The following is a 72,089-nucleotide window of genomic DNA, read 5'->3' on the forward strand; positions in this document are numbered from 1 at the left end:
TGGAGCAGGGCGATATCCGCAAGTAACACATGCTGATTCTCACCAAAACAGAAGCGGAACTATAGTGCAAAGTGTGAACGTGCCCTAAAGTGTCTCCTGCCATTAATCTTTGTGGCATGTCAAATGGGGGCCTCTCACTGATCCCCAGACTAGAGGGGTCTGGCCTGACGCAGAACTGGTGGTATATATATATATAGTATATATATGCCATATAACATGACGTCACCACTGGTGGGTCCTGGTGATGAGCAGACCCCCATCTGCTATGCCAGAAGAGTTGCTGATGGAAAGCCCCTTTAAGTCGGTGGCAGCTGTCAGCAGCCTGCCCTGCACACGGGTCCTCCCGCTGTCACTGCTCCCCCACCTCTCCTCTCCTCCTGACGTCTCCTCCCTTGTCCTCTCCCTCCTCCTCCTTCCCGGCCTCTCCCGGTCCCCTCCTCCCGCCTGTCTCCGGGCAGGACACGGAAGATGGCGGCGGATGATCGGTCCCGATCGGACTCAGCTAAAGGGAAGCGGCGGGAGCAGCTGAGCCGGTGGCTGGGCTCAGAGACAGAGCGATGTCTGCCGCACGCCAACCTCCGCCGCCCGCCCCGGGTGCGTTTCGCGCAAGGAGCCGTGTTTATGGCCGCTTGTTCCGCTGGAGACCGGGAGGAGGTTCGGCAACTGCTGGCGGCCGGAGCCCCGATCAATGGCACCAACGTGGACGGACTGACGGCTCTGCACCAGGTATCATTGTAGGAGCTGTCAGTGCATGCTGGGAGTTGTAGTCTAACCACAGCTGGAGAGCCCGATCATACTGAGTGCTGGAGTGCTGGGATCCTGCGTGCACGTTACTACACCCAGAGATGCACCAAATTCTATTATGTTTTGTTGTCACTTTTTCTGACCTGTCAGTAGATAAAATAAGCCTGGAATGAAGGTCAGTAAATGATCAGACCCCCCCCCCCTCCAATAAGTGATCAGACCCCCCCCCCTCCAATAAGTGATCAGACCCCCCCCCTCCAATAAGTGATCAGACCCCCCCCCTCCAATAAGTGATCAGACCCCCCCCCTCCAATAAGTGATCAGACCCCCCCCCTCCAATAAGTGATCAGACCCCCCCCTCCAATAAGTGATCAGACCCCCCCCTCCAATAAGTGATCAGACCCCCCCTCCAATAAGTGATCAGACCCCCCCTCCTCCAATAAGTGATCAGACCCCCCCTCCTCCAATAAGTGATCAGACCCCCCCTCCAATAAGTGATCAGACCCCCCCCTCCAATAAGTGATCAGACCCCCCCTCCAATAAGTGATCAGACCCCCCCTCCTCCAATAAGTGATCAGACCCCCCCTCCTCCAATAAGTGATCAGACCCCCCCTCCTCCAATAAGTGATCAGACCCCCCCCTCCAATAAGTGATCAGACCCCCCCCTCCAATAAGTGATCAGACCCCCCCTCCAATAAGTGATCAGACCCCCCCTCCAATAAGTGATCAGACCCCCCCTCCAATAAGTGATCAGACCCCCCCTCCAATAAGTGATCAGACCCCCCTTCCTCCTCCTCCAATAAGTGATCAGACCCCCCTCCTCCAATAAGTGATCAGACCCCCCCCTCCAATAAGTGATCAGACCCCCCCTCCAATAAGTGATCAGACCCCCCTTCCTCCTCCTCCAATAAGTGATCAGACCCCCCCCTCCTCCTCCTCCAATAAGTGATCAGACCCCCCCTCCTCCTCCTCCTCCAATAAGTGATCAGACCCCCCCTCCTCCAATAAGTGATCAGACCCCCCCTCCTCCTCCTCCAATAAGTGATCAGACCCTCCCCCTTCTAATAAGTGATCAGACCCCCCTCCTCCTCCTCCAATAAGTGATCAGACCCCTCCTCCTCCAATAAGTGATCACACCTCCCCCTCCTCCAATAAGTGATCAGACCCTCCCCCCTTCCAAAAAGTGATCAGACCCTCCCCCCTTCCAATAAGTGATCAGACCCTCCCCCCTTCCAATAAGTGATCAGACCCTCCCCCCTTCCAATAAGTGATCAGTCTCTTTCCCCCTTCCAATAAGTGATCAGACCTCCCCCTCCTGCAATAAGTGATCAGCCTCTTTCCCCCTTCCAGTAAGTGATCAGACGCCCCCCCTTCCTCCAGTAAGTGATCAGACGCCCCCCATTCCTCCAGTAAGTGATCAGACGCCCCTCCTTCCCCCAGTAAGTGATCAGACCCCCCGTTCCTTCAGTAAGACCCCTGCGGAACTTTTTTTTAGAAGTTTTGTGAAACTTCATAACTCAAGACCTAATGAGAAAATCAATAACAGTTTCTGGGGTATTAAAACCTCTAATGGATGATGACAGGTGTCAGTGACGTAAATCAGGGCTCTGACCTCAGCATTGCCGGAGGTGGGGGTAAGGGGCTTTATAGGATTATTGGGCATAATTTTACTCTGCCAAAGTTCGAAAAGTGAAAACCCCTTTTAAGAAGATGAGAATTACCCACAATGTGTCATGTGGATATTTACTGAGAACTAGATCAGAACTATAACATTCTTAGAATTAGTGCCACATAGTATTATTGTGGGGGGGGACTTGTCTGTGGAGAAGATTTTCTGGTGACATATTGACCGCGCGGTTTTATACGGTGCTGTCTATTCATCCCGTAGCAGTTTCCCAGGCCCCCAGACGTCCGAGCATATATCCATATTGAGTAGTGTTCAGTGCATGTTGCCATCCGCATCACAGCCCACACCCCAATCTGAATTCCTCCTTTAATTATTGCTCTTGTAATGGGGTTGTCACCATTTAGTAGTAAAGTGTGAAGAGCAGACCACACACAGGATATCTGCACACTGTGGCCCTCCAGATTGGCATGCTGGGAGTTGTAGTCTCACAAGCCCTGAATAGTAGCAGCTTGCAGACCCCGGCACTGAGCCTTTTTCCTGTTTGCATTCCTCATATGGCTGACATTTTCTTATATTTGCCTCGAGTCTCTTTCTTGTCCATCTCTTCCTGGGAATAAGAGTCCGCTAGTCGCCCCCTCTAGTAACTATATCTGCTCCTAGAAAAGCTGGGTGACAACCACTGTAGACGCCATTATTTCTCCAGGAGGAGTTGTAGCCCATTTTTTCACATTCCTATAGTTACAGGAGCATACGTTACTGTGTTCCGGAAAATCTGTCACTTAGGGAACATTGGATGATAACCGGTCTGTGATTATGAATGTCCGCCATATTGGTTGTCACCCAACTTTCCCATAAAGTGGTGAACAAGGAAAGGACTTATAGTTACTTCATTTTGTTTCTTTACATTTTGCTAATTATTTTTAATTAATTCTGTATCTTAAACACACATCCCCTAATATACTGCATTGGTTATGCTATTGTTTTCTGTTATCAGCCACATCAGTCAGCACATCCATAGCTGTCCCTGCCCCCTCCATGATTATTTTGCCTCCAGTTCACGTGTAGTGCTCCTGTAATTTGGTCCTAGCATTTATCATAATCTCCCCGTCAAGTTCTCCTCTTTGACCTTCTTCTCCCCCCTCAGGCCTGTATTGATGAAAATATAGAAATGGTTCAGTTTCTGGTGGAGAATGGAGCTTCTGTGAACCAGCAGGACAACGAGGGTTGGACCCCGCTCCATGCAGCAGCGTCCTGTGGATTTGTGAGCATAGCACAGTAAGTCGGGGGGATACTACACCCCATTTAGCTTGTTACAAGTCATTGCCTTTTGTCCTGTCCCGAAAGGATTACAGATCATTTCTCCAAAAATAAAAAAAGTGCATAAAAGTCCTCGATTCATCCTTAAAGGGAATGTCTGGGATTTAATAAATAAATAATGGGGTAAGCAGTTAAACCATTACTCACCTGTTCAATGCACTTTTGCTCTGCTGGTCCTGCCAGTGGTAACATCATGTCCATCATTCACATGACTGCTGCAGCCAATCACTGGCATTGCATTTACAACACATAAGCACTGAGGCCAGTGACTGGCTGCAGCGGTCATGTGAATGATGGATGTGATGTCATTGATGCAGCATTAGTGGGGATCACCAGAGAGGCAGTGGAAGTGCAATGCTATTTTTTGCAGCCAAAGATCGCTCCGTACTTCTGCTACATTGCAGGTGATTGGGGTGGCATTGCGATCTGCAGGGTACCACCACAAGCAAGAGACAAAAACAATACCTTGGATTATTTGCAATTCCCTTTTTGCATTGGTAGTACTTCGTGGGTTGCAATGCACCCGCAGTCACCTTCATTGCTCTGCGGTGGCATAGAGCGATCTGTGTCGCTGCCCACACTTCCGTCTAACCCCAGCCAGATGGTTGCTGTACATTTAGCTATTTCTTGGTTGTCATCCAGTTTCCCAGGAACAGGTATAACTACCATATCTGCCATACAAGTTTGGATAATTTGGTCACGCAGCTTTGCCAGACCCCTGAATGGCAAAATCTTGGTTTTTAAGCGTTCAGCATTTATTTCTGCATTATTAGGCCATATTTTTGTTCATGATGCTGGGAAAGTTGGGTGTCGCTTCCTATGGAAGGTCTCATATTGTCTATTTCATGGACGCTGTTTTTTCATGTATTAGTACAGATCAGAATGTCAGTAATGACGTCACTGTTTTTTTAAGTGATTACAGGTATGTGGTTGGAACAGGTTATACCAGGGGTGCATCGCTAACACCTCTGTGGGCCTGTCCCACTCTGGTATTGTGAGCTACACCTAAAAACCTGCCAGCTGATAATTAGAGGAATACTTAACCTCCTAGTCACAGGGATTAGATGGGGTCACCATCACTGGGGTCCAAACATGGACCATCTATTTGCAGTAGCACATTTCCTTTACATTCATAGTTTGATTTCTTTTAACAGCTTCTTTGCAAAAGCAACTTATCAATACCCATTTTGCTGTCAGTATCTTCATATCTTTTCCTTGCTCTGAAGTCTTGTTCACACAACCGTATTTTCGGTCCAAGTGATTTCTACGAAAAACCGGACTGTACTCCGGACTGAAAAACTTTGCAGCGTGCACAAAGATTAAACTCGCCCATTCAAGTCTATAGGTGTGCAAAAAGAATCAGACGTCCTACGAGCCACAGTATAGCATCCGATTTGTATGGATACATTGCAATTCTTCAAAATAGGAAACTGTAATTATTAATAGTGGAGACTGTAGAAAAAAATATAAAAAAACGGATTGCACACGGATGACAAGTGAGAAAAGAATCATCCAAGTTTTCTGGGTGAAATGCTGACGATTTTTTATACAGTCGTGTGATCTCAGTGATGACAAATATCCAGAGAATAAAACCGATCCCGCCTGACACAGGAGTGTGACTCGTTACTATGTATCAGCATTTTCTCACTTTGAGAGCTGGGCATCTGTGCCGGCACAATGACTCTGATTCAGAATTTTGCCTTTTTAAGTCTTATTTTTTCATGTCTTTCTTTTCGCGCCAAATCAATCAAAATGAGCGAGCAATGTTTGAGGTCAAAAATATTTTTTTTTCTTTTTCTTTTTTAGAGTAAAAAATGTACATAATTTTTTAAAACTATGGCCAGTAGCCTTCACCTGCGCAGAAAAAAAAAGCCAGATTTTGTACTGTACTAGGATACTGGAGTACGATCGCACAAAAATGTTGTGACATGTTCAGAAGTCAGAAATTACAAATGATGAATTCGTCTTAAACATCTTGATAACAAAAACCATGCAAGCAATGCTGAATCCACCCCCCTCCCCCAAAAAAAGTAAAATTAAAAGGAGCAAATTACATAATGTCACTATTAGGCCTCATTCAGACATCTGTTTTTCATGTATGCATTCTATCCATGTATTGCACTGATAGAACACATACCCATTGTAGTCTATGGAGCTGTTCACATTTCTGTGTTTTTTGTGGATTATGTCTCCTAAAAAAATTTAAAAAATCACAATGAAATGCCTGTTTTATTGCACCTAGTCATGGATCTATATTCCCCATACAAGTCTATGGGTCCATGAAAATCCTAGACAATCCTATATTCTGTCCGTTCTTAACACTGTAATGGATAGGAGAAGCTTTTTCAAATTTTTTTTTGTTGTACGAGAAAATTGCTAATGGTAAAAACTGACCAAAGATTGTCCCAAAATCTGAACAGTGGTACGTGTTTTTGCTTAGGAGAAAAATCGTCTAAATGAGGCCTTAGAACCAATGCTACCTTACAAAAAAGACGCAAAAGCAAAAATAAATGGAACGTTTCTATTCACTGCCTGTAAGCAGGGATCTTGTGAATTGTGAAGAATTGAATGCAGGTGTAGAGCTTTTTCCTATACAGTAGTCACACCACAAAACCCCATTAACACATTGATTTATATTTTCGGCAGGTACTTGATCTCTAAAGGTGGGAATGTAGCAATTGTAAATAGTGAAGGGGAACTTCCACTGGACGTGTCTCATGAGAGCGCCATGGAGAAACTTCTGAAGAGCGAGGTCAAGAAGCTGGGTAAGTGCACTTGAAAAGAAAAGACATGGGGCCTAGTTCATCAAAACTGTCTAAGAGAAAAATAGGCTTTGTTGCCCATAGCAACCAATCACTGCACTGCTTTCTTTTGTTAAACAGCTCTGGAAAAATGAAAGCTTCACTGTGATTGGTTAGCCAGTCCCATGGCTGGTCAGAGGTCAATTCACATATATGTGTATATATAATATATTGCACAATGAACGGCTGCCATCCTAACTGGGGTTTACACACTAGTACACAAAAGATCACAATTTCGACCACTGAATGACTTCTGTTCATCTTCGGTTATTAACGATCTGATTTGTGAATCAAAGTTGCTTATTCATTGACATGTTGCTAATTTCTCGTGAAATCCGCAACATGTCAATTTCTCTTGTGGGTTCACTGAGTTTTATGTGCAGATTTTACCCATAGAATTTCATTAGGTGCAAAAAAATCCGCTGAAAAAAAACACATATGGGTTTTTAGTGTAATTCCGTTGCAGAAATGCACTAAAAACACATGTAATCCGCACATGACTGTATGAATAATGTCAAAGCCAAATACCAGGAAGTATCAAAAACCAAAGCAGCTTTATTTATAACATGACAGAACAAAAGGACACAAAAACCACAATAAAAACGCAATGAAAAAAATCCTAGTAACCTAATTTACCTAATAGGTGCAGAAATGTACAGAAAATCTGCAACATCAAAAACTCACCAAATGCTCATTGTGGGGACGTAGTCTTAAAGGGGTATTTCTATCTCCAAGATCCTATTTCAATATGTAGTAGGTGTAATAATATTAATAATATTAGAAATGTAGTATAGTTCTTCTGATTCGCTATGTCTCTCATTTCATGTGCAGGCATTGCAGGACCTTAGGTATCCATGGTTACGACCACTGATATAGTGATAGTTAGATAGTTGATAGGGGTCATAACCATGGATACCTGACCACTATCTACTATGTAACTGTCACTATATCAGTGGTCGTAACCATGGATACCTTAGGTCCTGCAATGCCTGTACATGAGGTGAGAGATATAGCGAATCAGAAGAACTATGCTACATTTCTAATATTATTATTTATTATTAATATTATTATTACTACTACACCTACTACATATTGGGATAAGATTGTGGAGATGGGAATACCCCTTTAATGTTAGTGGGTCTGGGAATAATACAAGCGGCACATGGGTGTATTCCAAGTGCTATCAATTTTTTATAGGCTAATAGGTAGGAGAAGCTTGGAAAATGTATATTTTTTTTTGTTTGGAAATGAGAAAAACAGACATTAAACTTAAAATGTAAACAGACCAAAGAATGTGAAGCCTGAGAAACCTCCCTCAATTGTTTTTTTGGATATGTAAGAAACTGATGATAGAAACGGATATACGGAACAAACACTGATGAATCTCAATTTTTCTCCCAATGATAATAGATGTGATTTGTGGCTTGTCTTGCAGGTGTTGATTTAGATGCAGCAAAAAAAGAGGAGGAAGAGCTCATGTTAAGAGATGCCCGCCGCTGGTTGAACAATGGGAAATATGACGACCTCAGGCATCCTACCACCGGGGCGACTCCTTTACATGTAGCGGCTGCCAAGGGCTATACTGAAGTTATAAGGTGAGCTGTCAGTCACCGACAATGAAACGAAAGGGCAAGAAGGCTTGTGTGTATGAGTTCGTAAGACGGAGAGCAGATATTTTGGTTCTCCTATTATATCAGTAGCGAAACAAGAAATAATCAGCTCTATAGGGGTTGGCCGCTGTTTCTTTTATTGGGTAAAAAATATCAACTGTGTTATAATCTTAGATTTTCAGATGAGGGATCCAACAAAAACTAATCCCATGACATTGACTTGATTACTGGGAGTCCAAGCATTCAGCGAAAACTGGTATCAGTAAGCTTCCAACCCTTATAAAGGAGGGTTCTGGGGAGAGGCTCACCCTATTACAAACCACAATGGGGCATATAGATATTATTTGTCTGGCATGAAGGGATAGAGAAACCAAAACATCTATATTCATATATTTTATGTAATCGTCTGATATTTTCCACTCTCTCTTCTGTCTTGTTTCTCTCCATCTTTCATACCTTCATTATTTGGTATATATCCCTCTTCCTTTCTCATTTTTCATATCTGTCTCAGGCTGCTCCTACAATTGGGGTGTGATGTGGATTCCCGTGACTCAGATGGTTGGACTCCTCTGCACGCGGCCGCTCACTGGGGCCAACCGGATTCATGCCGTCTCCTGTGTGAGGCTCTCTGTGACATGGAGGCTGTCAACAAAGTGGTGAGGGGGTCAGCGGTCTCCTCACACTATTCACAGACTGCTTACGCCCCCTGGCTGCGCCGTGGCTGGTTCTGTACACCTATGCCGTGTATCCCATGTGCGTCTGGTGTCCTGGCTGCTTATACTATGTATCCCTTGAGCAATTCTATTTGCATTGTCTTGTTTGTTACCTCCCATTCTATTTTCTAACGCCTCTCTGCTCTTAATTTCAGCAACCTGTTTCTTGGTGCTAACAGCATTTGTCTTGCAGGGTGTCCTTTCTGTCTTATGTGCAATTTGCAAGCGCACCTCTCAATGTGGTTTCCACTTATTTAGGGCCAGACGCCCTTTGATGTTGCAGACGACAGTTTGGAGTCTGTCCTGGAAGAGATGAAGAAGAAGCAGAGTGCGGTGAGATCTCATTGAGTCTATAGCTACAAACAAGAAATGATACATGAATTAATTTATATATTTCCTACCTGCAATTATTATTTGACGTAATATCTATCTTAATAACTCTTTTCTCTTCTTTTTTATTTTTTCCTGTTTTCTTTTTTAGTTACGTTTGGAGAAGATGAAGAACGCTCCGCAGATAATGTCGCAGACAAGCCCTCCGAATCAAAATGCCGCTAGCAGAACAAGGAGGTCTGTGAATCGTTGGCTGCGTTTGAGTGAAGCATTGGAGCAAGCGGTGTGGCACCTCAGTTGTGCTGTAGAGTTACACGATTGTGGTGCATTTCCCCCTAAGCTTATACAAAAGATCACCACTAAATATGTCTTTGAGTGGTCCCCTTTTCTAAGTATTAGCTTTTTTTAATTTTTTTCTTATAAGATCTGCTCTACAGACACTGTGTCACAACCTTCAGAGATCTTCACCCAAAGTTTTCTTAGATCTCTGAATGTCAAATCTTCCACTTTATATACTGACACGTCACCTGGCTCCATTGTGGATGAATAACTATTAACATCTAGGAAAACTCATTCACAAGCCACCTGCAAGCTTTAGAGGTAGCCATATTTGCAATAACTGACCTAAGAGTTGAAAAAAGTTCACATTTTTTAAGACTACCAAAGAGCACATCTTAAAGACATATACTTACTGGTGAAGGGGGACTACTGGATTGTTCGCTGTGTCATACACTGGTTAATGTCACAAGGGACAGTATGATGCACAGTGTGGATTGTTCACGGTGTGAGCTTGATATGTTCTCACTGTATGTGTGTGTGACACCTGCTGTGTATTCCCGGGCACTCTGTGCACTGACCCCTTGCACGCTCCCTGCCCCCCGACCCATTTTTCAAATAGGAGTTCTATTTCTCGTCTGAGCAGTCAAGAGAAGGTAGCACTTCGAGTGCAGGACAAAGAGCGCCGGACACAGCCCATCACTTCAACAGTACCCACCAGCCAACCCATTGCTTCTAGTTCTGATGACTCATGTTCTGACGCTGAGTCTGGTGAGCACTTTATATTCCTTTATATATTCATTCTATTCTTCTCTACATTCTAACAAGCCATTAGGGTACGTCTATGTGGGATTGAGACACAGTGGATTTTCCGCTGTGAAAATTAACCTGTGCTGTGGTTTTGTAATTTTTGGATTTCACCCTTTTGATATTCAAAGATGCAGCAAATCCACTGCCTTTCTGCAACAAAATCTGCACAATTTGGCCACAGTGGCTAAATCCCATGTGGACATACACTAAGTAGGTCTCTTTAAAGGGAACCTGTCACTTGATTAATGTTGCTCAAACCATGAGCATCATGAATCAGAGCCTGGCTGCATGATGGCTGCCAGGTATGTTTTTCAGAGAAAATATAGCTTGAAGAGCCTGCCAGGAACTTTAGGGATAGACCTGACTAGTACGCTGCCACCCCCCGGATGGCTTCTCTCTGCACTGCTTCAGGTGATTCAGGTGTCAATCACCTAGAGCAGTGCCAGCAGGGGATGTACATTGACTAGTCTGGTGTTTGCTTATGGTCCCCAACGTGTTTCAGAGAAAAACATACCTGGCTGCAATCGTGCTGTCAGGCTCTGATTCATGCTAAAACCGAAGATAAAAAGAAAATGTGCAAATACCCTGCAGTAAATAAATAGCAATAGTGCATGAACATAACAAAGGGTACTTAATTAACATCATTTTGATAAAAAAAAACTTAAAAGCCATCCCACCACATCAAGGTGACCCTATTCGGGACGGTCCTAACCTTTAGTATTAAAACCTTACCATATGTGAAATGATTTAAATGTGAATAAGGGCCGAGCAGGACCAAGAACCCGAGTAATAGACATCCAGCAATGGGGAGCTATATAAATGTAATGTCCAGCTCAAAGAAAAAGGGAGGCCACATCCTTATTTGCACATAGCGCAAAAACCTTAGGAGATGAACTGGAATATAAGTTGGTATACATGCAGCTTATAGGCACAAGTTCACACTGGCCACTAAACAGACAAAGCCTAAGATAAAAACAAGGTGATCAAATACCCTGCAATAAATAAATAGCAATAATGCATGAAAATAACATATGGTACTTAGTTAATTTTGATCAAAAAATGTAAAAGCCACCCCACCACGTCAAGGTGACCGTCTTCGGGTTTGGGCAGCATGAATGGATTGACAGGTTCTCTTTAACAAGTTACCCAGGTTTTGCTGTGAGATAAAGAATTTTTCTTTTTGCAAAATCTAGTTTGCATTATTGATTAGTGTGTAAAGCCGCTCTGTTAAGAGACATCTGATTTTGGAGTAGTCTTGTCATATTATCAATGTCCCTGGACTGTCAGATTACGTAGATTAATGCTGTTTTTACTCCTCTTTTACTCTATAGAAAAGGTAAAAGCTCAAGAACGAATTAATAATCTGAACAATCAGTTACGTAACCTTTCAACAAGCTCCACAAAGAAGGTGAGAAGGAAGGGTGGGGATGAATCCGTGACCTTCCATTGTTCATATTCATTTCCTAGTCAGTAAACCGAAACACTAAATTAACCGTACACACACTACTGTCCATAGACCTCAGCTGTACCAGAGCAGGAGAAAACTGAGCCTACATGGCGAGCCTCCTTGAGGAAGACTGGTAGTTCTGGCACACTGAGCTCTGGCACCGCCTCGGAAGAAGGCCGGAGGGCAGCACTTCCTAAATCTGCCTCCAGCTCCCAGCTAGCAGACAGAGTGTGTATTGTGACCAATCATCTGTTACTTTGGTTTCATTACTATTTCTTTCTAGCATCTTCATAGCTTCCTATTCCTTCTCGGCGCCCTTTTCTTCAAGTCTCACTTCATTCATTCTTGTCCATCTTTGATGTACAATAAATTCCCTTACCGTGATGATGTTTTTTTTGCTCAGGAGAAGGCAGGATCTGAACTCCGTTTAGCTCGTGTGCCTCCGAGTCAGAAACTGTTAAGTAACCAGGAAAATGTGAGGTTAGTATCTAGGGGTAGATGGAGGATGGTAGGATCTTTAGTTTGGGACACAAGTCAACTGATGATTTTATATTTTTAAAGGGAACCTCAGTTTAGCCGCACGTCATTCACTCGTCAACGTAATGATGGAGATGAAGGAACGATCTCACTCCGTAGACAGAGGGAACCTCTGACATCTAGGACTGAAACCTCCCTATCCAGAAGAGAGGCATTAACAACTAAGCCAGAAACTACATTAACAAGTGGAAACACTTTGTCTTCTAAAGTAGACACCACTGGGTCAACTACAAATTCACGTACAAGGTATGGGTCATGCGGTTCTAAAAACATAGAGAAGTGGCATGGTTAATGTGCACTTCTTTCCTTGAGTAGCAAGTGAGATGTTATTAATGTGAGACCGACTGGTCGTGGGAACAATCTGTCTGACAATGTGCTGTTCAGCCGGGAACCCACAAGAGCCAGACTGTCAGATGTGAGTAGGGTGTTAGGACAGCTGTGGTGCAGTAGGATTGCTTTCTTCAAAATGATAAACTTTATTCCTCCTGGGAGCTGGTGGCTTTCAGTCATGCAGGCGTGGCCGGAGCAACTACAGTCACCGCTCAGAGCACTGAATGGCGTCTGTAAGCACGCCCTGGCAGCACGCTCTGGCACTTTGACAGCCAGGTCTGCATTGATGCACTGCTGAGCGAGCTGTCATTCCTAGTGCTGGGGTGTGCTTGCAGCCATCTCACCGTGTACTGAGCGGTGACTGAAGGCGCACCGGCACGCCTGCTTGACTGAAAGCATCCAGGAGGCATAAAGTTCATTTTCTCCCAGGTGCCACAATTTTAATACAGCAGCCGGGCACCTTCCCAACGTTATTAACCTCTAGATTATCTACAGGTTAATAACGTTATCCGCTCTAACACGTTCTATTTATAGAGTAGCTAAGCTTACAAGTTTATTTCATATTTGATAGGCACTTTAAGACCCCCAAATAGTGTCCAGCTCAGGAGACAGAAGCATACATATTGAATAGAAAGCATGGGCCTATGTAGCCTATGCTTTCAATTGAATCTGTACCCCGCTCTGAGTTGTGCACTATACGGAGGTCTATTGAGTAATCAGTGGGGGTCTTAAGTCCTAAGACCCTCACTGATCTGTAGGCAATTAAAATGCTTACCAAATATGAAAAATAAACTTCCTGAAAGTTTGCTCTTCTTAAAATTAAAACCTCTTCTTACTAAGTTTGGGATTTCCAGGACTTGTCATGAAAAAAATCTTACAATTATTCAGTTTTCTTATTGCGGTTTGTCACAGGTATCCAGGACCTGTAAGGTATAACTTATTGGATATCTTTTCTCTCCCTTTCAGAACTGCTGATACGGCAAACACTACATGTACAAATTCAGAGCAGCCAACAACCAATACAGAGACCAGAGAGCGCCGCAGGTAGGAAGTCATATCTGGAAGAGATCTCTATTCTGTGCACACACCTTTTATACACAGTGTCTCACAGAGTTTATTGTTAGGTCTTACCTGACCCCTGTGAGAGATGAAGAAGCAGAAGCTCAGAGAAAGGCAAGGTCTCGACATGCACGACAGTCTCGCCGATCCACTCAGGTAAGCACTAAACAAACATCTTAATCTTGGCAACCCAGAATCCTGTGTATGTTTTCCAACGTCATTAACCATTGATGTGTATTGATTAACATTAATCTTCTGTAGGGAGTGACTCTTACTGATCTAAAAGAGGCTGAAAAGGTCATCAAAGGTCAACAGGAAAATCAAGAAGTGGTGTCAGAGCCAGTGAAGACCCCAGAAGAGGACAACCAGACAAAACCCAGGAGCAACCGTACCACCAGTGATGATGGGGTGAGCGGTATTGAAGACCTTTGACTATTGCTGAATTCCTCTACTGATCTGTAAGGGGAACATTTCTCCTGATAAATGCATACATGTATTTTATTCTGAATTTGCAGGCTGAGGTCAGCTGGAGATCCCGAATCGCCAGTTTGCAGAAATCCGATCTTTTAGGATTAACCACTCCAGATCCAACTGCAACATCCTCGGGCTCACAGAGACGAGGAGGAGGACAAAGCTTAGAGAGCAAAGGTTAGTTTTTTTTATCAAACAGTCTTGGCATTACAAGTGACTGTGGGACGCCATAACTCGGGGTTAAATGTTGTTATAGAAATGCAGAAGTCCCAAGAGGACGAGAAAGAAAGTGATGAGCGAGGTGGCAGGAACAAGGTAGGGATTCGGGATCGGAGAAGGCCACGAGGGAAAAGGAGATCCACTGGAGTTCAACTGACTGCTAGAGATGTAAGAATCAAGTGATCACAGGCGATCCGAGATATCGCTGAAACCTGTGTATTTATTGACTTATACCCTCAGTATAGAGGCCACTGCCACTTTATGCGTTAAACCAAAGCCCTCCTCATATACATTAGATAGCTGCCGGCCAAATAAACAATAACCAAACCATCTCCATCTCGCCCCTGTGTTCTCTGTAAGAGCCGCTGCCAGTCATCTCTGGAGGTGGCTAATGTCAAGGAGAACAAAGTGATCGACAGCCCAAAATGTGACCTGCCTGATCCTTAACTCCCCCTACAGTCATACACAAGTGTGTATTCCAAACCTTGTTCTACCATGCTGCATGAGCTATGTGTTTCTTCCAGAGCGATGGCGAGGAATCGGAGGAAGAGGACGGAACAGAGGAAAGTCCTCAAGCTCAGGTGCTTGGACCTGCATGCAACCCATTTTCTTTTAATGTCTTGTGAAATGTTGGCAGGGAAAGGAACAGAAAGTGTGTAGTGTGATATCTTGTAACTTGGGTTTTATATCTGTTCTTGCTGCGCGGCTCTGATGATCTTGTAATGGGGTAAGTGAACTGTGTGAGTGCTTCAGTACAATATTACCATGAACATGGGTAATTGGCTTAACCTCTTTATTGCCTTTACATTGTGTAACATAATCCCTTTCTCTTGTTTTCCTCCCAGGTAGATGGACTTAGCTCTCGGTAAGAACTTGATAAGATTTTTTCTTTTTATAGTCGTTCATTTCTAGGCTGACTTAGGGAACACGCAAAAGGTTTTCATATGCACAGAATTATCTTGCTATAGCAAAAACTAGTCCCTAAAGGGAACCGATTGTCTAGGCTCGACCCTTTAGGCTGTGACATCTTGGATGCCACAATAATAATGGTGCTGACTTGTTAGTCCCGGATCAGAATTGTCCTACTTTATCCGTTCTGCACGGATGAGAGAAAGTGCGCGGCACATTTTTTTTGTACCCCTTAGTTTTTGTATAGGAAGTATCCTATGCCTCAGGCTTTATACGAATATCTTTCACGTATCCTGCCCCTCGATTGGCATTTCAGCTGGTTCACTATTTCAGCATTGCTAAAGCGAGGAGGACTTATCCTGGTTAGACGTTCACTTTAAGTATGAATCCGTGTTGAACGGCTGCCATCTCTGTCACTGTTCAAACACTTGCTGTGACTTCACTTAGGAAAGCTAGACGTGTTCCTCGCCCGTGTGACTGAAGGTCAGGACACCATATCTGCAGGATATAAATCCTGGCATGATGCTAATTAATAACACATTGCATTAATTGGTCATTCTCTGTTGGCCTATGGATAAGTCCAGATGCTGTGGAATATTTCCACTGCAAATACATTGCGTTTACACAGCAAAATCTGCACGTGTTACATGCAGTTTATACTGCGGATTTCACCCACTACACACTGAACATCATTGGGGACATAATAGAATTCCTCTCTGGGAAAATCTCTCTTGACTTTGACCTTTTAGGTATCTCTTTTATGGCAGATTTAAAGAGTTAAAGGCGTTGTGCGGTGAAATCAAGTTTTCTCCTGTCCTTAGGATAGGTGATAACTTGTTGATCAGTGGGGGGTATGACTGTTGGGACCCCCACACTGATCATCACGAGGGAGCGACAGTGCCCATGCTCCATTCATTCCATGCGTCTGTCTGTTTCCGGAAGTTACAAAGAGAATGACTGCAACAATGGTTTGGCATCCAACCTGCCACGCCATTTTGTAAAAGGATCCCATCAGTCGAACACCCACCGATCATCAAGTTCTCACCTGTCCTGGGAACTATGCGATAACTTGTTTTTACTGGACAATCCCTTTTTAAAGGAGCACTGAATTCTTACAAGCTAAGCTTAAAAAAAGTGAAGATTATATAACCAAAAAAATAACGATCCTGGGGTAACAAATTCTTTCTCCACTTCCTATCCATCATTGACTTGACCGGCTTCTCCCCTGTCTGAATGACTCAAAAAGCTGACGGCAAAAGTGGATTAAAAAACATTTAGTTTTTCTATGAAAATGTATCTACACACAGGAAATATAACTTGTAATAAGAGCACATAAAGCGGAGAAGCTAAGTGTTGCTTTTGTATGAAGGTCTCTATTGACTCCTACATTATTGCCATGACTGATGATTGCAGCGTGCGCTCTGACATCTGTCTATGATCTACAGAAACCACTTTCTGATTTTTTTTTTTTTTTTAATATTAATTTTTACTTTAATGATTACGACTTCCCATACTGAAATGTTTCAGGGCGGATACAGTTTCCAATGCGCACACTGCAAGCCAGGTAGAAGCGGCCATTGCAGCTGAACACAGGGACACAAAGGATTTCAAAAAAGTAAGTTCTCGGAGGAGGTGGAAAGTAATCCGACGTAAGTCTTGATTTATTAGGAGTTGCCCATAGCAGCTTCCCCCGCTGGATAAGTGATGGCTGGAAATTACTTGCTTGCTAGGGAAATATGATCTAGTTTAAAGGGATTCCTTTACTAATCCTAGTATTTAAAATCCCATTTTTAATCATTTCCCTGGGACATGGCGCATTACTTTGCAATCCAACGGACTACCAGGAGACGCAGGGAGACATATTGGGGACTTCCGATGTTGCATTACAAGCTATTGGGACTCCGAGTAGAGAATGAGAATTAAATGATAGGCTTCAGTTGTCATTTTGTGAATTCTTCTTTATCACATGTCGTCTAATACTACTACTACTAAATGTCTACTACTACTACTATGTCTACTGTCTCCGTCAGTCCCATAGACCCATGGGAATTAAAGCTCCGTATCAGGAAAAATGATCTTTAGAGACCAATATAATAAGCCATTCATTATTACAGAAATTGGGATAAATAATAAAATGGTGTTTGGGGATGGAGAATTCACATCCAAGATTAGATGTATGAGTTTCAATGGGAGCCCATTACTATTAGAAAAGGTTTTTCATGGGCGGGCATTTCCCTGATTACAATTTTTGGGGTCAGGCTAGTCTATAGAGAAGTGATCCAAAGATGTATAAATAGTCAGAATAGGTTAATTAGCCGGTGTGCTTAGATTATCCTTCCGATAGGTCATCAATATAAGATCAGTCCGACACCTACAGCTCCATTTAATCAGCTGATATCAATGTGGGTGTTGAGTGTTGGATCCCACTGAACTTGTATTAATACTCTATACCGTGGAGAGACATCCTAAGGTTAGGTCATATTATGTAAGGTCTATATAACCCCTTTAAGTACCAATAGTACTAATAGCATTGATCTCAGCGAGTATTCATCTGGATACTGTGTTGTTCCAGCTGTATGAAGACTTGATGAGAGATAATGGACGTCTTCGCTCCCAGCTGCTAAACACCCAAAACTTGGTGAATGAGACTAAGGCGGAGTTGGAAAGAGCCAACCAGGTAAGAAGGGCGCCAACATTTTTGCATTACGGCCCGATGTTGAGTATACGAGCTGTGCTTTGACCTAAGTGATTGTACAACTACTAAATAGGACTATGGCCAGTGTGATTCTGCTTATGACCTGGAAAATCCTTCTTCTTTCTTCCATTTGTAACTTATAGTTTATTTAATTTTTTTTTCTGTTTTTTTTTTCAGAGACAGGAAAGAAGTGTTGACAGATCCTTTCTGATTGATACAGAGAAGAAGGTGAGATGTGTGCTCAGACATGATTATAGAGGTCTCCCTGTGATGCTTAAATGGGTAGTCCACTTTAAGGAGGAGCTGTCACCAGGTCAAAAGTGGCCAGTTTTTGTTCTTAGGTTATGTCTACTGCTCTCCTGAGTATGTTGTTTCTTATTTTATTTTTTTCAATCCGCTATATGGTTCCAGAGATGTGGGCTTTTTTTTAGCGACATATATATATATATATATATATATATATATATATATATATATATATATATATATTTTACTGAAGGGGCGTGGCTCACAGGTAACTATGCAGAGCAGCCTACAGACTCGCCTCAGAGGACCCTATGAGCCACACCCCTTTGTAAAGACCATACAAGCTAGCACTAATTAAAAAGGATCATGTCTCCGGAAACATATGGCGGATTTAAAAAAAACAAAAAAAAAATAATAAAATGTAAGACTATATGGACCCTCTTTTCCCAGACCAAACTCTGTAAGGGAACTCAGCAGGAAGTTTTCACTTTCCCTGCAGTGCCACCACAGGTGAAATGAAGTATTACACAGTTCATACTGAAATTGATGGTCTGTCTGTGTGAATGCACTCTGCATACTAGATAGGGATCCTGAAAGCCCTTGACCCCTTTCTATTAGCTTAAAATTGCCTCATAAGCTTTTCTAAGGACAAACCCTTTAATAGTTCGGATTTTCTTATGTCCATAGGAAAAGCTAATCTTGGAGCGTAGAGTATCTGAACTTCAGGACGAGCTGAAGGTAAGCGGATACGTCTGCCGTGTGCAGGGTTAAAACCCAAATCTTTATTTTCAAGTATGTCTTGTGTGTAATAATCGCTCCTGCTGATTCCTTAAAGGTAATTGTGTGGAGTACTGCTACATGTACATATACTTCTGCCTATATGATTGGATGGAAAACCAACAGGTATCTCTACTAAACAACAGTTCTCCGTTGCTTTTCTGGAATGTCTGCATAGACTAGTTAGTTATCCGGGGTTGAAGGCAGGAGCTTAATAGCCCCTTAATGGAGCATTATAAAGGGTAGCAAAAGATCAGAAAGACATGACTGCTTCCTTCCAAACACAGCACCACTCCTGTCCACTGGTTATGTCTATTATTGCAGTTGAACACCATTCATTTCAATAGAGCTAAATTGCAATACAAAATACAACTCATGGACAAGAGTGGCACCAATAAATAAAGTGCACATGATAGAGGAAAGAGAGAAAATATCATTAGCGAATCGATTCATAGGTCCCTGGTTCAGATACCACTTTGGTAGTCTGTGGCCAGCAGAGGAGAGCCCTTTTTGGACAGCCTCTGACGCAGCACCTCTTGTGATTAGTAGACCCGAAGCGATGTTTTGCATGCTTTGCGATGGGTCTAAAAATCAGAAGAGGTTCCGGGGATTCTGACAAGTACGAGGCGGCTCCTAGGGCTCTCATCTGGCTGCCACAGGATACTGATGTGTGCCCTCTGAACCACTCTCTTGCAAACTGATCATCTCTAGTAATGTATGGAAGAATTGATGGTTTGCGCAGACCATGGAAGAATGCATGGTTTGCGCGCACCATAGAGGAATGGATGGTTTGCGCGCACCATAGAGGAATGGATGGTTTGCGCGCACCATAGAGGAATGGATGGTTTGCGCGCACCATAGAGGAATGGATGGTTTGCGCGCACCATAGAGGAATGAATGGTTTGGGAGGAATGGGTGGTTTGGGCCCGTCATGGAGGAATGGGTGGTTTGGGCCCGCCACGGAGGAATAGGTGGTTTGGGCCCACCACGGAGGAATGGGTGGTTTGGGCCCGCCAAGGAGCAATGGATGCTTTGGGCCCGCCATGGCGGAATGGATGCTTTGGGCCCGCCATGGAAGAATGGATGCTTTGGGCCCGCCATGGAGGAATGGATGCTTTATGTGGACCATATATTTATATATTTTAATGATAAATCTACCTTGCTCGCTTCTCACTTTTTTCCTCTTGTTCCCATAGGTTCTTGGGGATCTGAAAGCTGATAACAAACGCTTGAAAGATGAGAATGGAGCCTTAATCCGAGTAATTAGTAAGCTATCCAAATAGCAGAGCTGCCTCAGGACCTGCTCCATGTTACCTGCTCTCCCTCCAGTCACCCCATTGGGACAGACGAGGTGGACATAGTTAGAATATCACAGGGAGCCGGAGATTAACGGATGTTCGATCAGCCTCCCCTACGTACTACCAATTCACTCGTTTTCCACGCAGCCACCCCTGAGACTGTCTGTCTGGGAATTGTCACTTAAGAGGCCACTTCACAATTTGAGAGCAATGCTATGGAAGGTCAAGACCACCTACAAAGTTAGGAGTTGTTGTTTGTGTACCTCCTAAGTTTCCGGTCTTGTTTTGGTTGAGAAACTGATCATCTTCAAGGTGAATTAACGGCTGTATCTTCAGTGCAGCTCGAGTCCTGGCACTTTTCTAGAAGACTTATTTTCTACAGTCTTAGCTGGACACAAGAATCGAACCACATTAACTAAAGCCCATCTCCCAAGATGCTCCTCACTATTTGGCATAACCACCATTCCTTTGGCTGCAGACCCTTAAGTGATGGTATAATAGACAAACAACAACCCCATGGTGTCATCCTTCCAATCCCTCGTCCCCTGACCTCGTGGAGCACGGTGGATTATTAGAGAGGAATACAGGCTCTGGTGTTTGGGGGTGGCTGCTGTACATGTTCTGACCACTGCGTCCTCCTACCCCTTGTGTCCTCCACAAGATAGTCACCGGACGGAGAACAGAGATATGAGCGGGGTGAGCAACACTTGACCATCCAGATCCATCGTTTGGAAAGAGCACAAGTCTATAGGATCATGTTTTGTTTTGGTTTGTTGATCCCTAGTGTTTTTTTTTTCCTCCTCTTTTCTTATGCAACCGATGTCACTTTGTTGAGAGCTGCGGGTTTGGGTAGGTAACACCGTATGTTCTGTTTCATGAGCACATTTTAAACACTAAACTCTGATGCGTTATTTTTCCCCCACTTTTGATAGGTTTTCTTATTGTTTTATAAGGGAGAGAGGATTTTATTTTATTTATTATGATTTATTTTTTTCGTTGTGTGGCAGTGGTCATTTTTCATTCCATTGATGGATATTTCAATATAAATCCCGTCCTACTGGCTGCTATAAGACATTCATGGAGAACTTCAGTCATCACATAATGTTACTGATAACTACCCTATAGGACACCAGTGTTATAAGACTTGAACTTGCAAGTATATAAATGGCACTGTCTAAATCTTTTCCACCCCGGGTAGAGTAGGCCCATTACTCCGTGCCAACGTATAGAAAATTTGCATGGTAAAAAAAAATATATGTCCTGAAGATAACGGCCACTAATGGCTCCAATGTAGAAACTGATGTAACACCAAAGCTCTAGGAGCACCTACAAATCCTATGTAATAGCCAGTTATCCTATCACCTATGACAGCACCTACAACGAGAGAGGGGATCTGCCCTTCCAGGACAGGACACCTACAGAATAAAAGGGCGGCGCCTCTCCACCACCTCAGTTGGTTTCCTGTCCTTGAGGGGGAACCTTGTTAAAATGGCGGCACCTTCTATAGACACTATAGGCTTGATCTGGGATCTTCTGCTGTCGTTTCCTTTAGGAAAACTGTTCTACAGGCTGTGGTCCCACCCTAACTTTAAAGTTTTTTTCTCTGTAAATCTCTCGTTGTAGGTGCTGTCATGGGTGATAGGATAACACTAAATTACTTACCGGTAATGTGTTTTTCCTGAACCCATGACAGCACCCTTATATTCCCTCCCATCACTGGTAGAAGTTGATCACTTCATTTCCTTCATGGTGTTTGATTCACGTGGTGTGTAGAAGGAAAAATCATGGGATATATAACTATTAAGTAGTGTCCTCTCATGCTCTGTAAACAACTGAGGTGGTGGAGAGGCGCCGCCCTTTTATTCTCTAGGTTTCCTGTCCTGGAAGGGCGGATCCCCTCTCTCGTTGTAGGTGCTGTCATGGGTTCAGGAAAAACACATTACCGGTAAGTAATTTAGTGTTTTGCATTTTGACCGGAGTTTTCTCAAAATCCTTTCTTTTCTTAAAGGGGTTTTCTGATTAAATCAAGTTATCACCTATCTACCGGTGATGGATGATGACTTGCTGATTGGTTGGGGTCCTATTGCTGAGCAGATCTGGGAACTTGTATCCCCTTTAGAAGATGGCGCAGAAGGTGAAACGCCCAGCGACCATCCCATTCATTCCCAAAAGGGCTGCTGGAAACAGCTTGGTGCAGCGCCTAGCGGCCTCATAGGGAATGAATGGAGCTCAGATTGCACATGCAAACTTCTGCTAATGGTGGTATAAAAGTGCACTCCTTTGCCAATTGGTGCCGGATCCAGCAGCCAGAACCCCCACAGTCAACCAGGACTGTGGATCGGTAATAACTTGTTTTAACCGGACATCCCCTTTAAGCAAGAAATAAGGCTGAGCTTTTTTCATGTCCGAGACTAAAGTAGACGAGAATGTTTGAGCCTGGCCTATCTAATCTGATAATGGGGTCCGAACTTAGCAGAAGGAAGTTTTCAGAAAATAGTAAAGTATTTGTGTCATTGTTTTTACCAAATTGCACAATTGTAAACTAATATTAATGGTAGTGCCAATACATGAGGATAAAATGTTAGTGCCATCCATTCCCACTCGGGGGACATTGAGCTGACGTAATATGGGGTTAACCATAGCAAGTAATTATTCCACTGTCCAGAAAAGGCAAATTAACATCTGGATGCCATAACATTTTTTTATCTTGTCATTTTTAACCTCTGATCTTCCCGTACTCTCTGTACCAAACAACAAGTATTACTGGGTTTTTTTCTGGGGTTGTTCAGTTTCTGAGCCTGGGTTCCTATCTTGAATTCCACTATTAACTAAACCAGAGATCAGAGAGACCCCCTTTATAATGTGCCCCCCCTGGGCGATCAGTCCATCACTCCAGATCTCACTGTTCGTATTAAGCAACACTCCATTTTGGCTCATAGATGCCCTCCCTTATGTGCTATTATTGGGCATATGGAGCTGTCGCCTTCATAAAATAACCTTTTTAAAGTCCAAATGTATTTTCCCAAGTCTGATTTTAAGACCGTCCACTGTCCTGAATAGAAGATGTCCCTAATCGGACGAGGAAAGGATTAGAGTGCGGGTATATTGTAAGGGAAGGATTAGAGTGCGGGTATAGTGTAAGGGAAGGATTAGAGTGCGGGTATAATGTAAGGGAAGGATTAGAGTGCGGGATATTGTAAGGGAAGGATTAGAGTGCGGGATATTGTAAGGGAGTCCATACACATCAGAGTAAAGTTGATAGAACTTTAAACTTTCGCAATCGATCTAAACTCTGGTCTGGCATGTTGGATTATTTTTTTGTCTGATGGTCAGTACTGACTGCATCATCAGCCGGAAAAGTCGCGCTCTTGGCCAATGTAGTCTATGATGTATTTTGGGCAATTGTTTGTCGGCTCATTTTCAACTATGTGTATGGGGGCCGTAAAGGGGGCACATTGGGGTATATATAGTAATGCCTGTATGCCATATATGATAAAATACAGCCTTAATTTGTGTCTGCTCTTCAGGGTAGGCTCACTGCTAAGCCTTCTTTCATGAGAAAACCCCCAGCCCAAAGTTTATAAAGTCAGTGACTGTCAGTCCCGTGCCCGCAGTTACATATATACTCGGCTTGGCCGAGATTTCGTGTTAATTCCAATAGAGGAATGAGGGTGGAAAGAATGCCAGACATCTCCGCTTCCACTTGCCTTGAGGTATCTGACTGAAGAGAAATCAAACATGGCAATTTTCTTCCAGCTTAGTCCCCATGGATCAGCTGTCTTGCAGCCCCCCATACTGATTATATCAGCTTGATAAATTAGTCTTTCTTAGGGCGCAGTCAGACGGGCGTATAAATTGAACCAAGATTGGAGCGCAGTGCACAGACTGGCCAGCGCCTCTCCCGACCCGAGCGTCACGTACTTCTATGCAGCTGTCACACTCGGGTTGGGAGAGCCGCCGGCCAGTCCGTGCATTTAGCTCCAATCTCGGTCTGATCGTTTGATCCTCTCTTGTCCCTGGTCATCAGTCTTGCGCTTCCATTCCTCTTCACTATCTGGTATCTGGCTGTTAGACAAATGGCTGCAGCAGGAGCCTCCCCCCATTGACCTGCCTGGGGTAGGACAAACAAAATGAAGCCTCATGCCTTCATTAAACCCTGTTCCCTCAGTCCTTCCCACCAAAGAATGGAACAGATCAGCAGGATTAACCCTTGCGCTCTCGGCAGAATTTCTACAAGACTGTTTGTGGCCGGTTTCCCACGTCATTTATTTTTTTCATACTTGCCTTTTTTTTTAGTATGCTAGACCCATTTTTTTGTGAATGTGTCACTTTTTACAATCTTTGTTGCATCCGTTATTCTGGTACGAAGAAAAATACATTTCTTCACTTCTACTCCTTAAGCAGTAAAATACGGACAGCACTTGGGTGACATCCATGTACTACCTGCTTTTTTTTTTTCGAGGCCATTGATTTACATTGGCGAGTTTGATCTGCAACACAGATCAAAGTAGAAAATGACTTCATCAAAGTCTTTATACCAAAAAAGTTGCGTAAAAGTTTTCTAAAGTTGAAAAATTTTTGAGTTGCTTCAAAATGTTCTGACTTGTGGCACTATGCATTTCACAACAGTTTTTCCAAGGGAATGGGCAGAGCTGGGGTATGAGGCCACAACCCGTCTAATTCATGATGAGCTGTGGCCTTGCATACTCCAGAAATCTCACTCCGGTCCCTGACTGGCGTACGATTTCTGGCCTAGCGCATGCCACTCGTCAGACGCTACAGATTCATGGAGAGGCATGCAAACATTGAATCGGCGGGGGGGGGGGGGGGCTTAGTTTCTGAGGTTTTTCTTTCTGATAATCCGTTCACAAAAAAAAAAAGTCACGTGAAAAGGCGCATTGATTGTAATGGATCAGTAATCTATAAAAATACAGGATAGCGCACGTACCAAAAAAAAAAAAGAAATGTAAAACTGTCCTAAGGCGCATGCAGAAAATTCGGGGGGCAAAATGATCTGTTTGTAGGCTTGGAGGAGGGATCTTGGTAGTGTGCACGCACTAGAAGAGTATGCACCCCTTTAATAAAACGCTTAATGATTACCACGCCTCCCCCATTCCCGTCTTCTATAGGACCCTAATTTCTTAAGATGCAACGTGGGCAGCTTTTGGTAGAGCAGTGACTTCAGCCTGTGACAAAGCAGAATCTGTCCCCGCTCTCAGGCTGCAGAGGGAGAGGATTTTTTTTTAAGCTGCGGCAGGAAGCAGAACAGTGAGAAAAAGCAGGAGGCCGAATCCTAACAAATTTCCTGGCATTCACCCAAGTGAGGGACGTCAGGGGCCGCCGAGCCGCCCGACCCTGTAAGCACAGTCCTTTACAGAGGACATGAAACGCATGTTACTCCCATTACCGCTCCAGTCTTCTGTGAAACCTAATCCCCTCTCCTCCATTCGTGTGCGCCCCGTCTACTTTTTTCCTGTTTTTTTTTTTTTTTTCTCACTCACGTGTTATTAATATTTTGTGCAATATATTATATTTATAAATGGTTTTACCGAACACTGCGTTCCTTCATGCTGCAGTTACTGCCTTTTTTGCTTTAATATTGTTTATATACGGTAATTTATAAATGCACTGTTTTATTTTCCAAAGCACTAATTTGTGTGTTTTTTGCCCATTTGCCAATGGTCCGACTTGTAGACCTGTCTCCATGTGTCCATGCCCTGTACTACCCTATTGTGTCAGCAGCAGGAATTGGCAAACTGTGCGTCTCCGGCTGCGGGTGCATATAGTGTATACATACATATATACATCAGCAGGTGGAGGCCAGAGCGCTGCCCTGTATCTGGCTCATTATTCCCATTCCATTAATATCCCTGTGTGTACGTTTGTCCTTCTCTACAGCCGTGTGTCTTACTGGTGATGGGACATCCTCCCATCACACCAAACATACAAATAAACTCACTTTGAAACATGCGTCTTGTTACCTGAGTTACTTTTTATCATTTGTACATGTGAATATATTAGTCTTCCTAAAGGGGTTGTCTAACCATTAAAGGGTTATTCCCATCTTTTTTTCAGATGGATATTGTCGGATAGTGCTTGTAAAATCAAACACTTTTGCAATTTACTGCTTATTAAAATTTGCAGTCGTTCTTGAGATATTACCACTTTTGTTTATAGCTTGTTGCCAAGGAGACCGACCACTGCTGTTGTCTACCTTGTAGGCACTGTGCTGAAGCTGGCTCAGGCATAGGAGGTAACAGTGCACACCAATGATCCTGGCCAGCTTCAAAACAATAGTAAAGAGTTTGCAAGCACTGTGCACATTCTGCTGTCTAGCAGTGGTGGTCAGTCTCCAAGGCAACAAAAAGTGTTAAAATTTTTAGCTATTATTGAAGAATTATTAATCAATACTTGTAGTAGCACTATTCGACAATACACATATGAAGATTGGAATAACTCTTTAAATATATTAATTGAATAGATTATTAAAAATTGATGTTTGCTATTTACTTGCTCTTTAAAGAAAAATCTTCTAATGAAGAGTTGTGGCCTTTGCATAGTATGGCGCCACCTGGCGTTGCTTTTTTGCCACAAAAACGCAGCGTTGCGTCCATTCGCCTCACAAGCGTCATTTGGGCTATTATTTACGAAGGATGATTTCATACATCAGAAATTCACATTAAAACTACGGACTACAATGTTCAAACTAGTCTCTGGTCTCCTGACCGAAACTCAACAGTCTTTTATATGTCTATAACCCCCTTCCGGGGAATTACATGGCTTTATACTCTCTTTACGGGTTACCCTCTCTATCAACAAATCATGCTGAATAATGAAAATGCAAACTCCTATCACAGTTACTGATGATGATTAGACAGCTCCTGTCACACATTTTTTACATTATAACTGACTGTTCAGCCTACCTGATAAACTAAAATATTATATTTAGGAGGATAATTGCAGTGTTACCATAGCAAGCGGAGATGTTACTGACTCTAGATGCCCATGTAATGCTGAACTCATACATTATGGGATTTTATAGCAAAGCACAGAGGAATAAAATGCAGGATGGAATCTGGTAATCAAGATGGAAACTGAAGAGATGAAAGAAGAGGCTGGCCTGCAGGGAAGTACATGCTCCATGTGGGACAGATAATCAGGTAGTTGCAGGGATGAGAAAAAAACCCCCATTAAAGCTAGACTGTTACTTTGAAATTCAATAGTATGAATGTAGGACAAAAGTATGTGTATTTAAAAATCTGCAAGAAGTTTTATGACCATATTAAAAATACAAATCCGTATACATGATGGGAAAAAAAAATTGCAGACAGTAAAAAAAAAAAAAGTCCTGAAAAAGAGGTAATACAAAAATGATATATTTGTGAGGATGGTGATCTGTGGTCCTTACTGATCACTGGCATCATTTTCCCTCTTTCCTTTCATGCTGTTCGTCTGCAGTACTATACTTCTATGTATAAGCCTGGCTCATTGCAGTGTGTTGCATCCCATTGTGGGTTTTTTCTTCGGCGCTGAATGGTCATTTGTCACATTTTCGTTCTGTGATCTGCCGTACTGTGCTTCTCTGTTCTGCATTGTTTCATGCAGCATAATTAACTTTCCGTGTAGTGACCTGGAGACGGGGTGGCCTATGTTCCCTCCTTTTCAGAGCATTTTTTTTTTTTTTACTCCGTCTGGGTAACTTTGATTGAATAGTGTATATAGATTTGTATTTTTAACATTGTCATTATTACGCTTTTTGCGTATCTTTAAATAATACACAAATACTTCTCCTACATTCATCCTATTGGACTTCTAGGATTTCAATGTTAATTTATATTTGCAATGTATAAACTGGGCTTCCTTGTTGGGTTTATGTTCTTTAAACTATGGTAAATTAAACACTGTAATTTGGGCAAAAAATAGTTTTTCTTTTAGACTGTTTTCATATTTTCTTACATCTGCTTCAATGTGAACCGAGTGGGTCAGAAGCCACTGTAAAAGGGTTAATTCTATCACAAATATTATAGATGTGGTGGACTGTACTACTGTATTCTTACCCCTGAAGACCCCAATTGCGTCATGTATATAATGTCATGCGTTTTATATATATATATATGTGTGTATATGTGTATATATATATATATATGTGTGTATATGTGTGTATATATATACGGTGGCGTCCAGAAGTTTTGAATTTTTTTAAAAAGGTGTGATTCCTTCTGTCTGGTTGTTGTGATGCCATTTCCCTGGTGATGAATTGAAAGTGCATGAAGTTGTCATCATGCAAGACCTTAATTTTAACCAAAATGCTTTTGAATATAGGTATGGTTATTTAATTTAAGAAACCTGACTGCCAAAAGTTTTGCACCTACTATTTATTGATCACAACGTAAAGAGTAATTCATTGCTTACAATGCCATAACTTAGTATTTTGTAGCATAACCTCCTGCTTTAATTACTGCACCGCACCGACGAGGCATTGAAGCCACTTGGGTATTCAAGACATCTTGAGGGATCTTGCTCCATTCCATTTGTAAATCTGCAAACAATTCATCTTTATTGCTATGTGTACGGGCCCCAACTCGTCACCCTAACTCATCCCAAAGGTGCTCTATAGGGTGTAAATCAGGTGATTGGCTCGGCCATTGCAACAGGCAAACATTTTTCTTTGCTAACCAATTTTTGACTAAATTGGATGTGTGCTTAGGATCATTGTCTTGCTGGAATTTCCATCGCCTGCCTGCTTTGGTTTTACCATTTGGAAGCATTACATTCTCCAGTATATCCTTGTACTTGGTAGCATTCATATTTCCATCAATTCTATGCAGAGAGCCAATGACAGATGCAGAAAAGCAGTCCCAAACCATGACATTACCTCCACCATGTTTCACTGTAGGTGTTTGGTACATTACATCATTACGTTTTCCATTTGGGCGGTATATATAGTGCTTGTCATCACTACCAAACAGATTGAACTTGGATTCATCAGACCACAACACCTTAGACTAATCTGTCTCTGTCCATTGGCTGTGCTCTTTGGCAAACTCAAGTCAGACCTTCCGGTTCTTTGCAGAGATGAAAGACTTCTTGACTGGACCTCGAGCATTCAACCCTACTGCTCTTAGCCGTCACACCACAGTTTGGGGTCTCACTTTGACCCCATATTATTCGTTCATTTTGTGTGAAATCTGTACAGCACTTTTATGGACATCAGATACTGACTTTTTCTTAATAATGTGATCAACTCTGGAGGAAGTTTTCTGTGGTCGTCCACTTCTAGGTTTGTCAGAAAAAGAAAGTTATGGAACAGCTTTCTTTAATATACATGACACTTGACTATGAGAACAGTTGAATTCCATAGCTCCTCTTTTTGGCTTTTGCCTGACTTCACTCTCAGAATAATAAGCTTCCTGACATCTGGTGATAAATTTGTCTTTGTCTTTGCCATGTTTAACCTAAAAACATACAAAAAAATAAATTTAGGAAAAATTCGAATACCAATGACAAATGTTAAAAACTAACACATAAAGGGATAAAACAATGTAAAACACAATTTTCGTCCTTATAGCTGACAACCATTTGCTTCCAGTTTACTAAAATCATCAGGAAAATGGCATCACAACAACCAGACAGAAGGAATCACACTTTAAAAAAAAAAAAAAAAAAGCAAAACTTTTGGCCACCACTGTATATTGTGTTATGTGAACTAGGTACTGCGGTTATAGCGTGTATTGTGAATAGACTGTGATATGGTAGTGTAAAGCATAGGGTAGAGATATAGATTAGGTTCTAGGACATAAGATAAGGGCAATAGGCTTAGTGCATACTGTTATGAGAGTAACTAGTTAGCTAGGACATAGGATGGATAGCTACTGCTAGCTATATACTGTAGGGACAGGCATAGTTAAAGTTTGGGACTAGCCCATAGTGGGAGGGACAAGCCCCAGTAAAAGGGACTGCTTCCTGGTAGTGACTCAGATACTCAGGGAAGTACAGTAGCCAAGTTCCAGTGCAGTGGGCTGATAGCGTCAGCAAGTATCTATCGTTCATGGCAGTGGGAGGCCTTACTGGAATCCCTTGTGGACATTCCTGCAACGTCCAGAGCTCGCTATAGGTACTATGGAGAGTGCCTTATCCTCTGGCGTACAGGGGACGATGGACGTGAAAAGTAGGTAAAGGATCCCGGGTGTACTGCGGGACTAAACAGGAAATCCCTGGGGCTGAGAGAGTCAGTGAACGCGGGAATAGAACAGGAGGAACGGATAGCTATTGTAAGGCAGCACTAGTCATCATAATGGGGGATACTCGCTGCACCGGGTAAATTAAGCACACGTGCAATGTCCTTCCGGTATTTCTCAATTCAGCAGTTTATTATTGCACTTCATAAACCGCAGTTCACATATATAAAGTCCACGAGCCTTTCCAGTGGCAGCTATGCCCACTTGGCTCCAGGTAAACTATAACACTTGGCTTCAGCAAACGATAACAATGTCCATAAAACGTACCGCTTTTACCTTTTGCAGGGTCTTAACGGTTCCAGGTTTAGTTTGCCACAACTTTCACTTTTAGGCTTCCCAGGTGGGGGTCTCCAGCCCTCGTACCTTCGAAGGCTACTGGTATGTTTTCACTCACATCCAGTCTGCGCCTTTCAGGACTCTTGTATGCCAAGCCGGCTCTCCCTCAAAAGCTCGACCTTTCAGGCTGCCAGGCTTCACTCTCGGCCTCACTAGGCCTCACACGAACGGTGTCCCACACACATGGGGAACAGGCCTCATGCCTCTCACAGAACACACCTGTCTCCCATCAAGCAGGGTTTATATATGCATCCCGTGCACACACACATACTGACAGGACCTTGCTGATGTCACAGTCATGTGATCAGACAGACATTCTGTGCGTGCAGGACCTGTGCTATGTCACAGTCATGTGACCAGTCACCTGAGGGGGAAGGTACATGGTCAGGAAAAACACATCCTGGACCATTACCGTAATGCCAGCAAGTCGCTGCATTACATATCCCCCCCCCCCCCTGTTCAAACTTGTGGGGTTGAACACATAATATACACAACCACTATAACCCCCAGCTCTGTTCAAACTTGTGGGGTTGAACACATAATATACACAATGACATTATAACCCCCAGTTCACATAGAGACCATGTACTTTACAATTGTGCTGCTCAGCCCCTGGAACATTAGTCAACGACATTAGCCCATTCCTTAGGGACCTACAATTTGTCACTGTCACTGACTTCGTCAGGTCACCTTTCCGGGTCGTAACCTTGTCAGAGCTCCCCCGCTCCCAGCGGTCAGTTGTAACCTTGTCAGGTCTCCCCCGCTCCCAGCGGTCAGACGTAACCTTGTCAGGTCTCCCCCGCTCCCAGCGGTCAGTCGTAACCTTGTCAGGTCTCCCCTGCTCCCAGCGGTCAGTCATACAGCGGTGTGACTCACATGCCCTGGTATCTAAGGTCCGGTTTGACTCCGTACTGTCCCGTCCTCTATTGGGTCGTTTGTATGGGCTGCTCAAACCTGAGTTACTGGAGGTCTCATTACCTCTAAACCCACGCCCACTACTCTCAGGACATCTTGAAAGGTCCCTAACTCCAGTTATAGCTGTTCTGTTATTTAAGGGGCCCTTTCTCTGTCTGGTCTCATAATTTCTAGACGGCTGCCCTCTTCTGCTACTCAGATGATGCTGTCTATCCACTCGCAGTCTAGCAAGATTCACCTGTTCTACCTCTCGCAGGTAGGTCACTCGGTACTCCAACAGCATGCGCATATATCCCAGGCTTTCTTCTGTTCCTACAGCGGAGAATGATACCATGCCGTCTTCGTCGGGTATCCAGTCCTGACGATCACGTGGACTGCTTACTTTCACCACCCCAGACTTCTTGACCATCATCTGCATGGCTCGACCATTTCTCCCAACGAGCTTCCTCACCAGAACATGAGGCACCCGGATGACCTCTTCACGCATACTGTGAGCTTTCCTCATCAACTCCAGTTGTCTAACGGCTTGTTCCGTCTTCAACCGGAGAAACCGCTTTGTGCGAATACATCGCCAGTGCATGTCACTTAGGATAGCCACCCTCTTCACTGTGACTTCGGTCGTGGACAGGACCACCAGCTGTTTAGCTTCTGAGGTCAAGTACACCTTACAGGCTCCCACGGCCTTCTTAAACTCCTCATGCACGGACTCACTGGTGCATTCTTCCCTCAAATCCTCGGGCACATCTACGAGGCACTTGTACCAAGATGTTTCGGTCTCACCAGTGGTTTCGATACGATCAACCAGCTCAGGGTTCAGGGACAACTGACTTTCAGCTTCTTCCCCCTTTACGCTTCCCCTGAGCTGACTCACAGCTACAAATTCACCAATTTTCGTCTTGACCACTTCCATCTCATATTTATCTGTGGTTAACACTCTCTTAGCTCTCCTCAGGTCCACCTTCTCATGGTATAAGGGAGTGAGTGCAACGTGTTCGCCCTTTTCCTTCTCCAAGAAGGCCTCGTTCACTGAGTGATACTTTGTCAGGCGACTTTTGAGCCCGGAAACTTCTTCCTCTAGCTCCGCCACTCGCCTCTCAGCGGCCCGTCTCTGAAGCTCTTCCTGCTTCAACTGCTCTTCCAGCAGCAGAGTTCTCTCAGACCTCTCCGTCTCCAATGCGCCCACTCGGCTCTCAATAGCCAGTCTCTCACGCTTCTCTTGTGTCCACTGGGTTTGTAGCAACTCCTTGAGCTGCTTGATCTCGGCTCCGACATCCACCGAACCCTCCGAGCCCACATCACTCGAGGAGGTATCTGCTTCATACCTCCCATCACCAGCGGTCAACTCCTGGCTCTACTCTGTGGCTTTTCCGATGGACTCCTCCATCCTCTCTCGCTCAGCTTCCATCTTGCTGACTGTTTCCTTAAGGTACGTCTCCGCCTTCTGGAGAGTATCACAGGACATCTGTAGCTCCTTCACCTGAGCTTCCAGATCTAGGGTCTTTCCCCGGAGAGCATCATTCTCCTCACGGGTGTCTTGCAGAGTGGTCTCAACCACTTGGCGCACTTGCTCTGCACCCGCCTTATCCTCCTCTAGTTTTTTCTTCACCTTGAGGAGATCCTCATAATCTCTCTTACTCTGTTGCAGTTCCCTACTGCGTTCACCACACTCCTTCTTGGAGTCACACAGCTCCTGGTTGGGCTGTTTGAGCAGTCGTTCTAGGATTTGTTCGCGTCCAGAAACACCATCCTGCCGCGCCTCCTTCTCAAGCTTCAACTGCAAAACCTCTTCCTTGATTTTGCGGCGGTCCTCCTTAATTGCGTAGAACATTTCCGTCCACTGGTTAATTTCCGCGTGGCTTTGCTCCACGTCTCGCTGCCAGTTGCTCATAAGCTGGTGTATTTTCTGCTGTTCAGACTCCAGGATCAACTGGTCTGAGGACACGTTCCCCAGGTTTTCACATAATTGCTGCACGTCACTCTGACCCAGCTGGCCGATAGGCTCCAGTTCTTGGTCACGACTGGCAGCCTCCTCTTTCAGGGCTGTCAGATCCTTCTGACTCGGTACCGTACCGGAGGTTGCTACTGGCAACGTCACCTCCTCTTCTACCTCTAATGGAGGATCCACACTTAAAGCAAAGGCACACAGTACCACATTCTTTTTATTTTAATTTTCAGCCAAGTCTACAGGAGCAACCTTTTTGTGGCCCTTGCGCCGTCGACGATGAGAGGGGGACTCTCTCCCCTCGTCTAGCCCCTCCTGACTGACCTCTCTTTCTACTTTCGTAGTGTCACCGTCAGCTACGGTGTCTGTGTCACTCCCCATGGTGTTGTGGACTAACAGGTCACCTCCCACTTTGACGTCACCCCCTTCTACTGGAGCTACCCCGTTATCAACGGTCACATTGTCATTTTTAGGAGGTACCAACCCACCACCAGTAATTTTTTTTTATTTTCTATCCTTCACGCTGTTTTGAACAACCGCCCCTTTTTTAGACTCCGCCCCCTTTTAAACAACCACACTGGCAGGGAAATTTTTACAAGAAAAATCAATAATAGTCTTAGGACTCAGTTCACAACAGCTCTTACCACCTCCCCGGGCACTCTGGGACAACACTGGCGCCCCCGGAGAGTTCATAGAATGGTCCACTGCCGCCATTCCATATGGTGCCCACAGCTCCTGTGGTTCCTGCACCATGTCCAGTAGACGTTTCTCAAATACATGCTCCGGTTTTAACAGGCACTTTAATCGCTCTAATCGCTCAATAGCTTCAGACTCAGTTGCTGCTCCTTTCACAGCCATTTTTATCTGCTCCTGCATTTCCTCAGGACACTATTCACACACTGCTCTCCCCGGAAAAATCTTCGTGGCCCTGCCGAGCCACAGCAAAACCGGATTTGAGTGCGACGACAACCTTCGCAACCAGATACTTTAAACTTCGTGAGCCCCGCCGAGCCACAGCAAACCAGGTTTGAGTGCGACGACAATCTTCGCAACCCGACTGAGTTGCAGCCAGATGCTTTAATCCACACTCGTCGTCCTGTGCCGTTGCCCCTAGCAACCGGGTTGTCGTTGCCGCTAGCAACCGGGCTGCAGTTGCCCGCATTCTCGAACCATATGTAAGGCAGCACTAGTCATCATAATGGGGGATACTCGCTGCACCGGGTAAATTAAGCACACGTGCAATATCCTTCCGGTATTTCTCAATTCAGCAGTTTATTATTGCACTTCATAAACCGCAGTTCACATATATAAAGTCCACGAGCCTTTCCAGTGGCAGCTATGCCCACTTGGCTCCAGGTAAACTATAACACTTGGCTTCAGCAAACGATAACAATGTCCATATAACGTACCGCTTTTACCTTTTGCAGGGTCTTAACGGTTCCAGGTTTAGTTTGCCACAACTTTCACTTTTAGGCTTCCCAGGTGGGGGTCTCCAGCCCTCGTAACTTCGAAGGCTACTGGTATGTTTTCACTCACATCCAGTCTGCGCCTTTCAGGACTCTTGTATGCCAAGCCGGCTCTCCCTCAAAGGTCACTGGCATCCACGCACAGGATCCAGGCTCGACCTTTCAGGCTGCCAGGCTTCACTCTCGGCTTCACTCTCGGCCTCACTAGGCCTCACACGAACGGTGTCCCACACACATGGAGAACAGGCTTCATGCCTCTCACAGAACACACCTGTCTCCCATGAAGCAGGGTTTATATATGCATCCCGTGCACACACACACACACATACTGACAGGACCTTGCTGATGTCACAGTCATGTGATCAGACAGACATTCTGTGCATGCAGGACCTGTGCTATGTCACAGTCATGTGACCAGTCACCTGAGGGGGAAGGTACATGGTCAGGAAAAACACATCCTGGACCATTACCGTAATGCCAGCAAGTCGCTGCATTACACTATGCTGAGAGTGTACTGTATTAAGGAAACAAGGAATTGGAAGTGGTGAGCCCAATACTGCGTGTTACAATCTGATGAACTTGAACTGTGCAGTAAATTTTTGGTTATTGAAATGAACCAGTTGTCCCTTGATCTATGTGCGGCAGCTCCTGAAGATGGAGGTCTGAAGACGGGGAAGGCGTGCGGCTTACAATTGAGTGTGATGCACCCCACACATGACAGCTCATTGGGACTGGGGCACGATTTTTCTGTAAAGTGCCAGGGCGTTATGGAGCAGCAGCTTGATTACGGCTACTGCCTTCGGTGACTTTATAGATGTTCAAGGAAAAGTTCCTACACATTTACCGAATTTGCGTTATTCTAAATGTATTGCATGAACTATGAAGCCGAAAGTCAACTAGTTGGCAGTAGGACAGATATTTCTTCCAGCACAATTACATCCTTATATTCCATAAGGGCTCATTCACACTTGGATATTGATAGTGCAGATTGGTATTAATTCGTTTTTTGTTTTTCAATTAAAAGAACACTGGCAATACACTTAAAAGATTTAATTAGCGTTTTTTTCCCAATATGCAGCACGTCCCAATGGATTTTGTACATAGGTACAACTTTTGAACCTAAAGAAGTCAATGGGTTGAATTTAAAACCAATAATTGTTACAGTGGTATTCCCATCTAGAAAATATGATGCGGGCGCCACCAGTGGGGTCTGCTATAATCTGGAGAAGGGGGACTCTGGTGAGTGCCGCTGTCGGTAGAGAGGTGGTTGACATTCATGTTCACTTGCATCAGATTTTCAATTACCTTTCTAATGTGGATTTGCTATAAATGTTCAATATGGTAAAACACATTTTAATCTTAACAAAAAAAAAAGAAATATGGATTAAGCAAATGCAAAAAATAATATTTTTTAAGCATTGTACATTATCTGTATTTTCATACACAAGTTCGAATGAGACCTTTTTTCAAACAAGATAAACCGGTTGACATTACTGCCCTGAATCCGATTTTCATCCATTTTTTTGGTCCGTGTGTCTGTTTTTTTACCATCAACATGTTTTACACGTGTGTAGCACATCGTAAAATTTCCAAACCTCTCCTCCCCAATTTGCTAGTAAAGAAACAGACCACTCGGATGGGACACAGATGGCGTCCAAGTGCTATCAACAAGTTTAATCCACATATTGGATCAAAAACGACCATGTCTCCATTCGCTTTGCTTCTCCAACTTGCCCATTCAAGTAAGTCCGTTTGTAACAAAAACAAAAAACAAGGACGCCATCTATGTGTTAAAGAGAATTTGCAACCAGGATTTTGTTACCTCGTCTGAGAGCAGCATAATGTAGGGGCTGAGACCCTGATTACAGTGATGTGTCACTTATTGGGCTGCTTGCTGCATATTTGATAAAACCACTGTTTAATCTGCAACACATCTCTCAGTTCTCTGAATGTCAAACTCTGTATAACCCCGCCCACATCACTGATTTCTGTGTACATTGTGCATAGGCACAAAGCAGCCAATCTGTGGTGTGGTCAGTAGTGGCATAACTAGAGTCTGATGGGCCCCAGTGCAAGATTTGGACCGGGGCTTCCCCTCATCCTAAATAAATTTTTTATATATGGGTCCTCCATCCTGGTATATATGTTCCTCATCCTGGCCCCATTCTGGTAAATATATCGCCCATCGTGGCGGTTCTGCCGCTGTTCTTTAATGTATAGAAGAAAATAAACCATTAAACTCAAGGGGCGTACATAGAAGTCATGGGGCTCCATAGCAGAAGTATAATGCACTCCCCATAGTCCTCCATATAGTATAATGCACAACACATAGTCCTACATATAGTATAATGTACCCCCATAGTCCTACCTATAGTATAATGTACCCCCATAGTCCTCCATACAGTATAATGCACCCCCATAGTCCTCCATATAGTATAATGCACAGCCCATAGTCCTACCTATAGTATAATGTACCCCCATAGTCCTCCATACAGTATAATGCACCCCCATAGTCTTCCATATAGTATAATATGCCTCCCATAGTCCTCCATATAGTATAATGCACTCCCCATAGTCAACCATATAATATACTGCACAGCTTATAGTTATCCATGTAGTATAATGCACATCCCACAGTCATCCATAAAATATAATGAACTCCCATAGTCATCCATGTAGTATAATGCACATCCCATAGTCATTCAAAAAGTATAATGCACCCCATAGTCATCCATAATGGGTAATGCACTCCCCATAATCATTCAGAAAGTATAATGCACAGCCCATAGTCATCCATCTAGTGTAATGTACAGCCCATAATCATCCATAAAGTATAATGCACAGCCCATAGTCATACATGTAGTACAATACAAAGCCCATAGTTATCCATAAAGTATAATGCAAACCACAGTCATCTATAGTAGTATCGCCACTGATTTTTATTTTTTTTTAATACTCATCGTTCCTTTGCTCCTGAGCCGCATGCGTCCTCTTGTGAAGCCGGCAGCTGACTTTGGCGTGCGACGGGAGCGTGCGACGGGAGTGTATGACGTAACTGCCTTGCATCCTGTCACGTGCACGCCAAGGTCAGCTGCTGGCAACTGATTGTCCGGCAGTGTGTATTGTGGCGTGCGGACCTGATGTGTCTGTGCACCGCAATACGCTTCAACTGGATGTGCTTCAGAGGACGCACATCCAGTTGAAGCTTCGGCTGGTGTCAGCAGGCCCCTGACCCGCTGGTCTCGGTCGCAGTGCAGACTGCTGCGACCACAGTCGTTACGCCACTGGTGGGTGGGGTTATACAGAGTTCTTGAACACTGAGGACGACTTAGCAGCAGGTTTACTAGTCCTCTAGTGATGATCCTCTAGTTTTATTAAAACTACAGCAAGCAGCTCAATAAGTGACACATCACTGGAATCAGGGTCTCAGCCCCTACATCATGCTGCTCTCAGATTAGGTGGAAAAAACCTGCTGACAGATTTCCTTTAATGGGTAGGAGAAGTTTTGACAAATATTTTGTTTGTCATATGTAAAAAAACAATCGTCACATTGGGGACATCAACCAATACATGTATCAAAATTGCAAGAAAACTGGATCCAGCACACTGATAAAAAAAAAAAAAAAAAAACAGATAGTTTTTATTTTCTTCATCTGCAAAAAAACCCCCAAATAATGGACATGAGAATGAGGCTTAATTACGATCAGCCCACGTGTGGAGTCCATTGTCAGAATCCGACTCCCGTAAATCGCCTGTGGATCTCAAAGAATTTCAGTTTTTACGCAGACCTGCAGGATTATTATCAGATCCCTCCGATTTGCAAAGAAGATGTTCTGGAATATGACATTTGATGGAGCAGTTCCCTACTTGGGACTAGTTCTCTGCGCCATTTACCTTTGGATTACAAATAGTAGCATTGATAGCTGCCGCCTGGAAACATAAGGAAGCCTCTCCAGTGTGATTACATATATGGCCGTTGCTGTGCGAATTTGGTCACAAGCCTTAATTAGTTTGTTCCGAGCAGCAGCAGACTTGTAATGGCAGCAGAAGTAGCTTGTCGTCCATCTTCTCGGCACTGAGTTACGTCTTCTTCCCATTTGAGGTCCGGGCCAGCGGTGCACGCGGATTTTCCATCTGCTGGTGCTGGCGCTGTGTGTTACCCTCCGTTCTTACTTTCCCAGCACCCTTGTTCTATACTTAGTCCTGCAGCAGATAACACAGAGTTTCCCAGAGAGCTTCTCCAGCATGTGTGATGGAAAGTACAAAGAGACTCCTCTGACCTCTGCCTTCGCTGAAGTCATTTCCTGGTAGAGAACTACTTTTTTAATATTTTATGTTCTTAATCATTTCCAGTTTGGGATTTTAGTATTTTTTGCAGATGTTGTTGACGCGCCCCCTGGGACATATTCCTTTTTGAGGGGAATACCCGGCACCGGATCAGATGGGGGGGGTTGTAGTCTCCGAGCGGCTGTGACCCGGTCCCGTGCCCAGGGCGTCAAGCTAAGTGTTATGTGGCAGTCCTTACTGATGTTATTAAAGTTCGTTGTGTCGACTACGCCACCCGTTGTGATGCGGTCACTGTGCCCGCCGCTGCAGCCGGGTCCGCTGAGGCTGATGGTGGATGCGCAGCTTGGTGGGATAACCCCCAACGGGAGGGGTATAGCCTCAGAGGGGACAGGCGCAGAGGATGGGGGTTGTGATGGTGCGGTGCAGCCGGTAATGATGACAGACTCGGGTTGTGCAGTTAAGGGTCTTTACTTACTGCAGATGTTCCTGGTCACTCTAGCTCCAAGTGACCTCCCGAGCCGTGCTGCGTCCACCAGGTCCTGGATCCGGCCAACCCCCAAACAAGTCCGGAGCGTGGCCCTGAGCTCTCCCTCTGTCCTTCCTTCAGCCGTCCCCACCAGTGATTCACCTAAATCCAGCTCCCTCGGGCCTTCTGTTGGGCAACCTTTGGCCTCAGGTTCCCTGACCCTCCATGTGGTGTGCCTTCAGGGTGAATGTAGTGGGTGACCGTGACAGACTCTGCCCACGGTCTCCGGTCTCTGGCTGGGGAATGTCTTTACCCCCACCAGCTTGGGTTCCGGTACCCTTCTGCTGACTCCTCACCCGGTGTTCTTATTTGGGTTCTTGGGGTCCCTTCTTTGTCCCCCTTCTGGGTCTTTCTGCACTCCACTCTCTCTCTCTTCAGGCTCAGGTCTGCTCTGCTCCCTTGCTGCAGGCTTGTCCTCCTCTGCAGCAGACTTGTTCTCTGCAGCTGACTGACAGGCTCCTCTGCGTCTGACCCTGATCCTAGTTGGTGCCCTCCTTATATAGCCCTCTATGTGTGAGCTCAGGTGACCAGCACCCAATGAGCTCCTACCACTACCCAGACTGCTCCCCCTATCTGCCCCTACACTACATGGGATGTTCCTCCCCCCTCCCACTCCAGCCAGGAACAGGCTCGGTCGCACCTGCACATTTCTAAGTGGGAGTGCCGTCGGCCTGCTCCTCTGGAATGGGATGTATGTAGTGCATGCAGTCTATCTGAGCTCAGTTCCACACTCCTTCCTTACCCGGGAGTGGAATATCACACCTCTGGGTTGAGGTGCAATACTCCTGTAGCAGCCGAATCCTCAGGGTGCTACATTCCCCCCTGGTAAATCACAGCACGTCCTCGGGCTGCAAAGACAAAAAACACCAAAACATACAACATTTTATAAACATGTAAAACATATTAAATATTATACGAAATACTATATAAATATATATATAAACTTTTTCAGGTAAACAACATTCTCGTCGTCTCTTTCTCTCTTCTGTTCCTCTGGTCACCGTGCAACTCGTGACCAGGTAGAGTGCGACAGTCTTTTAGAAAAATGGTTTTTCCTATAAAACCGGTAGGGGGCGCTTTAGCAAGCGCAACTATGTACAGGGAATTTTGGCCGTTCTCAGTCCCCGGCCAGGTAAAGGGAAAGGGATGGCTGCTCACAGTCCTCAGCCTGGTATGGAAAGGGTTACAGGTAACAGTTCGCTGGTCCCAACGGGGACTATTTTAGCAGCAACAACAGTTCCAGTTTCAGTTCCGATTCACTGTGCCCCGACAGGCAACTATATACAGTCTCCTGCTCTGCCGCACTCAACGGCGTCTGCCTCCTGCTCTTATCTTACGGCTGGTGGTTTCTTCAGACCCGTCCGGGTCCTCTTGCTCCTCCTCCTCGCACCGCAACTCCTCCTCCGTCAAGCGATGCACGTGGAGGGCGTAAGGTCCCTTGGCACACTTGTGCCGGGTGAACGTTACCTCATCACCGACGTAGAGGTCACGGCCTTTGTGACCCTCTGGCAGGTGGGACTCGACGTCCCGTCGTGTAACGAAGACGTCACCCATGGTGTTCCGGTCCCTTATGAAGCCCCACCCATGCTGCGCATTAAACTTTATTACCGTCCCGATGGTACGGGGACGATCTGCTGCACGGGGGTCCCTTCTGGTCCGACTCTTTTGCTCCGCGCTGCGGGTCTGGGCCCATTGCTCTTTGGCCTGCCTCTCCTCCCGCTCTCTCTTGAACTCTGCCAGCTGTTGACGGCAACACTCTGTGCGCGCTGCTGCAGCTGCCCGAGTCTCTCCGGTGAACCCCATCAGATCTTCTCCCTTGGGGTCCCACACGAACTGGGCTTCCTCGAGTGGAGGCGAGACCCGAGTCACGGGCTTTGGAGCCGGGATCAGGGGCTCACACAAGGGCCCTAGTCTTTGCTGCCGCTCTAGCTCAGGGTACCCTTCGGGCCAGATGAAGGGCCGCCCGTCCGGCCATGTGAGCTGGCCGAAGAGGTCCTCCCCCAGGTGTGGCACCCTTGGTATTACGGGCGCGGGCGCGGTGGTGATGGCGCCCGGGTTGCCCAGGCCTTGCGGCCAGGCCTGGGGCACCTGGAAGGTGAAGGGCACCGTTAGGACGGCGGCGCCCTGGGTTACCTGGCCTTGCGACCAGGCCGGAGGCTCCGCGGAGGTAGATGGCTCTGCTTTGGATGCGGCGCCCGGAAATGCTAGGCCCTGTGACCAGGCCGGAGGCTCCTCTTCCGGCGCCACGCTCCGGGTCACGATGCGTGACGTCATCGGGGTCGCGACGGCGGCTTCCGGTCGGGGCCTAGTCGGTGGCGATGTCATGGCGGTCTCGGGTACGGCCGGGGGACCTTCGGGCTCTGCGACGGGGAGCTGGGGCAGGTAAGCGGTCTTCCGGTATGGGGTATAGGCATCCCCCTTACCTGCTGCCATGCGTCTCGCTCCCTCTTCTGCGCCGTCTCCGGCCTTGGGTCCTCCCGCGTCATCCGCAGAGGCAGTCGATGTCTTCTTCCAAGGGAGCGGGTTAAGTGGACGGGTTCCAGCTTGCTGGGCCATCTCCCGGCCCCACTCCGCCAGGATCTCCCTCTGCACTCGGGCCATCCTTCCCGCGAGGCCCTCCAGGGCACTCCGCGCGCACTCCCGATCTCGGGGAAGCTGCGCCAGGATCTCCGCTAAGCCTAGCGGGGTTGTGGACTCTAGCAGGCTCCTGACCATCGGGTCGGTGCTGCTCTGCTCGGCTTCCGGCAGGCTCCTGGCCAGCGGGCCGGTGCTGCTCTGCCCTCCTTCTTCCTCCAGCAGGCTCCTGGCCAGCGGGCCGGTGCTGCTCTGCTGCCGCTCCATTCCCGGGTCTACTCTTTCTCTCCTCGACTCCGGGTGAGCTTCTCCGCTACTCCTCATTAGACCTCTTGCCTCCGGGTGCGCTCGTTCTACACCGCTCCAAGCGACACCCATCTTTGCTCTTCTCTTTCGTCTCCTCCCACTTCGAGGGCGGTCCCGGGGCAACTCGGTGACTGTCAGCTCCAGGGGGAGTTCTTTCACGCTGACAGACACCTCCAGCATCACAGTCTCTGTTGGTGGGGGCGGTTCCCACTTTTGGCGCCATTTTCTGTCCCGGCCCACGATGGGAGGTGGCCTCTCGCCCTCCTTTGGCACGCCCATAATGGCGTCCGCTGCTCTTCCAAGGCGGGAAATCTGCGGTTTTGGCGGGAAGCGTCGCCCAGTGGCGGGAAACTCTGCAGATGGCGGGAACAAGCTGGAAATGGCGGACAATCGGCGGGAAACGACTGGTGATGGAGTCCGATGGCGTGGACCCTCCGGAACCGGCGGGAGACTTCTTTCTAAGGTAAACTTGCACTTTTCATCAGGCACGCAGTACCCGGGTGTTGCGGGCACGTAATCCTGCCGACTACGCCAAAGTTGACGCGCCCCCTGGGACATATTCCTTTTTGAGGGGAATACCCGGCACCGGATCAGATGGGGGGGGTTGTAGTCTCCGAGCGGCTGTGACCCGGTCCCGTGCCCAGGGCGTCAAGCTAAGTGTTATGTGGCAGTCCTTACTGATGTTATTAAAGTTCGTTGTGTCGACTACGCCACCCGTTGTGATGCGGTCACTGTGCCCGCCGCTGCAGCCGGGTCCGCTGAGGCTGATGGTGGATGCGCAGCTTGGTGGGATAACCCCCAACGGGAGGGGTATAGCCTCAGAGGGGACAGGCGCAGAGGATGGGGGTTGTGATGGTGCGGTGCAGCCGGTAATGATGACAGACTCGGGTTGTGCAGTTAAGGGTCTTTACTTACTGCAGATGTTCCTGGTCACTCTAGCTCCAAGTGACCTCCCGAGCCGTGCTGCGTCCACCAGGTCCTGGATCCGGCCAACCCCCAAACAAGTCCGGAGCGTGGCCCTGAGCTCTCCCTCTGTCCTTCCTTCAGCCGTCCCCACCAGTGATTCACCTAAATCCAGCTCCCTCGGGCCTTCTGTTGGGCAACCTTTGGCCTCAGGTTCCCTGACCCTCCATGTGGTGTGCCTTCAGGGTGAATGTAGTGGGTGACCGTGACAGACTCTGCCCACGGTCTCCGGTCTCTGGCTGGGGAATGTCTTTACCCCCACCAGCTTGGGTTCCGGTACCCTTCTGCTGACTCCTCACCCGGTGTTCTTATTTGGGTTCTTGGGGTCCCTTCTTTGTCCCCCTTCTGGGTCTTTCTGCACTCCACTCTCTCTCTCTTCAGGCTCAGGTCTGCTCTGCTCCCTTGCTGCAGGCTTGTCCTCCTCTGCAGCAGACTTGTTCTCTGCAGCTGACTGACAGGCTCCTCTGCGTCTGACCCTGATCCTAGTTGGTGCCCTCCTTATATAGCCCTCTATGTGTGAGCTCAGGTGACCAGCACCCAATGAGCTCCTACCACTACCCAGACTGCTCCCCCTATCTGCCCCTACACTACATGGGATGTTCCTCCCCCCTCCCACTCCAGCCAGGAACAGGCTCGGTCGCACCTGCACATTTCTAAGTGGGAGTGCCGTCGGCCTGCTCCTCTGGAATGGGATGTATGTAGTGCATGCAGTCTATCTGAGCTCAGTTCCACACTCCTTCCTTACCCGGGAGTGGAATATCACACCTCTGGGTTGAGGTGCAATACTCCTGTAGCAGCCGAATCCTCAGGGTGCTACATTGTTTACATTGGTGGGGTCATCTCAGCTGTTTTGGGAGGCCCCTTGCTACTTAGAAACAAGCTCACTTTCTAAAATGCCTGCTTCTCCAGTCCGAGTTTCTGCCTCTGGTAAAATCATAATGATTAGCTTCCCATTCATCAGTGATCATTGGGGTCCAAAGACTGGAACTGGTGCAATATGGCCCTATTTGGCTTTGCAAAATTGCAAGGTTTTCTCAAGAAACAGATTTGAACTGCAGAGTGTGAATATACACTTACAGAGTATTAAGTAAAGGATTAAGTTATTTCCATCTTTCTTACAAAAACAGCTCCACATCTCCCCCCAGGTTCGCAGTTCTGCCCTATTTACTTTAAAAGGAATCTGTCACCAAGTTTTTGCTACCCCATCTAAGAGCAGTATAATGTAGGGACAGGGACACTGATTCTAGTGATGCATCACTTACAGGGCTGCTTGCTGCAGTTCTGATAAAACCCCTCTTTTATCTGCCGCAGATCTAGCAGTTCTCTGAATGATGAGATCTGTGTAACCCCACCCACACCACTGATTGGCAGCTTTCTGTGCACACTTTGCATAGGCAGTAAGCTGCCAATCCGTGGTGAAGACGGAATTATACAGAGATCATGAATATGGAGGACTACCTGGCAGCAGGTTTACTAGTCCTCTAGTGATAATCTCCTCCTGCTAAACCAGTGATTTTATCAAAACTACAGGAAGCAGCCCAGTAAGTGACACATTGCTGGCCTTGGTCTTTGTCTCTATATTATTCTGGACTCAGATTCTGTTTTATAAAGCAGGGTTGCAATACCACACACAACCTGTGAACTGGTGTAGTGCTGTTTACGGGAAATGTCATATTATTCTAGTTGTGAACAATTTCTTTATGGGACAACTGTCAATTTATAATAAGCAGAAACAGTTAGCTGAGCATTGTGCCCCTTTCTTTCCCATACAGCTCTGCTCTCCATGAAGATTTGTGCAAGTAGTATATGAACTCAAAGACTTTTTATGACTTGCAGACTGTGAGTTGTGTCTGATCATAAAACATCAACTGACAGACTGCTAAACTCACCTTACTGCTGCAGCTAATCACAGGCCACAGCGGTCCAGCTGTTGGTGCAATGGTGACATCACTGCTTCCAGCCTCTGCACAGACGACAGTGCTACCTATGCTGGATCCTGGTGGGTGCCAATAGGTTAATAGGACTGAGTTTAAGTAAGTTGACTGTCCAAAGATGTTAGAGATCAGGAAGGTTATAAGGTGGAGCTGTATGAGGAGGTGAGAAAATTGCTCCTTTAACTACTTGCTTATATAGTGGCATTAATTTCCACAGTGCTTCACAGACGACGTCATCACTGTCCCCCTTCTGGTTCACAATCTAAATCAATGAAGTATCCAGTGATGTCTCTATTCTCCATCCTCTCTTTACTGGTTCTCTATACAGAACGCAGCTTGGTCATTCCAGGCTACTGGAAAACCTAGCAAGCTCCTACACTGGCCAGACACCTTCTCTGACACACTCAGAATTGAAGAGTTTGTCGCCTAAGACCATGATTCTGTTGAAGGAATCAAAAGACTTTCCTTCCTGTCAAGGTAACCAAACCAATATAAGATAATATTTTTTTGCTATTTAATTTGAGAGCAGCATAATTTGGGTACAGAGAGCCTGATTCCAGGGATGTGTCACTTACAGGGCTGTGTGTTGTAGTTTCAATACAATCAGTGTTTTATCAGCAGGAGATTATCACTACAGGACTAAGTCTCACCTGCAAGACAGGTCAGCTAATCTGTATAACCCCGCCCCCACCCCAGATTGCTGACAATTCAGTGTACACAGGAAGCTGCCAATCAGTGATGGGGGCGGGGTTACACACAGCTCAGCATTCTGACCACTGCTACATCTACAACCGAGAAAACAGAGATCAAGTAGCCCAGTAAGTGACACAATGCTGGAATCAGGGTCTCTGCCCCTACATCATGCTGTTCTCAGATTACATAGAAAAATCTGTTGACAGATTCCCTTTAAGTATGGATCATCCTCTTTCCACTACCTCTCTCTACTTTTTTCTACTCTTGTTCTCTTTTTCTTCCTTTTCATTGTTTTTTTTTTTTAATATAAAATACCCGTCATTTACAATTTTACATTACATCTTGTCGAAGGATGAATTTCATGTTTTTTGTTCTACAATTGCTGTGTTTGTATTATTAACATGCGTTCTTCCTTGTTCCTGATTAATAAAAATAATAGAAATATAAGGAAAGTTTGCGAAAGAAAAATGTAACAAACTGTTGGTAAGACTGAGTATATACTACATACATTCCAGCTCTCCTGGAACATCCTTGAGCCTTCCAGAAAAGCAAGAGACATCCTGGTAGAGTTGGCATCTCTCCTTGGTGCTGCTGAAACCTCCTGGAAACCAGCACTTCCAGAAAGTTTACTGTGCCTGAAACCGGTGGGACTTGGGTGTCCAATAGTTCGGGTGCTGTGTAGGTGTAAGGGGGTGGTGAACAGAAGAAGCACCCAGTCAACATCCCACAGTACTTGCAAGTAAATACCTGGTTGGACTGGACAGGCAGGAACAGAAGGACAGAGAGTGTTTCCTCAAGGGAAGAGTTTGAAAGGAACGTCGGGTCAGGTGACAGCTATGGCGCAGTTGTTAAATATAAAACGATGAAGCAGGGACACAGTTGGCACCAAGATGTGTAAGGAAGAAGCCACGTGAACAGCAGAGCGGGCTCGTGGCCACCACTACAGTAGAAGTGTCTGAGAGTCATCTGATCCCAGAGCAGACCAGACTTCGAAAGCCAAGCAACAAAGACCAGACTTCACAGGTCAAACACCGAAGACCAAATACTGAAGGCCAACCACCGCCGACCAGACTTCACAGGTCATGCACCGAAGACCAAATACTGAAGGCCAAGCACTGCCGACCAGACTTCACAGGTCAAGCACCGAAGACCAGAGTTTACAGGTCAAACACCAAAGACAAAATACTGAAAGCCAAGCACTGAAGACCAGACTTCACAGGTCAAGCACTAAAGACCAAATACTGAAGTCGAAGCACCGATGACCAGACTTCACAGGTCAAGCACCGAAGACCAAATACTGAAGGCCAAGCACCAAAGACCAGATTTCACAGGCCAAGCACCGAAGACCAAATACTGAAGGCCAAGCACCAAAGACCAAATACTGAAGGCCAAGCACCGAAGACCGGACTTCACAGGTCAAGCACCGAAGACCAAATACTGAAGGCCAAGCACCAAAGACCAAATACTGAAGGCCAAGCACCGAAGACCGGACTTCACAGGTCAAGCACCGAAGACCAAATACTGAAGGCCAAGCACCAAAGAACAGATTTCACAGGCCAAGCACCGAAGACCAAATACTGAAGGCCAAGCACCAAAGACCAAATACTGAAGGCCAAGCACCGAAGACCAGACTTCACAGGTCAAGCACCAAAGACCAAATACTGAAGGCCAAGCACCGAAGACGAGATTTCACAGGCCAAGCACCGAATACCAGGCTTCACAGGTCAAGTGCCAAAGACCAAATACTGAAGGCCAAGCACCAAAGACCAGATTTCACAGGTCAAGTAGAGAGGAATGCATGTCGTCCTTTAAAGAAGTTCCAAGTGAACCGGGCCGTTGCTTCCTGTGCAGACGTACAGTACTAATTGAGGAAAGTTGCTAACTTGAATTGGACTTGTGATGTAGCGGATTGGTCCATAGGCCCAGTAGGCCCCCTGTGCTGATATTTTGAATCATCTATTTGTATATTGAATTGTTTCTATAAGGGAACGTGGTGACCAGTTGTGGTGACAATGACATATCAGTGACAGAGAGGCTGGGATTAAGTAACGTTAGATAATACCTGTTAATTAGTGTCTTAAGTAGTTGAGCACAGAAATATTGCCTGTATACCTTGTATATTACTGACTGTGTATTGATCTGCCTGTTGATAGTCATCTGTACTGTCCCCTATTCATCTCTCATCAGTGCTAACTCTTTGTTTTGTAAAATAAATACCTGTTGTGAGTCATCAGTGAGTCGTCTTTACTGCGCCTTTGCATTCTTGGATCCTGTTTACATAGGGGTGATCTATCAGTAAAATAAATTAGTGGTCCACATCACACCCCACACACCTACTGTATATCTATAGTATACTCTAAGCTCAATGTTTGTTGTAACAAAATTGCACAAAGCTAGTACGAGGGTCAGTCAATAAGTAATGCCTCCTATTTTTTTTCTCCTTAAATAAGGTAGTTATGTTAAATATTCGAATTTGGCACAATTCCTCAAACCTTCTTCTCCAATCCACAGCAATTGCAACTTCCTGCACCAACAGGTGGCAAGACTGTATCTGTTTGCAAAATGGCTGACATCAATGTTCGTATTAGACAACGTTCTGTGATTGAATTCTTGCATGCAGAAGGTGAAACGCCCATTCAAATTAATGAGAGACTGAAAAATGTGTACGGTGATGCAACAGTGGATGTCAGTACTGTTAGACGATGGGTTCGTCGCTGTAACACAGCTGAAGGGCCATCACCGTTGGCTGACAAAATGCGGAGTGGCAGGCCAGTAACCGCAGTGACTCCAAGCAACATTCAGCGAGTCGATGACATCATTCGTGGTGACCGCCGGGTGACTGCAGATGAATTGTGTGGCATTATCTGCCTCAGTAAAGGCAGTGTGATGAAAATTATTGGACAACTGGGATACAGAAAAGTTTGTGCACGGTGGGTCCCAAGAATGCTTTTTACCATGCTGGAATACATGCCCTTGTTAAACGGTGGACCAAGACTGTGGAAGTGGATGGAGATTATATTGAAAAGTGACAAATTAATCGTTAATGTTGTGGTTTTCAACCTATGTAATTGCATTTGAATTTCTTGCCAATTAAAAGGAGAAAAAAAATAGGAGGCATTACATATTGACTGACCCTCGTATTAGTATCTGTGAATCAGTATAGAAAATGCCGTCTTCATCTTTTATCGGCGCCGCTCCGGTTGATCTCTAGCAGTTTTTGACCTGCCGGATCACTCTACTGTTTGCTGGACAATCCAGAAATCACTTCTCAATGTAAGTGTATGAGATCCAGAAAGAGGTAAGAACAAGGGTCTCGTAGACTTACATTGAGTGCTTGTTACCACTGACTTCTGGTCAGTCAGAAGTTGCGATCACAAGACAGCTGCGCAGGACTGGAGCAACGACGGGAACAGCTGAAGACGGCAGCAGGTAAGTATATTACTAAGGTCAGGGAACATAGTATAGTGGCGCCACTCCAGCGCTGAAATAAAAAAAAAACACACTGTAGAGCTTTATTTGAAGGGCGTAGCTCATATATTTTCTTAAAAGAGGCTATTTTTATTTTCATTGTACTTTTTCTGCAGTATCCATTGTGTTCTTGGATTACGAGGACTATAAGAGTATGTGCACACAACATCTTATTCGGGGGGGGGTCCGTAACCAAAACCACCTCAAAAAGCGCTAGATAAATGCTCAAAAGAATGAACATACACATTTCTATGTAAGAACGACTTGCTCTTCATATATTCAGGATTTTTAGTGTATTTTAACAGCTTCAGGTTTCCAAAAATGGCAAATGGATAAAAGTAGTGAGAAGATTATTCACAAGGCGTTTTCCACACTGAAACACTCTATACTTTACAGTACAAGTCAATGGAGGGCTAAAAAGTTGCCGGGGTGTCTTTTTTGAGCATATTTTACAAAGTTTTTGCTTAAAAAAACAACAAAAATGCCGAGGACTAAAAACATTGAAAAGCACTTAGGAAACGACCACGAACACCAAAAAAGATACTTCAGGAAAGAAAGATGCCGGCGTTTCCTCATGCATCTCCCTCTTGGAAATCTTGGCGGGTTTGCCCGCCTGGAAAAGGCGTCTTGTGCGCATACCCTAAGAGGAAAACTAATCTGTCCTCTGAAACATTCAAAGGATTTTCCAGCGGGTGTGTGTGTGTGGGGGGGCGACTTACTTAAGTAGTCACACCATGCTAAGAAGGGCTGGGCAAGGAGCAGCTCTCGATCAGTCATGTGTTCTAGTAGTGGGAGCATAATAGGGGTTGTAGTCACTAAAACATATTGATGAGATGAGACTTTATTTTTTTAGAAGGATTGTAAAAGTGAACAGTTGATAATTTTCTTTTCTTTTTGCTCCATTTCTTGCCCTGCTGCTCTCGGGAAGGCAAGGAGTGGCTGTCTCTATGCTTTTCTGCTCCGTACATTTAACAATTAGTGGAAAAACCTTTAGAGATCTTGATCTGAGTAGGCTTTTTTTTTGGAATTGTGTCAGAAACAGGCGTTGATTTGGCCCCGAAAACTATAAAGTTAAGTGTGTGAGACAGAAAGCCAAGGGTGGGGGTGAAGGAGATTGTCTGCCTTTTTACTTGGGACATGAAGCAATATTTGCTAGAGATGGCTGTGCTTCGCAAACCCCCTCTAGGCAAGAGAAGAAGCTGCTCCCCCAACGCTTCCTTTCTCTGGCAGCCACCTAAGAAACAATAAACAGCCAGCCACTATATGCCTTAAAAGGCCGCACTGCGGGGACCAGGCTGTGCTTTCACATGAGAAGAATCCGGCCAAGCTGGGACCAGACTGCACGGATCCTTATAAGGCCAAACTCCCAAACACTCAAGAAGCGCTGCGCGACTAGTCAGCAGTGGTCACACTAGCTTGATAGTGCACCACCTAGTGGTGCACAATGAGACTGCAACCCACTGTTACAGATCAAGATTTACAGTCTATTGGATTTTTTTGGCACCTCTTTGTAATAATTTTATTTATCCATTCTTAATTAAATATCGCTAAAATATTATTTCCGTTTTGGATTGTGTAAACTATAGAGAAACAGAACCATGCAAGATTATTTATCTACAATGTAGCACCAACATATTCTGCAGCGCTGTACAAATTGTTGCCATTAACATTCATCCCTATCTCTATTGAGGCTGACACTAATGTTCTTTTCTTAGATATATCAATACATTTTTGGAACATGGGGAAAGGTCTGTGCAAATACTGGGAAGGAGAAGAAAAAAAAATTCCTATTGGATTTGAATCTAGGATGTCAGTGCTGCTAGGCCATCCTGATAACCCCTTTAGGCCACGGCCCCACTATCAGTATTTGGTCAGTATTCGGTCAGTAATTTTGCTCAGGAGTGGGAGCCAAAACCAGGTGAGGAACAATCAGAGCAAAGGTATAATAGAAACAAGTCACCAATTCTGCATTTATCACCCACTCCGGGTTTTGGCTCCCACTCCTGAGAAAAAATACTGACCGAATACTGATAGTGGGGCCATGGCCTTATGGGAAGACACCTCGCTGGAGAACAGGGTTGCCAACCTTCCAGGAGTGCATGGACAGTCCGTAAAAATATGGCCATTTTTTTCCTGTCAGTAAAGAAATGAGAGTTTGTTTGAAGCTGGAGAAACTTGCACAGAATATATTATCACTGTAAGGGCTCGTACACACGACCGATTTTCTCATACGAGTGCTAGCTGTGGTTTTCATATATAGCACTCGTACCTATGATATTCTATAGGGCTGTGCGCATGACCAATCTTTTCCTCGGACTGAGTGGTTCGCAGAAATATCGGAGCCATATTCAATTTTGATTCAAGTGCCGGTAAATGCAAGTCTACAGCTCCGATTTTTACAGACTGAGAGAATAGAGAAGGTTTAGACATAAATCATTTAGAATCTTAATGATTTATTATGGTTTTACAATGTGTCTGTTAAAAGGTTGGCTGTCCGTGATTTTTTTGTAAGCTGTCCAAAGAAAAATAAAAAATCCAGTTGCAAACCCTGCTGGAGAATATTTACAATTATACTGAGATTCTCCCTTTATACAATGTTGTATAAAAGCTTTCACATGTGTTGACTTACTCTCTGTTTTTTTTTCCACCACTATTTCAGAGGTGTTTAATATTTGAAGCACTTTGCAATTATATCAGGGTTTACAATCAATATGACTTCTATAAAATATCCACTCGGCTTCTCAACACCCCTGAATTGTAAATCTAACTGATAATGTAGTGTTTATGAACCTACGTATAGATGCACAACCAGTAATCATTAAAAAATATTTTTATTGAAACAGAAAATGTAAAAATATGGGGAAAAGGGAAACAATCCATACAGGTGGAACAAAACAGCGGGCCAACATGTGCACCAGAAAGATTATACATACTGTACATAGTTAGAAGGTAGAAATAAATAAAGGGTAATCAGACAATTAAATATGCAAAATTATTGTTACAAGTCACTTTAATATCTTCATTCTTTCTGGTAGATATTCAGATTATGCTGAATTTGATAGGCTTTTTGACTCTTATGCACTTTGCACTTTTACATATACCTACTTCATATACAAAATAGGTTTCAATTGATGTGCACTGTCACTTTATTATTTATTGCACTAGATATGAGTTGTGTACCAATACACTTTAGTTTATTTATTATACTGAACTGCTAATATACCATACCACACTTGTAACAATAACTTTGCATATTTAATTGGATGATTACCCTTTATTTATTTCTACCATCTAATTATGTATGTATAATCTTTTTGGTGCACATGTTGGCCCGCTGTTTTGTTCCACCTGTATGGATTGTTTCCCTTTTCCCCATATTTTTAAATTTTCTGTTTCAATAAAAATATTTTTTAATGATTACTGGTTGTGCATCTATATGTAGGTTCATATATGTTTCTTTGGTGGCTAAACACATCTATAATTGCCTATTGATTTTGTCTGATAATGTAGTGTTACATTTTCTGCTCATATTGGTTCCGGCATAGGCATGGACTGGCCCACAGGAGAACAGGAGAATCCTCCGGTGGGCCACCACCCTCTTATATGAGCAGTACTTGGCACTATATACTTGACTCACTATGTACAGACAAAGGCAGCATCTTATTCATTTCACAATCTCCCCAGTTCATTGTTGCATACATTTGTGATTGAAGATAATGTCACAATTACATGTAGCTGAAAAGTGGGGCCCTGGAGTTGGCTACTGGTGGGACCTTGGTACCCCAGTCTGACACTCTTTGGGCAGCATAAAGTATATCCACGTCACGTTCCATTTAATGACATTGTATGTTGGCGGCAGACACCCATTACTTCACTGCTCTTCAGCCCTTCAGCGAATAAACTGCTTCTGCAACAGCCAAATATTTCACATTTTGACTCATCCGTTCAGGGCATATGCAGCCATTTTTCTGCATCCTTATTGATATGTTTTTATGCATAGTTTAGTGACATGGTCATGCTTCCATGTCAAAAGCATGGTTTTTGGCCACAATTTTCCCATGAAGACCACTTCTAGCCAAACTTCTCAGTAGATGGGTGTAGCTGGGTCCCACTGGTTATTGGCAATTTTCAGTTGATGGCACTGCTGCGCATCTTCCAATTTCAAGATGAAGTAAGCACGATGTGTCTTTCATCTGCAGCACTAAGTTTCCTTGGCCGACCGCCATGTCTAAAGTTTTCAATGTTGCCCATTTCTTTGTGCTCTCAATGCTGAAAACTACAGGGAGATACTTATCTATCAAGTAATACCATCAGGGAGGCGTCTGATTGGCTCCAATTATATTCTGCATCAGGACAATGACCCCAAACATATAGCCAATGTGATTAAGAACTATCTTCAGCATTAAAAAATCAATGAAGTGATGATATGGCCCTCAACATTATCAAGTCTGTCGGGGATTACATGAAAGACAAAAGGATTTGCACAAGAGACATCCACAAAAGATGTGTGGTTACTTCTCCAAGATGTTTGGAACAATCTCCCTGTAGAGTTCCTTCAAAAAATGTGTGAGACTGTATAGAGAAGAATTGATGCTGTTTTAAAGGTCAAGAGTGGTCACACCAATATTGATTTGATTTAGATTTCCTTTTCGATCATTAACTTTGCATTTTGTGAATTGATAAAAATAAACAAGTAAAGCTTCTATTTTTGAAAACCCTCTTATTTTGATGATTTTTTTCCATTACCTGTCTAAAACTCCTGCATAATACTCTATACATCTTCTATCCATATTTTCCGTGGATAAAACACATACCCATTATAGATTGTACTAGCAGCCCAAGTTCCGAAACAAATAAGTTTCAGAAGCTAGAAAAGTGTGCTCTACATAATAAAAACTAACTCAAATTACCCATGTCTGTTCACTTTCAGCCTTTTTACACGATAAACACAAAGTTGACATAATTAATAAATAAGTAAATGGCAATTCGGAAAACAAAAATAAAATTTAGAAGATTACAGAGACGTTCGCCAATTCAAAAAGTGAATTGCCCAGGGCAGATCGCCTCAACATTAAGTTAATGTATGTATATAGATGGCTGCTCATAAAATAACAAAATCACCCATTGGCCTCTTTCACATGGCAGAATTTTCGTTAGTCTTTTGCATCAGTATTTGTAAGACAAAACCAGGAGTGGCTCCAAAATATGGAGGCACTGCACATCTTACCTTCATAGTTTTCTCTGTTTTTGTTCAGTCCTGATTTTAGCTTACAAATACTGACGTAGTACTACGTTAAGGCCACGGCCCCACTATCAGTATTCGGTCAGTATTTTTCCTCAGGAGTGGGAGCCAAAACCAGGAGTGGGTGATAAATGCAGAATTGGTGACTTGTTTCTATTATACCTTTTCTCTGATTGTTCCTCACCTGGTTTTGGCTTCCACTCCTGAGAAAAAATACTGACCGAATACTGACCAAATACTGATAGTGGGGCCGTGGCCTAACTGTAATTATCTCGACTGCATAAACAAAGTTCTCTCTTCTTTTTTTCCTTCCCTGTTTTCCTTATTTTTCCTTATTCCCTTGTAATAAATATTTTTCCCTTTATTCCTTATTTTTTCCTCCCTTTTTCTACTCCCCATATTTATCTTAAAAATTCAATAAAAATTATTGAAATACAAATACTGACGTATATCTGCAGTGTGAAATCGGCCATACTAGTCTATGCCTTCTGCGTGCTGTCCTTTATTAATGTTGTTGGTAGGAGAAGCTTTGCAATTTCTTTTCTTGGCATAGGAGAAAATCATTGATGGTAAAAACAGAGCACAACACAAAGACCAAACACAGATGAAAGTCGGATCCAGAGCACTGATAAAAAAGTTCCTTTTTGTTTCTCGCACTGGTGATGGAGTGTCATGCAGAAATACTCAGAAGTTCTTACAGATAGACCTACGACTGTCCACTGGATTATTACTGAGTGCCAAAGCAAAGTCCCCTAAACCAGCGATGTATTTCTGCAGTCAATACAACTGCTTGCTGCAATTTCAGAGTTACAGTGGTGGCCAAAAGTATTGGCACCCCGGCAATTCTGTCAGATAATACTCAGTTTCTTCCTGAAAATGATTGCAATCACAAATTCTTTGGTATTATTATCTTCATTTAATTTGCTTGCAAGGAAAAAACACAAAAGAGAATGAAGCAAAAATCAAATCATTGATCATTTCACACAAAACTCCAAAAATGGGCCAGACAAAAGTATTGGCACCCTCAGCCTAATACTTGGTTGCACAACCTTTAGCCAAAATAACTGCGAACAACCGCTTCCGGTAACCACCAATGAGTTTCTTACAATGCTCTGCTGGAATTGTAGACCATTCTTCTTTGGCAAACTGCTCCAGGTCCCTGATATTTGAAGGGTGTCTTCTCCAAACTGCCATTTTGAGATCTCTCCACAGGTGATCTATGGGATTCAGGTCTGGACTCATTGCTGGCCACCTTAGAAGTCTCCAGTGCTTTCTCTCAAACCATTTTATAGTGCTTTTGGAAGTGTGTTTTGGGTCATTGTCCTGCTGGAAGACCCATGACCTCTGAGGGAGACCCAGCTTTCTCACACTGGGCCCTACATTATGCTGCAAAATTTGTTGGTAGTCTTCAGACTTCATAATGCCATGCACACGGTCAAGCAGTCCAGTGCCAGAGGCAGCAAAGCAACCCCAAAACATCAGGGAACCATGTTTGACTGTAGGGATCGTGTTCTTTTCTTTGAATGCCTCTTTTTTTTTCCTGTACACTCTATGTTGATGCTTTTTCCCAAAAAGCTCTACTTTTGTCTAATCTGACCAGAGATCATTTTTCCAAAACGTTTTAGGCTTTCTCAGGTAAGTTTTGGCAAACTCCAGCCTGGCTTTTTTATGTCTTGGGGTAAGAAGTGGGGTCTTCCTGGGTATCCTACCATACAGTCCCTTTTCATTCTGACGCCAACGGATAGTATGGGTTGACACTGTTGTACCCTCGGACTGCAGGGCAGCTTGAACTTGTTTGGATGTTAGTTGAGGTTCTTTATCCACCATCCGCAAAATCTTGCTTTGAAATCGCTCGTCAATTTTTCTTTTTCGTCCACATGTAGGGAGGTTAGCCACAGTGCCATGGGCTTTAAACTTCTTGATGACACTGCGCACGGAAGACACAGGAACATTCAGGTCTTTGGAGATGGACTTGTAGCCTTGAGAATGCTCATGCTTCCTCACAATTTGGTTTCTCAAGTCCTCAGACAGTTCTTTGGTCTTCTTTCTTTTCTCCATGCTCCATATGGTAAACACAAGGACACAGGACAGAGGTTGAGTCAACTTTAATCCATGTTAACTGGCTGTAAGTTTGATTTAGTTATTGCCAACACATGTTAGGTGCCACAGGTAAGTTACAGGTGCTGTTAATTACACGAAATAGAGAAGCATCACATGATTTTTCAAACAGTGCCAATACTTTTGTCCACCCCCTTTTTCAGGTTTGGTGTGGAATTATATCCAATTTGGCTTTAGGACAATTTTTTTGTGTTTTTTCATTGAAGACAAATTAAATGAAGATAATAATACCAAAGAATTTATGATTGCAATCATTTTCAGGAAGAAACTGAGTATTATCTGACAGAATTGCAGGGGTGCCAATACTTTTGGCCACCACTGTACATACAGTGGGTACGGAAAGTATTCAGACCCCCTTTAAATTTTTCACTCTTTGTTTCATAACAAAAGCCATTTGGTAAATTCTAAAAAGTTCATTTTTTTCTCATTAAAGTACACTCTGCACCCCATCTTGACTGAAAAAACAACAGAAATGTAGAAATTGTTGCAAATTTATTAAAAAAGAAAAACTGAAATATCACATGGTCATAAGTATTCAGACCCTTTGCTCAGACACTCATATTTAAGTCACATGCTGTCCATTTCCTTGTGATCCTCCTTGAGATGGTTGTACTCCTTCATTGGAGTCCAGCTGTGTTTAATTAAACTGATAGGACTTTATTTGGAAAGGCACACACCTATCTATATAAGACCTCACAGCTCACAGTGCATGTCAGATCAAATGAGAATCATGAGCTCAAAGGAACTGCCCAAGGAGCTCAGAGACAGAATTGTGGCAAAGCACAGATCTGGCCAAGGTTACAAAAGAATTTATGCATTACTCAAGGTTCCTAAGAGCACAGTGGCCTCCATAATCCTTAAATGGAAGAAGTTTGGGACCACCAGAAGTCTTCCTAGACCTGGCCGTCCAGCCAAACTGAGCAATTGTTGGAGAAGAGCCTTGGTGAGAGAGATAAAGAAGAACCCCAAGATCACTGTGGCTGAGCTCCAGAGATGCAGTAGGGAGATGGGAGAATGTTCCACAAAGTCAACTTTCACTGCAGCCCTCCACCAGTCGGGCCTTTATGGCGGAGTAGCCAGACGGAAGCCTCTCCTCAGTGCAAGACATATGAAAGCCCGCATAGAGTTTGCCCAAAAACACATGAAGGACTCCCAGACTATGAGAAATAACATTCTCTGGTCTGATGAGACGAAGATAGAACTTTTGGTGATAATTCTAAGTGGTATGTGTGGAGAAAACCAGGCACTGCTCATCACCTGCCCAATACAATCACAACAGTGAAACATGGCGGTGGCAGCATCATGCTATGGGGGTGTTTTTCAGCTGCAGGGACAGGACGACTGGTTGCAATTGAAGGAAACATGAATGCGTTCCTGTATCTCGTTCCTGTGTCAGTTCATGTCTGAACTGTGTCTTAGCCCTTTACCTGTTTGTCTCTATGTCCGATCCTTCCCTTTTCCTGCAGTGTTTGAACCAGTACCTAACTCCTACTCGTTGTCTCTGTACTTCTGTTTGTGAGTTTTGTGTCCACTCGCTACTTCATAGCAAGCACCTTGTGTGTATCTGGTTCTGCTTGTCTCATTTACCTGCCTCCGTATCTACCTCCTGTGTTCTAGTTATCTTCCCGTGTTTCCCTGTCCCTGTCTGTTCCATGTGAACAGAGCCCTGTCCTGTCTGCCCGCACCTGCGGCTCTGCTCTGCTCCGCTTGCCCTCCGCACCTGTGGCTCTGCTCTGCTCCGCTTGCCCTCTGCACCTGCGGCTCTGCTCTGCTCCGCTTGCCCTTCGCACCTGCGGCTCTGCTCTGCTCTGCTCCACTTGCCATTCCCACAGCCTATTCTGTACTGTTCTTCAGCAGTCTCATTATCACCACAGAAAGAATTACAATGACAGATAATCAGAATCCACCATTCACAATAAGTGGTGGTCCCAGCTCATCTCTTTCCACCTCCCATTACAATGACTTTTGCCCGGATCACATATGCCTAGAAAACACTTCTAAACAAGTCCATGAATGAGAGCAAGACCACTGCTTTCTATGAAAAAACAGGAACTATGAGCCTAATATTTGGCTTAGTAGCCAGTGTGAAAATTGCATTTTTTTAATATAGTGTATTCCTGCTTGTAATTAAATTAATTGCTGAATAGAGATCAAAATAGTATAATATTAGGCTCAGTGGTCAGTGTGAAAATTTCAAGGTTTCTAAATTTTGCTAGATTTTGAAAAAAACACAAAAAACGCCTAAACATAAATTTAACATAAAAACATGATTTAAACAATCGGTAATTTTTGGATGACACATTTGCTTTAGGTCAAGGGTTTTGACAGACATGGTCTCTAAGGAAAAATCTCTACTTTATAACTAACTGCGACATGCAGAAGTAGTGCTGTTGCTTTAAAAGCATTCAGCAACTGTTAGAAGTAATACAAGCACAGGAGACAGGAAGTGTTGTGCTCCAGAAGCATCCAGGAACTAGAGGGGTTAACACAGTCACAGGAGAAGGGGAGTGTTTTCGCAGTGCCCAGGGGTATTGTGGGGAAGTTGTTTACTGTCTGGTAGGAGCCGAAGAGAAAGGTGGTGTGTGTGTTCTGTATCTCACAGAAGTCAAGGGAACAGAATTCAGGTCAGGAGGGAAAATAAGGACTGACAAGGGTCAGTTAGACTCCCTGAGCTACAGTGTGGAGTATTATCGGCCAGGAAGATAAGGACTGGAAGGAAGCCTGTCATAGAGATCATCTCCCTCATCACACCCTTCCCACCTCCATCTACATGCAGGATAAAGAATGCTGTGTACTATTGAGTCCTTGTGAATGAAAAGCCTGTGGTTGTGTATGCATTAAAACTGTGCTGTACTGTACTACCGTATAATAGACTGTGTACTGCAAAGGAGACTGTACTGTTATTACTGAAAACCTGTTGCTAAAAGAGACATTTGCATTGCACTGGCCGTGCTTCATTAAATGTTCCTTTTCTACCGTTTATGAAGACTCTTGTCAGATGTGTCTGGTCAGCAACTGAATCGCCCTGAGTAACTCAGCCTATGGTCTCCCTGAGTAACGGTTCCCCCAGGATTCCAACTAGTTCATGTAACTGGTCTCACCCCTATCTGGACTTAGGCGGCGTGTGTGTAACATAACCATGTGCCATTGATAATACTGGTTTCTTCTTAAGTGTAAGCAGTGCTTTCTGGTGCTCGAAAGGCACCTGGGTCCTGGTGCAACTGCTACTTCTGCTGTCCCTATAATTATACTTCGGCTTGCCTTTCTTTTTAGGCTTTTCCCATGGCACTGTCATAAAATGCCACCTTTGCCACTGTTCAATTAACCATAAACTAGGCAAACTCAGAGCGTTGACCTCAGCACAAGAACTGTGCGCTAGAAGCTTCATTAAATAACTTTCCATGATCAAATAGCTGCACAGAAGCCTAAGATCACCATGTGCAATTTCAAGCATCAGTTGGATCAGACCTGGGCAAAGTGTGGCCCGCGGACGGAGAAAGCCAAAGGGCTGAAAACACCTGCCCACAAGCCGCACCATGCAACGCCCTTCCCCGCCTGCATGCAGGTTACGGTGACTATAATGGAGGAGGAGGAAGCCGCCAGCTCCTTCTTCTACCATTCACTGTGTGCAACTGGAACAACAGCAGCAATGATGTCACTACATCGATTCTGCTAAGTGTAGCGTCGGTGCATACTCCAAAGACTGGAGTAGAGCCCCCACAAAACGGGAGTGAAGAGAGTATTTGTTTTGTGTTTAATTATATGTGTGAATGTTTGTGGAATGTGTGTCTGTATATAGGAGGCTAGGTGGGGGCTCATACTGTATATAGCATGACTGTGGGTTCTCATAGTGTATATAGGGAGGCCATGTGGGGGCTCATACTGTATATAGTGGCTCATACAGTAAATAGAGATTTTATGTGGGGGCTCATACTGTATATAGGGGGCTGTGTGGGGGTCATACTGTATATAGAGCTACTGTGTGTGGGCTCATACTGTGGATAGGGAGGCTATATGGGGGCTCATACTGTATATAGAAAGGCTAGGCGGGGCTCATACTGTATATAAGGAGACTGTGTGGGTGCTCATACTGTATATAGGGGCTATGTGATGGCTCATACTATATACAATATAGGGAGGCTATGTAAGGGCTTGCACTGTATATAGGAGGAGTGTGTAAGCTCATACTATAAATAGAGTGGCTGTGTGTGGTCTCATACTGTATATAGGGGTGCTGTGTGTGGGATCATACTGTATATAGGAGGCTATGTGATGGTCTCATACTGTATATAGGAGGGCTGTGTGGGGTCTCATACTGTATATAGGAGGAGTTTCAGCATACTTAATTCTGCTCAATATTAAGTGATACAATTAATATTAATATAAAATAACAATTATAATTAACATGTTAATATTAATATTGAGCAGCATTTATTTTTCTGCTTATTGGTTCAGCCCCCACAACAGTCATGGTCTCCCATGCAGCCCCCCGGGAAAATAAATTGCCCACCCCTCAGTTGGGGTGCTATACAGCATGCTGCAACTGGATATACAGTACAGACCAAAAGTTTGGACACACCTTCTCATTTAAAGATTTTTCTGTATTTTCATGACTATGAAAATTGTACATTCACACTGAAGGCATCAGAACTATGAATTAACACATGTGGAATTATATACTTAACAAAAAAGTGTGAAACAACTGAAAATATGTCTTATATTCTAGGTTCTTCAAAGTAGCCACCTTTTGCTTTGATGACTGCTTTGCACATTCTTGGCATTCACTTGATGAGCTTCAAGTGGTAGTCACCGGAAATGGTTTTCACTTCACAGGTGTGCCCTGTCAGGTTTAATAAGTGGGATTTCTTGCCTTATAAATGGGGTTGGGACCATCAGTTGTGTTGTGCAGAAGTCTGGTGGATACACAGCTGATAGTCCTACTGAATAGACTGTTAGAATTTGTATTATGGCAAGAAAAAAGTAAAGAAAAACGAGTGGCCATCATTACTTTAAGAAATGAAGGTCAGTCAGTCCGAAAAATTGGGCAAACTTTGAATGTGTCCCCAAGTGCAGTTGCAAAAACCATCAAGCGCTACAAAGAAACTGGCTCACATGAGGAAAGCCCCAGGAAAGGAAGACCAAGAGTCACCTCTGCTTCTGAGGATAAGTTTATCCGAGTTACCAGCCTCAGAAATCGCAGGTTAACAGCAGCTCAGATTACAGACCAGGTCAATGCCACACAGAGTTCTAGCAGCAGACACATCTCTTCAACAACTGTTAAGAGGCGACTTTGTGCAGCAGGCCTTCATGGTAAAGAAGCTGCTAGGAAACCACTGCTAAGGACAGGCAACAAGCAGAAGAGACTTGTTTGGGTTAAAGAACACAAGGAATGGACATTAGACCAGTGGAAATCTGTGCTTTGGTCTGATGAGTCCAAATTTGAGATCTTTGGTTCCAACAACCGTGTCTTTGTGCGATGCAGAAAAGGTGAACGGATGGACTCTACATGCCTGTTTCCCACCGTGAAGCATGGAGGAGGAGGTGTGATGGTGTGGGGGTGCTTTGTTGGTGACACTGTTATGGATTTATTCAAAATTGAAGGCATACTGAACCAGCATGGCTACCACAGCACCTTGCAGTGGCATGCTATTCCATCCGGTTTGAGTTTAGTTGGACCATCATTTATTTTTCAACAGGACAGTGACCCCAAACACACCTCCAGGATGTGTAAGGGCTATTTGACCAAGAAGGCGAGTGATGGGGTACTACGCCAGATGACCTGGCCTCCACAGTCACCAGACCTGAACCCAATCGAGATGGTTTGGGATGAGCTGGATCGCAGAGTGAAGGCTAATGGGCCAACAAGTGCTAAGCATCTCTGGGAACTCCTTCAAGATTGTTGGAAGACCATTTCTGGTGACTACCTCTTGAAGCTCATCAAGAGAATGCCAAGAGTGTGCAAAGCAGTCATCAAAGCAAAAGGTGGCTAATTTGAAGAACCTAGAATATAAGACATATTTTAAGTTGATTCACACTTTTTTGTTAAGTATATAATTCCACATGTGTTAATTCATAGTTTTGATGCCTTCAGTGTGAATGTACAATTTTCATAGTCATGAAAATACAGAAAAATCTTTAAATGAGAAGGTGAGTCCAAACTTTTGGTCTGTACTGTAGGAACTGTGGAGACATGTACCACCATGCATTCAATGGCTGCTTTCCCACTATTCTATATTTAAATGGTTATTCTCAAAATGTAAAGTGTTTCTCCTATCCATAGGATAAGGAATAATTTACTGATCACTGGGTGTCTGACCGCTGGGCTTACATCAGCCTCTGCACCGTTCATTGTCTATAAGACTAATGAAGAAAGTTCAGCATCTGCTCTTCCGCTACATTCAAGAATTGTCGATTCGGAGCCCAATTATTGAGATCACTGTGGTCAGATCCCTGCAATCAGGGAGTTATCCTCTGTTTTATTGATCATTTATGGAATTGGGATAACTTCATATTTTGGGAATAATCCTTTAACACTATATATTACCTAAGATTTAGTCCCTGACAGGGTAATCATCTGGTGCACAGGTTTTGTCATAGGAAATTAAAGCTGAATAACGGTATTCTTGTATATGTGCTTTGTAAGAAGCTCCCCTTTATTACAGCAGATTCTGAAGTTATGTAATGCACCGCAGGCCTTGTCACAAATTATCTAGTAAGCCTCGGAGGGGAAAGAAGTTTTTTTCCTGTAATAACTCTTTTATATAAAGATTAGTTTCTATAGCATCCTAACAATAACACATCCCTTTTGGATGGCACAGTCCTGTTACATCTACCTTTTATGGCTGTGCACGTTAAAACCTATACAGCCCGAGGGACTGGGAGACGTTCTGCACTGGATGTATAAACACTCAATGTAACAGAGTAATATCTGAACATGTTACTTAACCTTAAGACGTCAGCTGAAGAGCAAATGCAGTTCCTACTTTGGACTAAAGCTGGATTTCTCAGTTGTTCTCAGATCGCCCCTGGCCTGTTTGAAAGTGAAGATTTTATTACATTAAATTGTTATTTATGGGACCTGGCCCACCTGCATGTTCTTAAATGGACAGTAACAAAGAATAGGGTTTACAGAGGTTTTAAAGAATACAATGCTTAAATTACAGATTGGTTTAAGCAAAAGATGTTCTGGAAACTATGACACCATATCATACAGCATAACAACTTTCAGGACTCAATGTCATGGTTTTTTTTTAAGAGGGGTTGTCCGGCCTTAGGGTACAAGTCAGCAGCCACTGTATGTGACAGCAGACTTGTGAATCCTCACATTGCACAGTGTGCGCACTGTGAGGATTCTCCGGTGATTTGCATACACGCTGTCACGTGTCGACTACACGCAAGTGCATTGAGTGAGGCTGGACACGTCTAGTCGGTATGTGGCCAGAAGTATGCATATTGCATACTTCTGGTCACATGACCGCCCGCTCCCAGCATCGACACCAGAGAATTCTCACAGTGTGCAGTGTATGTGTAGCACCCTGAGGATTCGGCTGCTACAGGGGTATTGCACCTCAACCCAGAGGTGTGATATTCCACTCCCGGGTAAGGATGGAGTGTGGAACTGAGCTAGTAGGCTGCATGCACTACACACATCCCATTTCCGGGGAACAGACCGATGGTACTCCCACTAGAGAAATGTGCAGGTACGACAGTGTCTGTTCCTGGCTGGAGTGGGAGGGGGGTGGAACATCCCAGTAGTGTAGGGGCAGATAGGGGGAGCAGCCTGGGTAAAGTTGGGAGCTCATTGGGTGCTGGTCACCTGAGCTCACACATAGAGGGAGTATATAAGGTGGGAACCATCTTAGATCAGGGTCAGTCAGTTGTCAGTCAGCCAGTCAGACAGTCTGTCTGAGAGCCTGAGAAGCAGAGCAGAGGAGAAGAGAGAGAGACCCAGAGGCGCAGAGGGGACCCCAAGAGCCCATAAGAGAGCTAATAGGGTGAAGGGTCGGCAACAGGGTACCGGATCCCAAGCTGGCAGAGGCTACAGCACACCTTAGCCAGGAACCGGAGGTCGTGGGCAGGATCTGCCACGATCACCCACTAAATCCACCCGGAAGGCAGACCAAGAATAGGGTCAGGGAGCCCAGAGGAGGCTTGACCAACAAGAGGCCCGAGGGAGCCGGACTTAGGTGGATCCCTGGTGGGAACGGCCAGAAGAAGGGAGAGACAGAAAGGAGCTCAGGACCACACTCCGGAGTTGCCTGGGAGTTGACCGAGTCCAGGACCTGGTGGACGCAGCACGGCTTGGGTGGTCACTGCTGTACACAGTGACCCGAGCAACACCAGTAAGTAAAACCCTGGAACTGCATTTTATGCCTCTGAGTCTCCTTGCTGCACCTTCACAACCACCATCCTCCACGGCTGACCCCCTGAGGCTATACCCCTCCCGTTGGGGGTTATACTACCACAGCTGCACACACACCACCAGCCTCAGCGGACCATCCTGCAGCGGCGGCCTTTTGACCGCAAATCAACGGGTGGCGTAGTCGACACAAAGAACTCTAATAACATCTGTAGGACTGCCACACACTGAGTTTGACACCCTGGGCACGGACCGGGTCACAGCCACTCGGAGACTACAACCCCCATCTGATCCGGCTCCGGGTATCCCCCAAACAACACTGGCCCAGGGGGCGCGTCAACTTTGGCGTAGTCGGCAGGATAACGTGCCCGCAACAACCGGGTACTGCGTGCCTGAAGAAAAGTTCGCATTTACCTCAAAAAGAAGTCTCCCGCCGGTTCCGGAGGGTCCCCGCCAACGGACCCCATCACAGGTCGTTTCCCGCCGGTTGTCCGCCATTTGCAGCTTTTTCTCGCCATCCATGGAGTTTCCCGCCATTGGGAGACGATTCCCGCCATGGGGGAGCGGACGCCATTATGGGCGTGCCAGAGGGTGGCAAGAGGCCACCTCCCATCGTGGGCCAGGTCGAAGAATGGCGCCAAAAGCGGAAACCGCGCCCACCAACAGAGACTGTGATGCTGGAAGTGTCCATCAGCGTAAGAGAACTGCCCCTGGAACTGACAATCACTAAGTTGCCCCGGGACCACCCTCGATGTGGGCGGAGACAGAACAAGAGAGCAAAGATGGGTGTCGCCTGGAGCAGTCTGGAGAGAGCGCACCCGGAGACAAGACGTCTGGAAGAGAGTCCAGAGAAAGCCTACCCGGAGATGGAGGGAGAGTCAGGCAGCACCGACCCAGTGGTCAGGAGCCTGTTGCAGGTCGCCACTCCAGAAGGCCTGCTGGAGATCCTAGCACAGCTCCCCCGAGACCGGGAGTGTGCACAGACCGCGTTGGAGGGCCTCGCACGGAGGATGGCCCGGGTGCAGCGGGAGACGTTGGCGGAGTGGAGCCGAGAGATGGCCCAGCAGACCGAAACCCGACAGCGGAGCACGCCACCTGAGACGAGGAGACAGACCGCTTCTGAGGATGGCGCAGGAGGAATGAAGGCAGGAGACGGCGCCGAGAAGGGAGCTGAATGGACGGAGGCAGGTAAAGGGGACGTCTCTACCCCGAGCCGGGAAACCGCGTGCCTGCCCCAGCTCCCCGTCGCAGAGCCCGAAGTTCCCCCTGCCGTGCCCGTCGCTGCATCGTCACCGCCGCCGACTAGGCCTCAACCGGAAACCGCGGCCGCGACCCCTGTGACGTCACACGCCTCGACCTCGAGCGTGGCCAAGCAGGAAATACCACCGGCCTGGTCGCAAGGCCTAGTACCTCCGGGCGCCGCAATACCAACAGCGCCCCCTACCTCCGCGGAGCCACCGGCCTGGCCGCAGGGCCGAGTAACCACGGGCGCCGCCGTTCTTACGGTGCCCTTTGCCTTTAAGGTGCCCCAGGCCTGGTCGCAAGGCCTGGTCGACCCGGGCGCCACTACCATCAACGCGCCCTCAACATCTAGAGTGCCGCACCTGGGTGAAAATCTATTTGCCCAGCATACGTGCACGGATGGGCAGCCCTTCATATGGCCCCAGGAGTATATTCAGCTGGAACTCCAGAGAGCAAGGCCCATGTGCGAGCCCCTGATTCCGGCTCCGAAGCCTGTAAAGAGGACCTCGCCCCCGCTGGAGGAGGCACAGTTCGAGTGGGACCCCACCGGAGAAGACCTCATGGGGTTCACTCAGGAGACTCGGGCGGCCGCAGCAGAGCGTGCAGAGTGCTGCCGGCAGCAGCTCGAGGTCTTCGAGAGGGAGCGGAGAGAGAGGCGGGTCCGGGAACAGCAAGCGCAGATAAGGAGCGCGGAGCAGAAGAGCCGGACCAGGAGGAATCCCCGTGCAGCACATGGTCCCCCTTCCACCGGGACTGTGATAAAATTCAACATGCAGCACGGATGGGGCTTTATTAGAGACCATCAGACCCCCGGCGACGTCTTTGTAACCCGCAGAGACGTAGAAAGCCATCTGCCAGAGGGACACAGAGGTCGTGACCTGTATGTAGGGGACGAGGTCACCTTCACCCGGCACAAGTGTGCCAAAGGACCCTACGCCCTCCATGTGCATCGCCTGACGGAGGAGGAGCTGCGGTGTGAGGAGGAGCAAGAGGACCCGGACGGGTCTGAAGAATCTAAAGAAAGAGCAGGAGGACGCCGTCGTTGAAGTACGGTAGAGAGAGACTGTATAAAGTTGCCCGTCGGGGTATAAGAACTGTTCTAGTTAAAATATAGTCCCCGTTGGGACCAGCCAATTGAACTGATGCCCGTGTGTCCCTAGTTCCTAATACCTGGCCGAGGACTGAGAGCGGCCATATCCCCTTGTATATAGTTGTGCTTCCTAAAGCGCCCCCTACCGGTTTTATAGGAAACTGTTTTCTTCAAGAGACTGTAGCACTTTACCCGGTCACAAGTTGCACCGTGACCGGAGGAACCAGAAATAAGAATGTTATTTATGAAAAGTTTTTATATGAAGAGTTTATTGCTGCTGATGATGTATATGATGTTTTATATGTTTTATATGTTTATGAAAAAAAAAAAAAAATTTTGTATGTTTTGGATGTTTATATTTTACAGCCCGAGGACGTGCTGTGATTTACCAGGGGGGAATGTAGCACCCTGAGGATTCGGCTGCTACAGGGGTATTGCACCTCAACCCAGAGGTGTGATATTCCACTCCCGGGTAAGGATGGAGTGTGGAACTGAGCTAGTAGGCTGCATGCACTACACACATCCCATTTCCGGGGAACAGACCGATGGTACTCCCACTAGAGAAATGTGCAGGTACGACAGTGTCTGTTCCTGGCTGGAGTGGGAGGGGGGTGGAACATCCCAGTAGTGTAGGGGCAGATAGGGGGAGCAGCCTGGGTAAAGTTGGGAGCTCATTGGGTGCTGGTCACCTGAGCTCACACATAGAGGGAGTATATAAGGTGGGAACCATCTTAGATCAGGGTCAGTCAGTTGTCAGTCAGCCAGTCAGACAGTCTGTCTGAGAGCCTGAGAAGCAGAGCAGAGGAGAAGAGAGAGAGACCCAGAAGCGCAGAGGGGACCCCAAGAGCCCATAAGAGAGCTAATAGGGTGAAGGGTCGGCAACAGGGTACCGGATCCCAAGCTGGCAGAGGCTACAGCACACCTTAGCCAGGAACCGGAGGTCGTGGGCAGGATCTGCCACGATCACCCACTAAATCCACCCGGAAGGCAGACCAAGAATAGGGTCAGGGAGCCCAGAGGAGGCTTGACCAACAAGAGGCCCGAGGGAGCCGGACTTAGGTGGATCCCTGGTGGGAACGGCCAGAAGAAGGGAGAGACAGAAAGGAGCTCAGGACCACACTCCGGAGTTGCCTGGGAGTTGACCGAGTCCAGGACCTGGTGGACGCAGCACGGCTTGGGTGGTCACTGCTGTACACAGTGACCCGAGCAACACCAGTAAGTAAAACCCTGGAACTGCATTTTATGCCTCTGAGTCTCCTTGCTGCACCTTCACAACCACCATCCTCCACGGCTGACCCCCTGAGGCTATACCCCTCCCGTTGGGGGTTATACTACCACAGCTGCACACACACCACCAGCCTCAGCGGACCATCCTGCAGCGGCGGCCTTTTGACCGCAAATCAACGGGTGGCGTAGTCGACACAAAGAACTCTAATAACATCTGTAGGACTGCCACACACTGAGTTTGACACCCTGGGCACGGACCGGGTCACAGCCACTCGGAGACTACAACCCCCATCTGATCCGGCTCCGGGTATCCCCCAAACAACACTGGCCCAGGGGGCGCGTCATATGCCATGTGAGGAATCACAAGTCTGCAGTCACATAAAGTGACTGCAGACTTGTAGGCTAAGGTGGGACAACCCCTTTAAAGGAAACAAACTGGGTTGTTAGAGTTTTTGTGAAAAGGTAGAAATTATTTTCTCCATTTTATAAAGTAAAAGGCACGGATTGCTTTTAAATAAAAATAATTACATTTATAAACTCATTTACTGCTGGTTGTAGAGGTCAAACCTGCAGACATGGGAAGCAGCGGTGGTAATGAGGTGGTAGTGCCCAAGGGTCCAGACCTGGTGGAAAGTTTAAACAACTAAAACTTTCTGTGCAGTGTCTTTTGTAAAAGCAGCACTCATCAAAGGATTAAATATTTTAATATTTAAAAAATTTAATTTGTAATATGTATGGAGGCCTCTTGATCGTCACCCAACAGCTGGTATCAGGGCACGTTTGATTTAAACAAGTTTAGACTTTTTTTTTACAGCCAGTGGTATAATAAGAAATTACAGGGCTGCATAGCAAAAGTTATACTTTGGCCCCCCGCTCCACCCCAAAAATCTTCTGCTGACTAGGCGGGGACATATCTCCAAAATTTTATAAATAGGGAGAGAGACATGTATTGTTGCACATATGCAGTAATTATGCCCCTACGGGAGCCCAGGAGTAATCTCACCCACAATGCCCTTTTCATGATGAGAATGATGCCCCCACATACATACACAGGGTATGGTATCTGTCATGCTTCTGGATTTGAACCCTTGATTCTGTGTTCTGTGGTCGCTGTCTCTTTCCGCTGAGCCACAACAGATGCACCTTTTCTTTGGGTGTTTTAGTTCTGTTATCTTTGTTTCTGTCAGTTTTGGGTAACAGGTGTTTTTCATTTACTCTCTTTGTTTGTCCTATCACCTTTCGAGTGCAGCTTTAAATACCTTCCCCTACTGGTGTTCCCTGCTGGTGATCGCATTTGTGGATTAATTCATGATGCTGTAGTTTGCGTTGGTTGCAGTTGTTTTGTGTGTGATTCCTTTACTCCTTAGGGAATAACTACTTTAACGGTCCTAAGCGCTGCTAAGGACATTCAGTGTAAGCCGTCGTTGAGTGGGGGCGCCATTTCGCTATCTTAGGGTGCCAACCTCCACGGTCAGGCAGGGTCAGACGAGGGTCATAGAAGGGCTTTTCCTAGCCTGAACAGGGACCTGTCAAGTTTAGATATTTGTCTCCTTGGTTTGTATGTTAACTGTGTGAATGTCTTTTTGCAGCCATAACATTATCACCAGCTCACTCCATTTGTTGTGTGTTGAGAAGTCATCATGGATGCCATCACCGCGCAATTGCGGTTTTTGTCTTTGGAAGTGGCATACATCAAACAGCTACAACAGCTTGCATTTTCCACCACTCCGCAGGTTGTACTCCACCCTAATCAGTCATCTGAGCCTAAGGTAAAATTACTGGACTGTTTCGACGGGGACCGAAGTAAGTTTTACATAATTTTTGGTTCATGTAAATGGTATTTTTATCTCCGTCTTACCTCGTTAGGGGGAGAGAGTAAAAGTGTGGGTACTGTTTTGTTGTTTCTTTGTGGAGATCCTCAGGCATGGGCATTTTCTTTGCCTGAGGATTCTTCAGTGTTTTCCTCTGTTGATGCTTTTTTCTCTGTTCTGGGGCTCATTTATGACTACCCCAGATAAACTTGCAGTTGCGGAATCAATGATCCTACAGGTTGGTTCAGGGAAATCGTAAAGTGGAGGACTACTGCCCTCAGTTCAGACGCTGGGCAGTGGAGATCTCCTGGAATGACCCAGCTCTCCACAGTTAATTCTGATAGTGTCTCTCTAGTAAAATTTGTGAAATGATGGTTTAAAGTCCCTCTCTGTTGTCCCTGGATGAGGCCATGTCTCTGATGGTGCACCTGGACCGACATCTTAGGCATAAGGACACATTTGAGACTGTTTCTGTGATTACTCTCTCTCATGCTATTGAGGAAGGTGAACCCATGCAAATTGGGGCCTGCAGAGAGTCCATGGAGGGGGTTGTACGTGAAGCACTTGCTCGTTTCTGTTTATACTGTGGTCGAACGGGTCATGTAATTCAGTGTTTCAAATACAACAAAGAATTTCTTAAAAGTAAAGAGGATATAAAAAAATATTAAGAAGTAAAGATACTGATTCTAACAGTTTGAAGTTACAGTGCATTGTGAAAGTATTTGGCCCCCTTGAACTTTTCTACCTTTTGCCACATTTCTGGCTTCAAACACAAAGATACAAAATTCTGTTTTTTTTGGGAAGAATCAACAACAAGTGGGACACAATCGTGAAGTGGAACGAAATTTATTGGATATTTTAAACTTTTTTAACAAATTAAAAACTGAAAAGTGGGGCGTGCAATATTATTCGGCCCCTTTACTTTCAGTGCAGCAAACTCACTCCAGAAGTTCAGTGAGGATCTCTGAAGGATCCAATGTTGTCATAAATGACTGGTAATGATAAATAGAATCCACCTGTGTGTGATCAAGTCTCTGTATAAATGCATCTGCTCTGTGATAGTCTCAGAGATCTGTTTCAAGTGCAGAGACCATCATGAAGTCCAAGGAACACATCAGGCAGGTCCGAGAAACTGT

General features: G+C 45.2%; 2 protein-coding genes across 6 annotated transcripts; one reads left to right on the forward strand and one right to left on the reverse strand.

Annotated features, from left to right (window-relative positions):
• Window positions 1–388: 388 nt before the first annotated feature.
• Window positions 389–26,186, forward strand: LOC141173684 (protein phosphatase 1 regulatory subunit 12A-like). 5 transcript variants are annotated; one of them, XM_073658012.1, is made up of 24 exons: window positions 389–726; window positions 3,516–3,646; window positions 6,335–6,453; window positions 7,925–8,084; window positions 8,611–8,755; window positions 9,071–9,145; window positions 9,294–9,379; window positions 10,041–10,189; window positions 11,560–11,636; window positions 11,745–11,903; window positions 12,079–12,155; window positions 12,237–12,458; window positions 13,509–13,586; window positions 13,667–13,757; window positions 13,863–14,009; window positions 14,117–14,249; window positions 14,329–14,387; window positions 14,816–14,872; window positions 15,137–15,156; window positions 16,728–16,815; window positions 17,773–17,877; window positions 18,073–18,123; window positions 18,829–18,879; window positions 20,115–26,186. In XM_073658012.1, the coding sequence occupies exons 1-24, from the start codon at window positions 469–471 to the stop codon at window positions 20,199–20,201; spliced, it is 2,625 nt and encodes an 874-aa protein (XP_073514113.1). In that variant the 5' UTR covers window positions 389–468; the 3' UTR covers window positions 20,202–26,186. The 5 variants fall into 5 exon arrangements, with proteins under 5 accessions (XP_073514113.1, XP_073514115.1, XP_073514111.1 ...); XM_073658010.1 differs by having other exon boundaries at window positions 391–726; window positions 14,329–14,459; XM_073658011.1 differs by having other exon boundaries at window positions 391–726; window positions 10,065–10,189; window positions 14,329–14,459.
• A 2,481-nt stretch (window positions 26,187–28,667) lies between these two features.
• LOC141173686 (uncharacterized) lies at window positions 28,668–42,561 on the reverse strand. Its single transcript, XM_073658015.1, has 2 exons — window positions 39,008–42,561; window positions 28,668–29,671 (listed from the first exon to the last, which is right to left on the reverse strand). The coding sequence occupies exon 1, from the start codon at window positions 42,525–42,527 to the stop codon at window positions 41,232–41,234; it is 1,296 nt and encodes a 431-aa protein (XP_073514116.1). The 5' UTR covers window positions 42,528–42,561; the 3' UTR covers window positions 28,668–29,671; window positions 39,008–41,231.
• Between the last annotated feature and the right edge of the window lie 29,528 nt (window positions 42,562–72,089).

This window comes from Phyllobates terribilis, unplaced genomic scaffold (genome assembly GCF_046119375.1).
Source record: "Phyllobates terribilis strain yellow unplaced genomic scaffold, ASM4611937v1 Scaffold_13__5_contigs__length_258822181, whole genome shotgun sequence".
NCBI classification, from domain to species: Eukaryota; Metazoa; Chordata; class Amphibia; order Anura; family Dendrobatidae; genus Phyllobates; species Phyllobates terribilis.

Bases quoted from the DNA above. Each gene is read 5' to 3' on its own strand.
- LOC141173684 (XM_073658010.1), top strand. From the start codon at position 469: ATGGCGGCGGATGATCGGTCCCGATCGGACTCAGCTAAAGGGAAGCGG. The intron at 10,190-11,559 runs GTGAGCACTTTA...TTTACTCTATAG, and splicing joins ATGTTCTGACGCTGAGTCTG to AAAAGGTAAAAGCTCAAGAA. The intron at 14,873-15,136 runs GTGCTTGGACCT...TTTTCCTCCCAG, and splicing joins AGGAAAGTCCTCAAGCTCAG to GTAGATGGACTTAGCTCTCG.
- LOC141173686 (XM_073658015.1), bottom strand. From the start codon at position 42,527: ATGGCCCGAGTGCAGAGGGAGATCCTGGCGGAGTGGGGCCGGGAGATG.